The sequence below is a fragment of the Glandiceps talaboti genome, chromosome 3, assembly GCF_964340395.1.
Source record: "Glandiceps talaboti chromosome 3, keGlaTala1.1, whole genome shotgun sequence".
Taxonomy (NCBI): Eukaryota; Metazoa; Hemichordata; class Enteropneusta; family Spengelidae; genus Glandiceps; species Glandiceps talaboti.
The window spans coordinates 26,098,380-26,170,458 of record NC_135551.1 but is presented as its reverse complement, the minus strand read 5'-3'; the positions used below and the strand labels follow the sequence as shown (position 1 = coordinate 26,170,458).

Genomic DNA, 72,079 nt, shown 5'->3' with positions numbered 1-72,079 from the left:
TGATTGAGAGATTTAGATAATTATGCATATGGAGAAAATATACACAGAGCATGCAGTAAACTAAGAAATATACAAAATGCTATAGAAGGAAATATAAGGATGAAAAGTGACTCAAATGTCGAAGCTTTCAGTGACTGTAACATACATACATACATACATACATACATACATACATACATACATACATACATACATACATACACATACATACATACATACATACATACATACATACATACATACATACACACACACACATACATACATACATACATACATACATACATACATACATACATACATACATACATGAATTACATACATACATACATACATACATACATACATACATACACACACACACACATACATACATACATACATACATACATACATACATACATACATACATACATACATACATACATACATACATACATGTATTACATACATACATACATACATACATACATACATACATACATACATGTATTACATACATACATACATACATACATACATACATACATACATACATACATACATACATACATATACATACATACATACATACATACATACATACATACATACATACATACATACATACATACATACATACATACATGAATACATATACACACATACATACACGCACACACACACACACACACACACACACACATGCATGCATGCATGCAACTATACAATATTAAAGAGACAAAATCCGAGGTGTACCATACATTAAGTAATTATGAAACACAATTCCTCATCAGATTCTCTTAAAGTAGTTGTGTACGTGACGTTTTATAGAATGAATGCTGTTTACAAGAAATGTCCGTGTAGCGATGCGTGTTTATATTGCACCCGTGTGTACATGTTATCAAATTACACGTAGAATAAAATTTTGCCATAAAGCCTTACTTACAATCGTATTCATTACACTAGTGTTTGGGCATGAGGGTATTTAATCAACCAATCAACCAACCAATCAATCAACCAATCTTATATGCAATATATTTACAACGAAGTTTGGACGTGACTCGGCTGAAGTACAACTGTTACACTTCCATCTGGAAATTTCTTGAAAAGTACAAATAATATGAAAATAATATCTCTTCAGTTGTTAGCACTATTTTAGTATTCATTTGCATTCACTTTGAAATGCAAATAATTCCAGGATGGACGATTTTTAACATTTTAGTTGCTTTATTATATAAAGGTAAAATAAATAACTCGATTGATGTAAATGGAATTATAGAATTGTATTTCATATATTTATATTCCAAATTAGTTACCATGATTAATAACCGCCTGAATATACACAAACGTTGTCGAAAATAAGTCCCATTGGGTAAAAGGTAGGTTAATGAAATGTTTAGTGTATCTGAACAAAATGATGTCCTCGAAGACGTTCAGGTATTCGACACAAACATTTCACCCCAAAAACTTGAGAAATGGTGAGTTAAAAGATACTAGCATACTTACTAACACAGTCCTCCAATTGTTTGAAATGCATACTTGTTCAATGGCTTGCGTTCTAACTATGTGCGTATACGTACATGCTAATTGCTAAAGAAACATTAGAATATGCCATTAACATTAATGAAATTCGTACCTCCTCCGTTGGGATTGTAAGACATGTCTAGGGAATTTAGAAATAGAACACACAAAGGGTGACCTCAAAATTATGTTCCTAGAATGTAATTCGTATTGCCTTGCAAGACAAGCGAGAAAATTAGATATATCATACATAATCCGAAATTGACCCATTTTACGGATTTACAACGGGAGAGAAATCAAACTATATAATATGATAATTAAAATATAATTCTCGAGTCGAATTCTATCCTCATCGATGGAACCCATGTTATCATTCATACCAATACACCCGAAATTAGTATTGCTATGTTCAGTGCTGGTGTTCATGCGTCTGGCTCAACAAATTCCTAACGATATTGCCACGTAATTTTCATAATCTGGCTCAACAAATGTTACAATAACATTGTTACTTTTCATCCGATCATCCGGGTCAATTAATCAACTTAGAAACATTGTAAATTATTTGTTCTGATAAGGCCATGGCTGTTTGTATAATTTGGCAACTTATATTGACGCCAATGACGTATACATCTGCGTTTACTGTTTCACTATACATTATTTGGTGACGACCTGCTTGTGTAATGGTACAGGATATAGCAGATTATTGTTCATGATCTCTCTCTGTTTGATACAATCATGCAGAGACAAATCTAAGAAATTATCATTGTTACACTCTAAGATATCAAGATTGTAATTTCATGCTACATTTAGTCCGAATAAAATCAACTAATTAAACGTACTGCAACGAGACACGCGGACGCCAATGTCTTGATGTCTGTATTTGACCTCTGCATGGTGGTACGTTAATTCATTTCATTTAGACAAAATGCAGCAAGGAATTAAATTCATTATTTTGTGAACAGCATGTGCAGGTTGTATCAAGCAGAGACGCTGAATGGTACCTTGAAATGAGCTGTAGTTTATGCAAAGATAGTAAATAAATTGATATCACCAAGCAAGACGACAATCTGGTTCTAGTGAAATGGTTGTTATAATTTGTTTAGTTTCATTTAAACTTCAATGGATATACGTTGTTACACTACACATTATTTGACAACGATCTGTCAATATTATGGGAATATATGAAAAGAAAGTAATGTGCGGAATCAATGATGAATGATTTCAAGCAATACTAGGTTTTTGTTGGGTCAGGTTGTTGCCGAACCAGATTCCGCTTTGTTTCTGAAAAAAAAACTAGCATGAAATATAACTACAGCACGGATACACTGGCTTCACAGATACATGTGTAAACGTATCGACTTTGCTCAAAAAGCTTCAACTGGTATTAACTTGTAGATTATGAAATGTGAGAAAAGGACTTACCTAATGTCAAAGAAAATATTTCACAGGTTAAATGGCATCCATTACTCTGCACAGAACAAGAATATACGACCAGAGATAATAAAGGCAAGTCAATGTGTACTAGTGAAGACTATATACACCGTGTCAGCTGGTAGCCGCAGTGTTTACATAGCGGGCTGTCGAAGGCGGCCGAGTTCATATGTGCGTTTAAAGAGCGTATCATGATGGTATTTTGATATCAACCCTTCAATCCAAGATATTATGTATGCAGGCTAAGGCCTAATAAAACAAATTGTGTGGTTCCGATTACACTCAATTTAAAAATAGGTGGGGTAGGCAGATTTTTTATTTATTTTATTATCTGTATTTTTTTTCTGTGTGAGTGTTTACGTTATCCATGTTTTCCAAATGATCTCTGTGTTGTTTATTTCTTTCTATCAGATGTACAGCCATTACAGATTGGAAGAACAGTTTTATTTTGTGTTTTCAAGTTGATGTCAGTTTCTGCATCCACTATATATTTCTCGTGAGACTTCACACAATTTTTGCGATTTTTTTTTTTCGAATACGTAAAAACACATTAGGGTCAGCGGTGAAAAGCTCGGTGGGGTCAGGTAACGGGAACCAAACAATTATTTTTTTACTCCGTCATTTTAATTACATTATGTAGGGTAAACATGTAATACTCCGCCGTTTTTAATTACATTATGTAGGGTACACCTGTAATACTCCGTCGTTTTTGATTACATTATGTAGGATACACCTGTAATACTCCGTTGTTTTTAATTACATTATGTAGGGTACACCTGTAATACTCCGTCGTTTTTAATTATATTATGTAGGGTACACCTGTAATACTCCGTTGTTTTTAATTACATTATGTAGGGTACACCTGTAATACTCCGTCGTTTTTAATTATATTATGTAGGGTACACCTGTAATACTCCGTTGCTTTTAATTACATTATGTAGGGTACACCTGTAATACTCCGTCGTTTTTAATTACATTATGTAGGGTACACCTGTAATACTCCATTGTTTTTAATTACATTATGTAGGGTACACCTGTAATACTCCGTCGTTTTTAATTACATTATGTAGGGTACACCTGTAATACTCCGTTGTTTTTAATTACATTATGTAGGGTACACCTGTAATACTCAGTCGTTTTTAATTATATTATGTAGGGTACACCTGTAATACTCCGTTGTTTTTAATTACATTATGTAGGGTACACCTGTAATACTCCGTCGTTTTTAATTACATTATGTAGGGTACACCTGTAATACTCAGTCGTTTTTAATTACATTATGTAGGGTACACCTGTAATACTCCGTCGTTTTTAATTACATTATGTAGGGTACACCTGTAATACTCCGTCGTTTTTAATTACATTATGTAGGGTACACCTGTAATACTCCATCGTTTTTAATTACATTATGTAGGGTACACCTGTAATACTCCGTCGTTTTTAATTACATTATGTAGGGTACACCTGTAATACTCCATCGTTTTTAATTACATTATGTAGGGTACACCTGTAATACTCAGTCGTTTTTAATTACATTATGTAGGGTACACCTGTAATACTCCGTCGTTTTTAATTACATTATGTAGGGTACACCTGTAATACTCCGTCGTTTTTAATTACATTATGTAGGGTACACCTGTAATACTCAGTCGTTTTTAATTACATTATGTAGGGTACACCTGTAATACTCCGTCGTTTTTAATTACATTATGTAGGGTACACCTGTAATACTCCATCGTTTTTAATTACATAATGTAGGGTACACCTGTAATACTCCGTCGTTTTTAATTACATTATGTAGGGTACACCTGTAATACTCCGTCGTTTTTAATTACATTATGTAGGGTACACCTGTAATACTCCGTCGTTTTTAATTGCATTATGTAGGGTACACCTGTAATACTCCGTTGTTTTTAATTACATTATGTAGGGTACACCTGTAATACTCCGTCGTCGTTTTTAATTGCATTTTAGAGTATACCAGCAATATTTTAATGCAATAAGTGATGTGATAAGAACAACAGAATAAACATATTCTATCATTCAGTTCAGTTCACTTTTTTAATTAAGTACGTTTTGTTCATGTTCTTCCTCGACAACGTTAACAACCATAAAATGTATAAGTAAAGTATAAGGTCTGTGATCGCGTCAATGTTGCCCTGGTGACTCCATAATTCTTTTAACAAATATAACTGATTTAGTTAGCTTAGCGAGCTTGCGAATGTAAAATATATATTTAGATAATAACAGCATTATGTTTTTGAACATATCATAATCAATGAAATTCAGCTAGAGATTCCACGGACAACATATCACATCTAAAGACTAACACAAATGTAATAATGATTCAGTTGCCATGGTACCTACTAAACGTGAAGGGGAGAGGGGTGGTTTCATCATATGCATTAATTTGTATAGACAAGATGTCTGTGTTTGTATGTGTCTTAGAGATCGAAATATTAAATACAATGTAGTTGAATACATACGCGTATGTATGTATGTATGTATGTATGTATGTATGTATGTATGTATGTATGTATGTATGTATGTATGTATGTATATGTATGTATGTATATTCAGAAAATACATTGAATGGTTTTCAAACTAAAAATTAGTCTCATGGTTTTGCTATTATTTTTTCAATACGAATTGTCAACATTATAATAAATGTCTTTAAGTGTCATGAATTTCTACTAATTATATTAATAATTAGGTCTTCACATTGTAATTTTGGATTTAAATCTTGTAGTTTAGGTAGGAAATATCAACATAATGTTTTATTTCATAGGGCCACATGGATGAGGATCGAATATTTATTTTTAATTTTTTTAATTCATAAAACAATTTTATCATGGCTTCCTACTTGACAAATAAATGTGAAACAACATATGTCAAGTGGACAAGTCTGTACGTGTTTGTAATTCAATACATTACAAAAGATTAATGTATAACATTTGTTATTGTACGTACAATAACAAACTTTACAAATGTTAAAGGTTTTTTTTTTTGCGCTGTATTGAATCACAAATACAGACTTGGTCTATGTTGTTTCACATCGATTTTTTTCAAATCGGAATCCATGATGAAATTGTTTTGTAAATTAAAAAAAAAAATAAATAAATACCCAATCGTTCTCCATATGACCATTTTATAACAACCTTGTCACTTTTACATGCCTATCCAATAATACATCAATTAGTACTCTTCTTTTCATATCATGTTTGAACGAATTACACATTTAACAAGATAAATCACTTACTTATTCCACTTATGGTATTTGAATTTTTTAAAATTATTTCGCAATATACGACATATATTGATAAGACTAGAATCAGACTACATCATTCTGTTGAATCAGATTCGAAGTATCGCCCTACACATACGATAACTGCTTGAGTCTTAGAATCCCTTCCAGTTATCCTTTAGGCTATACTCCTGAAGTGAACGGTTCTCTGAGAAATAATTTAAACCCTATTGTGACATTCATTAGTAATATGAATAACACAGCCCTCATGAATAATTAACGTTCTTCAAAACTGCTCGTTTAAATGACTATTCACTTATCGGGTTTGATGGAAATTCCTGCTTACCTTGCCACTGCAGTCTTGATGGAATCAAGGTTTGGTCGAAAGTTTACGATTTTTGGTGCCTCTCTTCTCTGTTCATCCTCAGCAATTGCTACAACGTTCTTTCCGATTACTGTTTTTGACTTGAGCGATGCAAATCTACGGCGTTTGCCTCCATTTTTATATATAATTACCTCCCGTAGGCGGTATTAAAGTTGCCGATTCAAGTTTCAACTTTTCCGAGCTTTTTCGAGTTTCCAGGTTGCCGATTTTGAATTCCCCTTATGCTTTTGAAGCCAATTTTCTGGCAGAATTTGACATTTGACCCTTAGTTTCTGGCTGAAAGGTATACTTTTAACCCCTAGTTTTTTATTTTAAAAAAAGTTCATGCTTGTTGTACTTTGAATCCGCCATTACCCACCCAAGTATCCCACCCCAATTGGGGACAGCATTGACTCGACCCTGATGGTGAATATCATGGTCACGTGGCACATTTGCCATACGTCGATGTATTTCACGAAAGTTGAACCCAAGTTTACATTCACGACATTTAAAAGACTCCATGTATGCAGGCAATGATCTGCAATATCGATCGATAAGTTAGTTGTATACAGGTTTAATACTGAGCCGAAAACAGCCGATCATCATATCCCTGTGGCAAAACATGGCTGCCTGAGTCGTACTTCCACATTGCCAATGATATAGACTCTCTCACAGTCCTCGGAGCTTAACTTTACTAAAATTTAAGCTAAACGAATTATTTTGTATGTACCGATACCAGCTATATAATAACCGTACTCGAATATCCTTGTACTGTGCGCCCTCATCGATCATGATAGGGATAATCATTCGTTGACGTGTGACTGCAACGCTCCGTGTTTTCGGGAAGCCCAAGGACTGTTAAGACTTGTTCAAATTTAGCCAAATAATGTAGTAGATAGGTTACTCAGTTAATCATAGAGCACTGCTACTTTCCTCTATGTCTGAAGAATACGCAAAACATCTCCGATTTACACTTCTAAAGAATACGTCAGACAACTAATTTTAGTTGTGAGAGAATATCAGGGGACAAACACTACGATGTGGTGATAATACCTCCAATTTGAGTGAGGGCGCTGTATTCTCAATTTCCTGTTTGCAGTCTGGAATGGCCTGTTTAACATTGTCTCGTTAATAAGTACTTTGCATCTATTCACTGAAATCGTGACCCACTGAAGGACATATTTCTCTGTCGTTCGTGCATCGACACAATCATGGTCGTTTATTAACATTCCCGAAGGGGATTCAAATAGCTATTACCATTATCGTAGAATACTGAAATACAAAATCAATTTCGTTGCTATGAAAAGTTGATGTGTACAACCGATCATTCTCTTAACGTATCGAAAAAGAGGTTTATCAAGCGCTGTGTCGACAAATATCGGAGCATAGTATTTCATATAAATCTTACAGATAGAAGGCCTCTCTCACCAACGCCAACAGAGTATGAATTATATTTCAATGTCAGTTTTAAATCGTTTAGACTCATCTCTTTTTCGTTTTATCTATCGTGTCTCTGCTTTATACATGAAAAGTACCGCCAATCTCTGCTACAGGCACGTCTATACTATCAGAAGAACACGAGTATAATAGTGATAGTTAACGCCAATGGAGGTTGATACTTAGTATGCTACAAGACTAGAAGAAATATTAACGAATTGCCAATAGGTAGACCAGTTTGCTAGAATCGACATAACCTTCACTTGAGCGCATTTAGTTAAACGTGGGTATTGTGGTTCACATGTAGATCAAGTTTTAGTTTTGGTAAAAAGTCTGATTTCAACTATTTTGTTTGATAGGTATTTCACTATATCTGCGCAGGTGAAAATGGTATTTCATCTCTTGCATGTTACATGTTTTCCATTTCTAGGTACAATATGTATTAGAGAGTGTTAGAAATCGTAATGGTCAACTCTAACTCTCTGTCTGTCTGTCTGTCTGTCTGTCTGTCTGTCTGTCTGTCTGTCTGTCTGTCAGTCTGTTTGTCTCTCTGTCTGTCTGTCTGTCTGTCTGTCTATGTCTGTCTGTCTGTCTGTCTGTCTGTCTGTCTGTCTGTCTGTCTGTCTGTCTGTCTCTATCTCACTCTCTCTATGCCAACATATGATAGATATGGTTAAAATTCATGCAAATGTCCCCAAATAAAACATCGTTTAAATATAACACATTTAAGGGAAAGATCCTTGCCTGTGAATATGGCAAGTACCCTCAGATTAGTGTATGCAAATTTCAATATGGAAATAATAAGACCAATAAATTACAAATGTTCGACATACTTTGACATGAAGCTGACAGTATAATCTATATACATGTGTATATGAAAGTAATCAAAAGTATTAAGTCTGGTGTCGCGGGTATCATAAATGTTATATTTTTGCACACTTTCATAAAATGTAATTTATATTCTAACAGAGCTAGTATGGTTTCTTGAGTTTAAGTTATTAATTTTGATTAGACTTTGTCGATTAAAGAATTACATCATCAAGGCATGACGTGAATGAGATATTTTTCCTAAACAGTCGAACGTCGTTGGTGTCGCTCTTATAAATGAGGTTTTCGCAATTTGTATATCAAAAGTTATGTTTGTTCAAATACACAAAATGAACGATTCTGTACGCAAATAACGCTTGCCAGTTCCATTATTTCGTTTGAATAATTTTGCATAGTTCTCACCTCTAATGCATTTACAGGAACTTCGCCACTGTTTCGTTTGTTCAACTTTTTATGACTTCTCATCACTTTTGACCACACGATAGGGTTGGTTTCAGGCTTGTAACGGATAGCGTAAAGCTTTTGAAGAAAAATACACACAAGTACAGCATAGCTTGTTCCACAAAAACCCAAAGGCGATTGTTTTGGACCTCATGTGATATCCTGGTGGAAAGGAGAAAAACGTTCCGACAGCAATAATCCATATAAGTATGAGGGCAACAAGCACAAAGAACAAGAACTTTGGCTCACCAAAATTGTCTGCACACTTTCTGGTGCGATATGAAGTAAAAAGTCCGATAAATTTTAGAAGAAAATTGTACGAGAATGCAATTGTAACTGGAGGAAAATCAGTTGGGTCTTTTAAAACACAGTCAATGAAGATAATCCCTTCTGAACGACTTTTTTTTTTCAATAGTGGATTTGTTGTCACCCACGCTACGCTGATCACAATTTGATTTAAGGCTAACGCAGAAATGACCAACGTTCGTTTGAGGGCGCTCTTTATAGCTGTATTCTTGTTCCAATATGTCTCAGATGTCAAAATCACTAATACGAGTAAAGCAGTTATAGGCAGATACATAAGCAACTTTATATACCCGCAAATTGCATCCGAAGTGGGTAACAATTGGAACAGCGTTAACGTTGCTAAGAAACATACCACATTTAAAGTCATCACTGGTATCAAATATGCCTTTGCGCGTGCGTTCACGACAATGGCTAAAGTGAAAGAAAATTGCAATTATTTTCGCAAAATTTCATGAAAAATGGGCCATGGTAATGTTCGCTTGGCTTCAAGACGGCCATCAAGACGAAAATGTAAACATGTATCACGAAGGTCAATTCAAGCAAAAATACCGGGGTAAAAAGAATGAACGATTGGCCAAGACTCGTCTACATCCGATGTTAAACAGATTGACCCAACATAAAATAACTTTACAGAAAGGTAAAAGTTCTAAAATCTACAAATCACATATTCATCATTGGACCTACATGTGTACAACATGTACATTTTTAGTCTAGTTCCTGACAACCGTACGTGTTCTGATTTTACACTACGTTATTCCAAGTTCACACATTTATATTACACATTTGTATGTACCATTTATGCAAGTCTCTGTACTAAAAGGTCATGCGAGTTCATCATCTGTGGCAGACTTACTCAGCTGTTAGTGATGTATTCTAGTGTCCTTGAAGACAAGGAAGGGCAATCAGGAGAAAATAAGAATGTTTGCCTATTGAGGTAAAGTGACTCCCCTCATACATCAATTGTAAAGAAATTCATGACAAACAAATTAGAACAATTGATGGCTTTACAGAAATCTATCAAGTGTGTCAAAACTAACAGATACATGCACTTGTAATGTTAGTGAAGGTAAGTAAATAAGTGAGTGAATGGGTGGGTAGGTGGTGCCGGGGTGGGTGAGTGAGTGAGTGAGTGAGTGAGTGAGTGAGTGAGTTGTTGTTGTTGTTGTTGTTGTTGTTGTTGTTGTTGTTGTTGTTGTTTCTTTAATCCTCCTCAAAGAGAAACATTACAACTCAGTTCAGAAATATACAAATAAAGCAATAAATAAGTGAATATAGAGCATGACTTCATAAGTCATTCAAACGATAAACTTAACGATTTTATCTTGAATATTTCCTATTTGTTCGGTTTCTAAAATTGATACTAACTATCTTCTAAAATATTGATAGTGAAATTGAGTTCGTTTAGGTTGTACAAACGTCCAGATTGATACACAATTCACAAATTAATGTAGAAATATATCAGTCAATAGGTAAGTATAAGAATTGATTACAAATGTAACATGACATCATAAGTCAATCAAAAGTCTCAGCATGTGTTTATAAACTTAAAGACTGTATCTTGAAATATTTCCCATTCGTACGGTTTCTGAAAGTGGTTTTTGCTATATCTTCTAAAATACTGATAGTAAAATCAACTTCATTTAAGTTGTATAAAGTAGAGCCAATTTAAAGTTGATATTATCAAAAAGAGTTGACCAGAAAACGTGTCTTAGTACAGCCATATTACGACATGAAGGCAATAGATGAGTTGGGTAATCTCCAACAAGCTCTTGGCATTTAGTACATTCAGTTTTTTCCTTAAAAAGCTAGGACTTTCATTATTTTGTAAACTATTGGCCTGTATTGAGGAAACTTACGTGATTGGAAATACAGATGAAACGGTACAAGGCTCTGATGTAATTGAGAGAAGAGTAATAATTCGTCTCTACTATCTAATCTCTGTCTCCAAAGATTGTACTCGTTTTCATTAATGGCTTCCTTTGTGACAATGGTTTTCAGGAAAGTAGCTTGTTGTACAGAATTCGTCGAGGAAGCATGAAAGATTGTATTTTGACAAAATGCCCATAACATCAGGAATGAAACTCTGACATTTTTAACTGAAGAAAGTAGATATATGTTTTCCTAGTCGACGAATTGTCACTATTGCGTAGAGTTCCAAAAAAGGGGTAATTTGCAGTTATCAATACCAGCTTCTACTGACATGAAACCTAGAGCACCTAAAGTTAAATCTGTTGAAGTTCTAGGAGGTAGACCTTGAATAACTTTCGCAGCGTAGCGCAGACACTTTTTATTTCAAGCAACTTTTACCAACACATCCCGTCATGGTAATAGCCGTACGAGGTAGACGGAAATTTTTCAACTGTAGATCGCTAAAATGTGATGGGTTGCTGGTAGTAGTAGTAGTAGTAGTAGTAGTAGTAGTAGTAGTAGTAGTAGTAGTAGTTGTTGTTGTTGTTGTTGTTGTTATTATTGTTGTTGTTGTTGTTGTTGTTGTTGTTGTTGTTAATTTTCAACCATGCGCAACATCATCGCTTGCCACTTTCCTTCGTTCACCTTAACTTTCGGGCATTGTTTTAGTATTAGTTTTGTTTAGTTTAGTTTTTTATCAAAGCATTTGGAACGATATCCACAGGAAACGAAGTAGTGAGATGATCTTGGCACATATAGTATGATCAACAGCTTAATGTGAACCTTAAAAATGTAAAAACCGAACTCCAGTTCCAGTCTGCTGAAACTAAAATCACGAGGGGAGAAACTTTGAGAAACCTTGCACACCTGAGTGCATCAGAGGGCACTCTCCGAGTACATTCTCTGTAACATGAAAACGATCAGAATTACTGTTAAGTTTTCATGGAGGCACGGCTCAGCTACTGTGGTAGAAAACCCCAAGTGTAGGTCGCCCTGGCAACCATTTTCTGCTAAAAAAAACAAGAACTCGGTGCCAGCTGATGCTTACTATAAATAGCTAAAAATGTTAATGAGCGAAAGTATAGCCTAGAGGATTCCAAGTCTTAGACCCTGGTTTATGATATTAATGAGTTTTTAAACAAAGTGACAGTTTGAGGGCAATAATCTATTCTGAAGTCACTATGGTGACCTCACAGCTGACCTGACTCAACAGACATATCGATGAACTGCACTAAAATTAGTATACATACTAAACTGTCATGTCATTGACAGTAACTAAAATAGGAAAACCATCAAGTCACCCCATTAAATGTACAGAAATTCTATGTACTTTAAATGTGCACTTGCACTTGTGCAACAAGTGGATGACATTATTGTAAATCACAACAGGAAAAGGAAAACAGTCAAATAGTAAATGCTGTGCTTACTAAGGCTGTAATGGATTGTATCCCCCACCAGGATTTGAGGAAGTAAATGACCATTGTGCCGTTATAGGTTCATGCCAGTAGTTATTGTGACCTGTCTACGAAAATGTAACAAAATTATTAATTAATAAAAACGATATGATACGATACGATACAATACAATACAATACAATACCATACCATACCATACCATACAATACAATACAATACAATGCAATACAATACAATACAATACAATACAATACAATACAATACAATACAATACAATACAATACAATACAATACAGTACAGTACAGTACAGTACAGTACAGTACAATACAATACAATACAATACAATACCCAACAAGTCATTGGAATGACATAGTCCCCGCTATGATTGGGTTTTAAGGAACTGGCAGTTTATTTTGTCATTTTCTTGATATCACTACTCTGATCACACAACAACACTTGTGAACCTAAATCAAACAGACTTAGATATGTTGTGTCTGCTCGCTGGACATGGAACATGCCTACTCATGTTGTGTCTCCTCATTGGACATGGGACATGCCTACTCTTCAAGATGACATGATGGAATAAACCATTCAACAATAAAGGATGGGTTGGGTATGGGGGGGGGGCCTGTTCAAGCATGTCTGAGTTATGGCTTTGGACATGGAAAATTCGCAAACAAAATGACTGCCAGGCAGCCATATTGGATCGTATCATGATGAAAATGGATATGCACATATATGTCATAGAACACTGTCCTAATACCAACTTTGAATGATATCTGTTCAAGCATGTCCGAGCTATGGCTTTGGACATAGAAAATTTGCAAACAAAATGGCTGCCAGGCGGCAATATTGGATCGTATCACGACAACAATGGATATGCACATGTATGTCATAGAACACTGTCCTAATACCAACTTTGAATGAGATCTGTTCAAGCATGGCTTTGGACATGGAAAATTCGCAAACAAAATGGCTGCTAGGTGGCCATATTGGATTGTATCACGACAACAAAGAATATGCACATGTGTGTCATAGAACACTGTCCTAATGCCAACTTTGAATGAGATCTGTTGAAGCATGTCTGAGTTATGGCTTTAGACAGGAAAATTTGCAAACAAAATGGCTGCTGGGCGGCCATATTGGATCGTATCATGAAACAAATTGACATGCATATGTATGCCATTGTATGTTGCCCCTGTACCAAGTTTGAAAACAATCGGTCCAGGCATCTCCAAGAAACGGCTCTGGACGGACGGACGCACGCACGCACGCACGCACGCACGCACGCACGGACGGACGGATGCACGGACAGACGGAACCCAATCCATAAGTTCCCGTCGCGGACGGGTACATTATTGCCAGCTCTTTTAAATTTCCTTCTGTTAGCAGCTAAGAGATACATTTATATGAGTTGTTGAGTTGTTGTAATGGGAAATTACCCGATTTTATATCATTTAAACCTTTTGTACACAGAATACAAAAAAACTTAGTTTTTTATTGCGAACCGTAACAACAAACTAGACTATATTAAAGCACTTAAAATATGGGGTGATTTTCTATAACACCTTGGTCCAAATGATTTGTAGTTAATTGTAATCTTTACTTAAATTACTTTCAATCTCTTTGTTTTTCTTCTTTGTTATTCAACTTCTGGCTGCAATAAAAATCTTGTTAAATAGTTACAAAGAAACACCAATCGAATGATTGACTATGGCCCACCATTCAAATGATTGAACGTTGTTGACCGGCTGTCCGTGCAGTTTACCGATATATTGTGTTTAAATGGGGAAGTACTCACTGCCACTGCTGCTTCAATCGTCAGTCTGTTTCATTTATAGACTATAACGTTGAATTAGCCGTCCAACTAGTTTCTTCCTAATCCATCTCTACCAAAAGGTACCGTACCGTCTTCGAATGTGTGTAGAATTGAACTCACAACAAAACGTTCATATCTGGTTTCAACGAACGCCAAGCTAACGACTTGGTTGGTTTTATTAAATGACCGATCCCCGTCTCCGACACCTTTGATGGGCATAAAACTCAGCCCAAATACATTTCAAAGTTTACAAAAATCCCAACCCAAATACATTTCAAAGTTTACATTAATCTCTATTCTTAGAGTATGGCGTATTCTTAAGTCTTATGAAAGACATTACCTGTGGTTCAATATCCAATCACCTTGTCTATCTAGCTAGATTAATAATAAAAGTTTATATCTCGAAAACCGTGAAATAGTTGTGCAATATTCATACTTTTACAGAAAAAATAAGTATACGATGAAGTTTTAAAAATAACACAACGTCTTATTAAACTTGCTGATGCTTCAATTATACCTGGTATACACAATTCCGAAATATGTGATGTTGAGATGTGGAAGACTTATGTTGTTACGTACCAGAATATCACTGTATTGTACAAAGTTTAAATGCATTTTGTCTTCATTTCAGAGTTCATGATGAAAATTACCACATGTCCTGAATGGAATGAATTTAGCTCTGAGACTAGTAACAACTGTAACCCATCAAATTCAAACACTTGTAATGCGGTTTTCGATAATTTCATGATTTTCACAGGTGTCAAAATCTGGCGTTTCGGTCTGCTTGAATTGCCATAGGGTACTTAGTTCGTTGAAGTAGAGGCCGAGATAAAGACCCGTTCCATCATCTGGGACACCGTCGACAGAAAACCTACCACCACTACCAATAGTGCGTGCTGTTAGTGTAGGATATAAAAACAAACAGCTGAGTAAAAGTGTCAGCAACAGTCTCATTGCATAATCTTCATCGTAAACGTAAATATCATAAAAATACCAAATTCCACGCCACATATTCAATATAGCAAAAGAGCTGATAAACCAGAATAAATCTTCAAAGACAAGCTGCAAAATTTTGGATATCTTTTTCATTTTGCGGGAAATAATGGCACAAGGGTATTGGATTATGTAGACAAGGATGGTGAGTGAATATCCTATAGTCAGAGACATATAGGTTGAAAACTCAAAGTTATCTGGCCAAAGAATGTTGTCCATAAGGACCCAGACCCCCCTCCAATATGAAATGACCAAATTTTGAATTACAACGTATGTGTAGAGGACATCCAGTATGTACTTCACTTTCTTGGTTGGATCGTTTCTATCGATGCTGCACATGGTGTTGTATTCGAATATCTCCACAACGTGATCGGTGATGATCTGCGCTGGTAGAAAAGCACAATTTTTACTTCCACGGGTGAACAATAACAGTACACCCGGCACAGCTATAGACAGAGAGATTGATAGATATCCGACCCCAGTATAGTAATCCAGTGTTGTCCAGACTCCCCTCCAGTGACTTATGACTGCAAATCCTTGAATGAGTAAAAAGAACTTGGTGTATACGTACCATCGGGTGGTCTTAAATGGAAATAATCGAATATGTATATTCTGTAGTAGGTTGAACGTCAGAGTTAGTAGCATTCCAATACCAGCAGAGGTCAGAGCACTTGCACCAGGTAAATCCGGTAATAGATGGACGTCCAATAAACCCCAAATACAACGCCAACTGGCTACCACTACAAAAACAAGCAAAGTCAGGCACATGCAGACGTCTGCTACTAACAACAGTGGTATGGGGAGGTGCACAGGCATTGCGTGATGGCTTTGAGGTACAGATTACTGTGTCTTCAAGCTGATATGGAAGTGTTGACACAATAACAATCGCATTACGCTAATCACTACTATGATTTATAGAGTTGAACGGTTAAAGTAAGGATAGTTCTAACGTTGCACTCTAGCACTCACACTCTCATACTTTCGTACGGGATCGTTCAGGTCCAAGTCGGGAATTAGTCACGACTGATCTGAGAAGAGATTTCGGCTTGCCAGAATCACCTACCGGAGTGCTTCTGGATGTTTTAATTCTCATCTTAAGTATACTTCGAATACAATGGAATTTACACAACAACTAAAAATAGAAAATCACACCATAAGATCACGCCATCATAAATAATATTAGATACTTTTCTTTAACCAATCATTTGCATTTCAGTTACATCATGTTTGCAGTGCGGAATGTTGGTGGTCACGGGTGGTGGTGGTAGGTTTTCTTTCGATGGTGTCCCGGTGATGGTACGAGGCTTTATCTCAGCCACGACTTCAACGAACTAAATACCCTATGGCAATTCCAGCAGACCGAAACGCCAGATTTCAACACCTGTGAAAATCACGAAATTATCGTAACCCGCATTACAAGTGTTTGAATTTGATGGGTTACAGTTGTTACTAGTCTCAGAGCTAAATTCATTCCATTCAGGACATGTGGTAATTTTCATCATGAACTCTGAAATGAAGACAAAATGCATTTAAACATAAGTCTTCCAAATCTGAACATCGCATATTTCGAAATTGTGTGTACCAGGTATTATTGAAGTGTCAGCAAGTTCAATATGACGTGGTGTTAATTTTAAAACTTCATCATATAATTTCATTGTTCTGTAAAAGTATGAATAGTGCTCAAATATTTTATAGTCTTTGAGATATAAACTTTTATTTCTTTTAATATTAATCTAGACAAGGTGATTGGATATTGAACCACAGGTGATGTCTTTCATAAGACTTAAGAATACACCATACTCTAAGAATAGAGATTAATGTAAACTTTGAAATGTATTTGAGTTGGGTTTTTAGCCCCTCAAAGGTGTCGGAGAAGGAGATCGGTCATGTAATAAAACCAACCAAGTCGTTAGCTTGGCGTTCGTTGAAACCAGATATGAACGTTTTGTTGTGAGGTCTATTCAACACACATCCCAAGACAGTATGGTACCTCGTGGTAGAGATGGATTGGGAAGAAACTAGTTGGCCGGCTAATTCAACGTTATAGTCTATAAATGAAGTAGACTGACGATTGAAGCAGCAGTGCGAGTGAGTACTTCCCCATTTAAATACAATATATCGATAAACTGCATGGAAAGCCGGTCTACAATGTTTAACATTCAACCATTTGAATGGTGGGTCACAGCCAATCATTTGATTGGTGGGTTACATCCAATCCAAGCTACGCACGTACATCGTCCATAGAGCAATGGCATCTACGATCTGAGTGAATTGTGTAATCCGTTTACAACTAATTCATAGTATTCCGGTTCGCATAATATTTGTGTTTACATGTCAGATGGCCTTTATATAACAGTTTAAGAGTGGAATTTTCACATTTTCAAATTGTTACTGTACTACTATTGAAATCAACAAAATCAACCTCTAATTAACATGTAAACTGTCTAATTATTGATATTTTATTGTATTGTATTGTATTGTATTGTATTGTATTGTATTGTATTGTATTGTATTGTATTGTATTGTATTGTATTGTATGGTATTGTATTGTATTGTAATGTATTGTATTGTAATTTATTGTATTGCATTGTATTGTATTGTATTGTATTGTATTGTATTGTATTGTATTGTAATGTATTGTATTGTAATTTATTGTATTGCATTGTATTGTGTTGTATTGTATTGTGTGTTGTATTGTGTGTTGTATTGTATTGTATTATATTGTATTGTATTGTTTTGTATTGTATTGTATTGTATCGTATTATTTACATCAATCAATTATTATGTCATATGTTATAGAGCCCTTTTCCAAGAGCCATTCTGAAATAAACGGAGCAATTGCAAGGGTTGATCCTGCACATTCCAAGTAAGACAATTTAACAATTCGATAATGATAACTCCACCACTAACAAGAAGACGACGACGACGACGACAGAACAAACATGAAGCACACTTCTAGGTTATTTATGGTAATGTTACCCCCCCCCCCCCATATATCAATTGTGAAGAAATCCATGACAAACAAACAAATGAACAATGGATGGATTTACAAAAATCTATCAATTGTGTCAAAACTAACAGACACTCGTACTTGTAATGTCAGTGAAGTTACCCGACCATGGAAATGACCCAAGTGAGTCAGTCAGTCAGTCAGTCAGTCAGTCAGTCAGCCAGTCAGTCAGTCAGTCAGTCAGTCAGTCAGTGACTGAGTGAGTGAGTGAGTGAGTGAGTGAGTGAGTGAGTGAGTGAGTGAGTGAGTGAGTGAGTGAGTGAGTGAGTGAGTGAGTGCATGTGAGTGAGTGAGGGTAACATTATATTCTAGTTACTGACGACCGTGTTTTACACTACGTTATCTTCCCACATTACGTCTAGTCAATCTCGTTACTCTAGGCATTACATCAGGTTAAACCCCATGAGTGAATGTGAGTGAGTGAGTGAGTGAGTGAGTGAGTGAGTGAGTGAGTGGGTGAGTGAGTGAGTGAGTGAGTGAGTGAGTGAGTGAGTGATTTTCTGCAGAAAATTCAGATACTCAATAAATTGCGATATGTAAGAATACGTTGGTACTTTTCAATCTGTTTTACAGTTTTCCTATTCCTATGGTGATTTACTATAATATATTTCACTTGTTGCATAAATGCAAGTTTATATTTCAAATATATAGAATTTCTGTACGTTTGATGGGGTTGGAGTAAGCACTTGATGGCTTTCCTATTTCAGTTACTGTCAATGACGTGACAGTTTAGTATGTATACTAATTTCAGTGCTGTTCATCTATATATTTGCTGAGTCAGGTCCGGAGCTGTGAGGTCACCAAAGTGACTTCAGAATAGATTATTGCCCTCAAACTGTCACTTTTTTGTGTAAAAACTCATTAATATCATAAACCAGGGTCTAAGACTTGGAATCCTCTAGGCTATACTTTCGCTCATTAACATTGTTAACTATTTATAGTAATTAAGCGTCAGCTGGCACTGACTTCTTTTTCAGCAGAAAACGGTTGCCAGGGCGACCTACACTGGGGTTTTCTACCACTGTCAGAAGTTGAGTCGTTCTGCCGCCATGAAAACTTAACAGTAATTCTGGTCGTTTTCATGATACAGAGAATGTACTCTATTGTCAGAGAGTGCCCTTTGATGCACTCAGGTGTGCAAAGTTTCTCCCACATGATTTTAGTTTCAGCAGACTGAACTGGAGTACGATTTTACGTTTTTAAGGTTCACATTAAAGCTCTCTTCACTGTCTCTCTTTCTGTCTCTCTCTGTCTCTCTCTGTGTCTGTCTCTCTGTCTGTCTCTCTCTCTCCAGCTCTCTCTCTGTGTGCAAATAACTTAACTTAACAAAACAAACTTTTTGAGTTCCTAGGTTACAGGTGAACAACTGTATAGAGGGAGAGAGAAAGAAAAAGAGCGTGGGACGGACAGACAGACAGACAGACAGACAGACATACATACATACATACATACATACATACATACATACATACAGACAGACAGACAGACAGACAGACAGACAGACAGACAGACAGACATGGTGTGGTAATTATGGTCTATTACATATGTTACTGCTTTGGATATGCGGTTTGGCAATGTGACCTTCCTGTTCTCTGTCGATGATATTTGCACAGTTCTAATCGATGACGTCATACATTTTTGCGACCTGTGATAGCGGAATTGTTGAATACTAATTATTATTAACCAGTTATTTAATCTGCGTAAAGTAGGTTTTCTGTCGTAAGACATGGTATTTACAAAATTTGCCATGGTGGTGCTCTACTTCCTGTGTATGTATACCTAGGTTACTCAGTTAATCATAGAGCACTGCTGCTTTCTCCTCTATGTCTGAAGAATACGAAAGACATCCCCGATTTACACTTCTACAGAATACGTCAGACAACTAATTTTAGTTGTGAGAGAATGTCAGGGGACAAACACTACGATGTGGTGATAATACCTCCAATTTGAGTGAGGGCGCTGTATTCTCAATTTTCTGTTTGCAGTCTGGAATGGCCTGTTTAACATTGTCTCGTTAATAAGTACTTTGCATCTATTCACTGAAATCGTGACCCACTGAAGGACAGATTTCTCTGTGGTCGTCGGTGCACCGACACAATTATGATCGTTTATGAACATTCCCGGAGGGGATTCAAATAGCTATTATCATTATCGTAGAATACTGAAACACAAAATCAATTTTGTTGCTATGAAAAGTTAATGTGTACAACGTATATAAAAAGTTACTCAGAGGTTTATCAAGCGCTGTGTCGACAAATATCGGAGCATAGTATTTCATATAAATCTTACAGATAGAAGGCCTCTCTCACCAACGCCAACAGAGTATGAATTATATTTCAATGTCAGTTTTAAATCGCTTCTCGTCTCTTTTTCATTAATTTCGTTTTATCTGTCTTGTCTCTGCTTTATACATGAAAAGTACCGCCAATCTCTGCTACAGGCACGTCTATACTATCAGCTATAAATAACACGTGTATAATAGTGGTAGTTAACGGTAATGGAGGTTGATACTTAGTATGCTACAAGACTAGAAGAAATATGAACGAATTGCCAATAGGTAGATCAGTTTGCTAGAATCGATATAACCTTCACTTGAGCGCAGTTAGTTAAACGTGAGTATAGTGGTTTACATGAAGTGCATGTGATCACGTTTTAGTTTTGGTAAAAATTCAGATTTCAACCATTTCCTGTGATAGTTGATTCACTACATATGCGCACTTGAAAAACGATACTTCATCTAATGCATTTTACATGTTTTCTATTTCGATGTACAAATATATAGGTATTATTAGAGAGTATTAAAGATCGCAATGGTCAACTTTTAATTATCCTCGCTCTCTCCCTCCCTCCCTCTCCCCCCTCCTCTCTCTCTCTCTCTCTCTCTCTCTCTCTCTCTCTCTCTCTCTCTCTCTCTCTCTCTCTCTCTCTCTCTCTCTCTCTCTCTCTCTCTCTCTCTCTCTCTCTCTCTCTCTCTCTCTCTCTCTCTCTGGCTCTGTGCTCTGGCTGGCAAGAATGTCATACACAAAAAAATTCATGTATTCTAGTATAGTATGATACAAAATACACGGTGCTTGGATAGTCATCGTTATGGTATTTACATTTTACTTTATTCGTCTCAAAATATTATGGAATCTCAATATGTACAAAAATCACAGTAAATAAATTCAGATGAATGGCAAGATATGCGTGTCATATAGTGAATTCGAATTCTACACAGGCAGATATATCTGGTCTTACTCATCGTTGATGATGAATTGTAATAACGGATGATGGCTTGTTGTCAATATGGATCCTGAATGAAGGATAATATAAATAATATTATAATAATCTCCCCTCATGACACACCTGTTTATTATTTGTTTGTTAGTATGTATGTTTGTTAGTATGTATGTATGTATGTATGTATGTATGTATGTATGTATGTATGTATGTATGTATGTATGTATGTATGTATGTATGTATGAAATTATCGTCGAAAAGGTCAACCTCTCTTACTCCCTCCTCTCTGTCGCTGTATTTCTGTGTGTGTGTGTGTGTGTGTGTGTGTGTGTGTGTGTGCATGTGTGTATGTCTGCCAGCATATATATTGTCTGCATATATATATATATATATATATATATATATATATATATGTCTGTCTCTGACTCTCTCCCTCTCCCCGTCAGTCTTCGCACTCTCTCTCTCTCTCTCTCTCTCTCTCTCTCTCTCTCTCTCTCTCTCTCTCTCTCTCTCTCTCTCTCTCTCTCTCTCTCTCTCTCTCTCTCTCTCTCTCTCTCTCTCTCTCTCTCTCGCTCTCATTTGCATCTCATTCAGATACTGACCTATGTCTGAGGGTATCAATTTTTGCTTGGTAAATACTTGCAGTTTTCTCAGCTTCAATTGTGTCTTTCAAGATCATTTCTAACGCCATCCTATGACATTTTACAGTGACAGCTCTACCTCGTCCACTCCGTTGCTGTACGTAAACAAAAATGGCAACATATGATAGAAATAGATATGATTAAAATTTGTTCGTTTATGCAATGTCTATCTAAATAAAGTGAAGTAACCTTGGTCACCAAATAAAACATAGTTTAAAAATAACACAGATAGGGGAAAGATCCTTTCATATTCTGTGAATATGGTAAGTACCCTCATATTATTGTATGCAAATTTCAATATAGAAATAATAAGACCAATAAATTCCAAATGTTCGACATACTTTGACATGAAGCTGACAGTATAATCTATATATATGAAAGTAATCAAAAGTATTAGGTCTCGTGTCACAGGTATCATAAATGTTATATTTTTGCACACTTTCAGTAAATGTAATTTATATTCTAACGGAGCTAGTATGGTTTCTGGAGTTTAAGTTATTAATTTTGATTAGACTTTGTCGATTAATGAATTACATCAAGGCATGACGTGAATGAGATTTTTTCCTAAACAGTCGACTGTCGTTGGTGGCGCTCTGATACTCAACGAATATTTTTTGCTAAGTCTCAAGTGAGCTTTTCGCAATTTGTGTACCAAATAAAAGTTATATTTGTTTAAATACACAAAATGAACGATTCTGTACAAAAATAACGCTTGCCAGTTCCATTATTTCATTTGAATAATTTGGTACAGTTCTTACCTCTAATGGAACTTCGCCACTGTTTCGTTTGTTGAACTTTTTATTACTTCTCATCACTTTTGACCACACAAGAGGGTTGATTTCAGGCTTGTAACGGATAACGTAAAGCTTTGGAAGAAAAATACACACAAGTACAGCATAGCCTGTTCCACAGAAAGCAAAGGCGATTGTTTTGGACCTCATGTGATATCCCGGTGGAAAGGAGAAAAACGTTCCGACAGCAATAATCCATATAAGTATGAGGGCAACAAGCACAAAGAACAAGAACTTTGGCTCGCCAAAATTGTCTGCACACTTTCTGGTGCGATATGAAGTAAAAAGTCCGATACATTTTAGAAGAAAATTGTACGAGAATGCAATTATAACTGGAGGAAAATCAGTTTGGTCTTTTAAAACACAATCAATGAAGATAATCCCTTCTGAACGACTTATTGTTTTTGTTTTCAATAGTGGATTTGTTGTCACCCACGCTACACTGATCAGAAATTGATTTAAGGCTAACGCAGAAATGACCAACGTTCGTTTGAGGGCGCTCTTTATAGCGGTATTCTTGTTCCAATATGCCTCGGCTGTCAAAATCAGTAATGCGAGTAAAGCAGTTATAGGCAGATACATAAGCACCATTATATACCCGCAAATTGCATCCGAAGCGGGTAACAATGGGAACAGGGTTGCTAAGAAACATACCACATTTAAAGTCATCACTGGTATCAAATATGCCTTTGCGCATGCGTTCACGACAATGGCTCGATTTCTAAAGTGAAAGAAAATTGCACTTGTAATTATGCAAAATATAATTCCGAAAAAACTAAAAACCAGGATTAAGATCCAGACACCTGGCCTATTTATGAGGTGATACTGGGGCAAATCTATGCAACCACTTCTATCAGGCAATTCTTTTTGTTCCTCGCTACACGGATGACAGTGGTCTGAATTGTCTATGTCGTTATAATGATTCGGTGGACAGTCGTAACATTTCCAGCAGCACGGTATATCTTCGCGAGGGGCTTTCCGTTTTCCGCGCGGACAGTTTACACTGCAAAATGACCTGGGTACAGTGTGATGCACATCCCCAAAGCGTTCATTTGCTGTGGCATTGTACGAGTCGTTCTGATTCCACCAAATAGCATCCAGGTTTACTGAAAGATGGGGAGTTAGATTACTTTTCCAACTGCCTACCACCCGAAATTCAAATCCATCAGATTGACTACTCGGCTGTAGATTTTCGATATCATACCACGCCTGTGGGTTGTAATGATCTCCGAGGGAATGGTTAAAGTACACACCCGTCGATCCGTTAAATTCCACTGATTTTAGTTCGTGTAAAAACGTACTTCCGTCCATGTTAGAGAGGCGACGCACGCACTGTACACTTGTCAATTGTGAACTACTTGACCCGCAATATTTCTGTATTGCGTAAGCTACAGCTCTCACGGCGTCGATAATAGCGAACAATCTACTCTGGTCTATCAAAAAGTTATCATTATCCAGAATTTGTTCTCTTCCAGAACAACATCTCTCAGTTTCATCCAAACAGTCGAAAGAACATCCGAAATTGTTTTCCCAAAATTTCATGAAAAATGGGTCATGGTAACGTTCGCTTGGCTTCAGGCCTTGAAGGTAGGTTAATAGTTTCAGAGAATGGTGGGTATGTGGAGAAAAGCCAACAAGACCCTTGACCACAGATACGTAGGGTGCAGTCCGTAGTCGGGGAACATCACTCCATGCATCGGATGCAATCCACGTGTACCCACTGACGTCTGTCTTTGATAAAATTTTAAACAAATGTAGAATGGTTGTATCCAGTGCAAATACTACCACAGCCTTGACATCAGGAAATTCCCTAAACAACAACACAAAATATAATTATTTTTAAAACGAGAATATGGTTGTATGGACGAGTAATGGTTATTTATTTTGGATTACTAATGGTTAAAGCAAATGTACCCATCGTCGCAAACCACGGCCTCGAGCCTCCTTTCAAAATGTAGTGGTAGAAATAACAACTGGCTTGCGAGAATGAATTTACCGTGCTTTTCTACTTGAAAATCGAACGTGACTTCATGAAGCATGAATGGTTAGAGTGGCAAAATTAGACACACGTCTGTGTTCCAGTTCACCCAGCTGTACAATTGGTGACCTGGTAGGATAGAGGTTGCAATGTGAATGATTTAAACCTATGCACCTACGGAGACTGCAATGGACTATATGCTCCCTAGGAAGTTAGTTGAAGAAGTATAAAGGGCCATCGAGCCACTACAGATCCATGACAGGGATTATAACCGTAAAGCGCTTTGAGCACAGTGTGGGAACGCGCAATATAACAAATAATATTATTTTTGTTATTGTTAGCAATTCATGGCTAATATCTCAAATAAAATGATATTGTATAAATAGACGAAGTCCGTGTTAATTAACTCAATAAACTGCCAAAAAATTAAAATTTGTAAAATATTTGTTATTACACATATATTGCCTACCCATATTTTCAAGCGTCATTACGCATTACTTTCGTCTCAGATCATGATAGTGGTCTTAGCTTGCGTTTACTTGTGAGTGTAACACATATTTGATTGACACATCAGAGTGTCTCATTTGATTCAAAGTGGTAATATTAGAAGTTGCCATGGTGATGTGACATTATCGTGTTCGATCAACTAGTCAATATGCTAATTTTCAAAAAAGACAAAAGATTGCAAAATTTGGCCACTGGGAGCGCTGTTCATAGGCAATTATTAGACCCGAAGTGAGAACAATTATAGGTGAGTACTACAACCCCCCCCCCGATCATTTCACAGTGTTTCACGAGGAATATATCAATGTTAATGGCATACTCGAGATGAGGTAATTGTTTTCATTTTGATGATCGCTTCCTGTATTGCCATTTATTTATCCTCATTTGTGAGGCGAATTTTTCGAAAATAACTACATTTATGATTAGGAACCTAAATTTGCCAAATTTCAGAGCAAATGACTGGTGAGGAAATAATCCGCCTTTCGTAGGCTTTCATAAAAAGGTTTATATCAACCATCATGTCACTATAAAGATGACTGTCTTATATGAAAACACATTAGTAAATTCATACCTTAAACCATTGTAAATTTCATAAATATCCTCTTCTGAACTCTGCAGACCAAATTTATTTTTGTAAGCAATGCATATATTCCTAGCTACGGCTTCACTTTCAAACATCGTCATACCATCAACACTGTACATTGGGTCGTCGCCGTACAGCGCCGCCACAGTTTGCCATCCAATACGTTCAATAAAGTCGGTCATGGCGACAGCTTGAAGACCATCAGGTGGAACAGTACGCATAAAGTATCTGTCAAATAGAAAACATTAATTTATATGTATACTGGGTAGTAATACGGAGTTTACAAGTTCCTATAAAATCCGATTATGTATACAAACTACTGATGGTTCATTAGGACTCGGGAAGCGGACACATGTGTGTATATATAAAGCAAATCTATTTTATGTCGCTTGCCCCAGATAATTATATAATCCTATCTTGTCTGGAAATGTTTCCCATTTATTCATCCGGATGACGAGTTCATCCCTATGAGATGTATGTCCTGGATTTACGTATCTGAGTCCTAATAGGTTTTCATGCTTAAATGACCAAACGCTTCCTTCACATTATTAAGACGTGTTGGCAGAATGTCAAAACTAAGCTGTGGTTGGTTTCATACACAAATCGATAGAACATACAGTACCATGCCTTCCGCTCTACGCATGCGTACCCAATTTAGAATATATATATATATATATATATATATATATATATATATATATATATATATATATATATATATATATATATATATTATATATATATAACATAGGGATGAACTATTAATTGGGTTAAATTTCCAGACACGATAGGATTATATACACATGATATCTGATCGATTCCTACGTGACAAATCCTTCATTATCACATACCGTAATCAATCGTCATTAAAAGAGCAATATATTCGAATGAACAGCTTTCTAAAATAAGGTACTTGCAAGAACGAGATCATAACAACCATGATGATTGACGTGTTTCTTCACTACTATACGCCAATATCAAAAGTCAACGCACGCAGTTCACCCTATCTAATCAACGCACCTGTCTTTTACTAGTAATTTAAACGTCCATGTGTATCATATCATGTTTTAGACGTCTGTATGCTTATCAAAACCATCTATCTCTAATCCATTAATTAAGTGCCTCAGATAATCAGGAGATGTATGGATCGGCTAGATTATCAATGAAGTCTTCTCAGGGAGATATATATATATATATATATGTTTACTTAAATTCAATACCAAGGCACTAATTGGAATTGTCATTATCAGAATAGTGGAAACGTAGTTTATTATCTGCGACTTTTACTTCAAGTCGTAGGTTATACACGTGCAATGGGTTATTAAGTAATTGGCATGATTAAGATATAGCTGTGACTTGTAGTATGTGAATGGAGCAGACACCTACTGGAATCGTTTAGTACAAAGTGACTATCAAATTGATAAGACATGATGTATGTAGCTGATCTTTACTATCCTGGATTCGTAGACTCATATATTAATTAGTTGACTACGTCCTCACCCAACCCTCCTTGTAATATAATCTCGGATGCAGTCAATGAATTAACCCATCAGCAATCTTCGTTGGGACATTATTTCATTATTTCGTCATACCATTGTGAAAGATACTTGAGGTAAAAGTTGAATGTCATTCGTAAGTTGTCTTTGTCTATTGCAATAAAGAGTTTAAGAGTGCCATCACACTCGATATTGTAGTATCCATCCTTCTACCCATCAGCTGATTTGATAAGCCCCCACCCCACCCCACACACACGCAGTACCTAATCATTGGGATTTTCCTCCTCAAACCCCTTACCCATTGGAATGATTTATACTACAGTTTTCCTTAATGTACAAGAAGTGGTTCCTCACTGTCTAGGGGTTAGGAGTATTGTGTTACATTACATGCCAGAAATGTGTTTTTTTTATATCTATAGATTCGACTGTAAGTCGTCTTGGTGATCTGATCGCTTTGTGGAACATCTCCGAATGACCAGATAAAAGAATCGGAACTATCCTGTATCTGTGAACGAACATAGTGTATCATATATATCTATTTCAGGAATTTGTAAGGATTCTGATAATGAAGATCAATTGAGGTTGAAGGAGGAGGAAATTGTTTTCCGCCTTGGAACGTTAGAACCCCATGATATTTACGTCATTCCATTTAACTGGGACGCTTAGTGGAGTTATTCTATCTTTCAGGGTGTGTTTTGGGGTTCTTTTTGGTGCGGGTGATTTGAAGATCTTTCTATTGCATACTTTACCATTCATTAGAACTTGCGGTGTATCGTTCTATTTCAGGACACAGAGATGTTTGTCAGGTTTTCTACCTGCTTATATCTTGCATTTATCTGTTGTAAACAAATGTTATTTCGAAACGTCGGGATTGTACTAGTCTGGATGCCAACATGGTCTCTAACTAAACTGCGAGTGGAGGTGTAAATCGTAACGATACCGTACGCGTATAGGAACTAGACTAGGATTGTACTTATTGATGATCAGGTCTGTTTTACTCATTGCTTTAGCACATCTAGGGGTTAGGAGTAGTCTGTATTCAGACGCAGATTATATTTTGTCGTATTCCTAAAAAAAACCTTCTGAAATATGTTTTGTTATATACTAGTTGTGTACAAATACATAACCTATAACATACAATAGCCAACATGCAGGATGCACATACAGAACGCGCGCTACTCACTCACTAAGGATTCGAACACGTAAAATATAATCTAGACTATAGAGTCGTCTTGACTTCATGGAACGTCCATCCAGCGCACACTATGTTTTATTCTATTAATTTCAGCGGCAACAATAATATAATTAAAGATAAATGACAAAAATATAAAGACGACTGTTTACAGCCTAGGTTAGAAGTAGACTATATATAATTGTAGCAATATGGTTTGCATAAACACAATGTTAATTTCGTATGGTGGACATGGTCCTGTATATCCTCTTACAAGAGCTATAACTGTCACAGTCTTTTTATCACGATCTGGTTTCATTTCCTTCCTCAATTCGTCGAATTAAGTTTGAATTATTCCAATCTCATGACATTTTATATATCCGGTCTGTCCCCCGTTTATAAAAAATCCCCCCACTAACAAATAGCTATTTGGCGTAATTATCCATCCTTTGCATACTTACTGGAATCGTGGGTTGCTAAGCAACTGACTTGTTGACGCATAGCTGATCTGTGGTACGTGAAAAAGTCCAAGGAGTGAGGCTACGGACTTCGAAGCTGTGCTCGTCCGAGGACCAATCACCGTAATGACTCGCCCCACGCCCGTATCATTTGCCCTTGAAAATTAAAACACATTTAGCAAACGTAACACTTTGCAGGGTAAACAGAATAAAATGTATAATTACAAGTTTAAAACTAACAATTTAAGAAAATCTAATCGAAGGATATTCATATATAATGACACTCCTAAAAAACAATCAAGGGACAAAAATGTATAACAGATGAAAATGTATACAGTCCACTGCAGGTTAGTGTTCACTTTGTCTGTTTGATACAGCCATGCAGAAATCTAACGAAACTGCATATTCTACACATTGTCTAATTGAAATAAACCATGTAAAATTACTGCAACCAGACGTAGGCACCGTGGGTACCATGTACCAATGTTTTGATGTCTGCATGGTGGTACTTTAGTTCATTTCATCGAGACAATATTGCAAGAAACTATTCATTCTATCTTGTTTTTTTATCTTAAGTGTAGCATATGCTATGTCCTATTGGTTTCTGTGTGGTTGCATAAAACAGAGCCAGTGAACACGTTAACCTGCAGCGGTCTGTAACAGTGAATACACGCTCTTTTTAATACAGACAAAATATCCCCTTACAGAAGCTAAAAGAGTCTCCTTATATTTCCCACGATCTGATTCCATTTACATCCTCAATTCTTCGAATGAAATGTACACATTAAAACAAGTTAAGTATATGGAATCTGATCTTTGACAAGAAAAACATTGTTCTTTTATTGATTTGATCCAACGAGTGAGATGTAAAAGTCTGTGTTTCATAAACATGTTGTGAAATTTAGGTTACAGCAAGCCTATACTTACCATCTGCACGGCTTCCGTCGTGAACTCTGACCCTGGCCTATGAAATCGAGAGATTCCTTGACGGCAATATTGGGATCACCACAGGCATCGTGGATACTGTAGCCTATATAAATGTTGAGAAAATGATATCTATTTATATATAGACATATGTATGTATGTATGTATGTATGTATGTATGTATGTATGTATGTATGTATGTATGTATGTATGTATGTATGTATGTATGTATGTATGTATGTATGTATGTATGTATGTATGTATGTATGTATGTATGTATGTATGTATGTATGTATGTATGTATGTATGTATGTATGTATGTATGTATGTATGTATGTATGTATGTATGTATGTATGTATGTATGCATGCATGCATGCATGCATGCATGCATGCATGCATGCATGCATGTATGTATGTATGTATGTATGTATGTATGTATGCATGCATGCATGCATGCATGTATGTATGTATGTATGCATGCATGCATGCATGCATGTATGCATGTATGCATGTATGCATGTATGTATGTATGTATGTATGTATGTATGTATGTATGTATGTATGTATGTATGTATGTATGTATGTATGTATGCATGCATATATATGCGTGCGTGCGTGCGTGCGTGCATGCATGCATGCATGTATGCATGTATGTATGTATGTATGTATGTATGTATGTATGTGTGTATGTATGTATGTGTATGTGTGTATGTATATCCATATATTTTCTATGTTACATGTAATAGAAGGGGAGCGTCATCGATGCCAAAGTATGGAGCCGTATAAGCTTATTAGTGTACGATGCATGAGTTCATAAAACGTCGTCGATCACTTCTTTATGTTATTGCCAACATGGTTTTCTCTAAAATCAAACCCTATGGCATGTCATAATTTACGAGTAGGAAATTTGTTCGCCGTTCTGTGTCACTGTATCGAATGATGAGTACCACGCAGGTATACATAATATACATTGTATTTAGGCCAGGAAAAATAAAAAAGCTGTTCAACGGGCCCGACCTACCCATATTTTTGGCATTTCAATTTTTTTCTTTTTTTGGTGATGGGCAATATATCTTCATGAGGGCTTTACTTTACATGTCAGTAAAATGGCTGCTGACTATTATGCAAACTTTGTTTTAAAACTATTTAAGGGGATTTCTTTATATTTTCTGAATAATACATGTGACCATCATACACATGTGAGTCAATTCTAAATTAATTATAATTTAATATCTTATACTGTAGCAGTGGTTTACTTGGCTCTGGGATGATGCGTACAAGAGTGAATTCAGATTAAATTAAGCTGTTGCATATCCAACGTACACTACAGAAATGAGCAAAATTTACGACAATTGGAAGGGGCTGAGATCGAGAAGTCATTAGGCCATCAAAATTCTGATTTAAATCTGAAAGGGGGACTTGCAATGTTTTGCTCTTTATTTGTGATATGTTTGTTCAGGAAAAGTCATTTACCGAGTGCTCATCTGCAAAATATATACACGTCATAGCCAGATAATATGTACTGCATAGTATTACTGTCTCAATTCTGGTATTTTAATACTATATTCAATCATTGTAAGACTTTAAATTATGTCTATGGTTTGATATTTTGTGCCTCTAAATGACCTCCGACATGGTCTTATTTTCGAAAAGGGTTTCACCTTGGAGGTGTCTCTTCGCAATCAGTTTACGTAGCAATAAAGGTGATATTTTTCTTTTTCTCCCAAGTCAAGATATATGGAAGATGGTTGGCTAAGTACCTCCCTGTATATGTTAGAGAGACATTATGAGACATCTCCTTATACATGTATGCATGTGAAATCCACAGTTATTGTACTTGGTTATCACTGTTATTTATGCATCACTGTACCATATAGTTCTCCGCTGTAGTGTAAGTGATAGAATGGATGGCTAAGATAATCCTGTAGTTTCATTTGGCAGGTCTTAACAATTTTTGAGAGGAGAGAGGGAGCTACAAAATTTGTTTAACCGTTAATTGTGTACATTTCTTAACTGTATAACTGATGGAAATCGAGATAAAATAATAAATGACTGAATAACTATGTAAACTCAACTTGAAATGTTTTGCCATATGGCTTGTTTTTACATCCTTGTCCAACACTATAAAAAATCGATTTGCCTACCCAATGTGATGGACTAGGTTGTCCGTTGAACAGCTTTTTAAAATATTTTTCTAGCCTTACTTGTACTTTGAATACCTGTGATTTTTTTCCAACTCCTGAACACGTCATGGGTTAATATTTTAAAGGCCTGTGTTTCAATCTCTATATCATTTGATCGATCAATCATTTGCATGCTCGCTGACCCCTGTGAATCTCGACTTAGACTCGCGATTTTAGACTAAGTGTCAAGGAAACGGTTTGGTGTAATACTTTCACTGATTGCGATCGACTATAAACTCGGCTTATGTCACTTTAGATTTTCAAAACACCTTTAACGGGTAAAACTTGACGACGACGACTACATATGATGGACAAGTAATGAACTTATCTCAAATTGATAGCATATTAACATGACACTGAGGGCGTTAAAGGTTATGCTTGATTGATGATGTCATTACTTTCAGTCCCCTCAGGTTAATGTTAATTATGTTCTTTTATCTCGATCAAGATTTCTCGATCGTGAATCTTGACTAAGTATTGCGCAGATAGATTCTTTTCTCTTCAGGATTTATTTACGGTTACAAACTCCTTTTCCAAAATTCCAGATTGTGACTTAAAGGCCCACTTTGGATAAGGATTCCAATCTAGGTGTGAAAATCGGTTGTTTGAAAAACCTCATGATTGTAGCAAATGTTGGGCCAGATTGAAAATAAATTATCCCAATGGAATCCTTAGTAATATAACACTAAAGCAGTGTCCTGAGATTGAAACACAGGCCTTTAAATTATTAACCCATGACGTGTTCAGGAGTTGGAAAAAATCACAGGTATTCAAAGTACAAGTAAGGCTAGAAAAAATATTTTAAAAAGCTGTTCAACGGACAACCTAGTCCATCACATTGGCTATCTTAATATAGTCATGCATGACAAAATGAAGTGTGTATGTCTCTACTCATTGCAAGTTTACGAGAGGTAGTAAAATCCGACACCAAATTTAAGACTTTGCTTCAAAAGGTACTTGCTGTAAGTAGCTACATCCTTAGGTCATTTTTGAATACTTGGAATAAATTCTGAGTCGTCGATGGCTCACATCGACACGATAGATACCATCGGACTTTAATAGGCAAGCATACCTTTGAGATATTGTGTCAATCAGTGTACATGTCGACTTTTGATTAATGCAAATTAAAAGCTGCACTCACGTCTTTCTTGGTGTAGGTTATGCGTTCGTAGAATTGAATAATTAATGTTACATTCTGATTCGAAGTGTTTTGATTGGCAATCAACTGATCACATGTTGTAATTTTGTGTAATGCAATATGACCAAGTGTATAGTATCTCACAGGACATGCGCCTCTGCATACAATAGACACCGGTTAGGTTCCGGTTCCGGTTTTTCACGCCGACCCTAAACTTTTCTTTACGTATTGGAGAGAAAAAATAATAAAATCGCGAAAATTGTGTGAAAAAGTCTCGCAAGAAATATATAGTGAATGTGAGAGACTTTGACTAGGCGTGGTTTATTCAGAGACCATGTTGGCATCGAGACTAGGACTAGACTATCACCCCTATAGTTTACATTTGTAAAGGTTACAAATATCTTCTTCTCTTTTTTTTGAAACCTAAAATCTCTTAGCAAATCTATCCGTCAAAAACTTAATTGAAAAAAGTAATCGATATAACATTTATTTATATTTAGCCATTAGCACAAATTGCGACATGTTTAATATGTAAACGTCTATGATATAGAGTCCATTAGGGAGAAATAGTGTAAAGACGGTTTACACGCCCTTGGGTGTACATTGACAATAAACTGACCACACACGCTAGTTCTAAAACATCTATGTTTAGTACAGAAAGCGAGCTTATCTGTATATGATCCAACTTTACTTAATATAAAAAGAATAATTCAACGAATATATACCTACAGGGTAGTGTAAATGTTATGAGTAAAACAGTCCTGATCAATAAGTGCAATTCTGACGTTAATATTCTTTTCTTACAAAGGATATCAAGGCAAGATATAAGTATGTAGATAACCTGACTAAATATTTCTGTACGTGATAAAGTAATCGTGCGCCAAAAAACCCCCATTAATTTTCCATAAGTGATAATTTGGAGGGAAAATTAGTATTGATATCCGGCTGTCACTATCAATATTTTGTCGTTTACGAATTGACTTAATGAAAACATTGTTGCTGTCAATTTAATTTTATACCCTTTAGCTGTCAAAATGTTGACTCGGAGTTTGACATGTACAGGATTAGCAGTCCTCTACCGGAGCTAATATTAAAGTTTGTGTGTAGCGGGTTATAACCAACTCCTTGTCTGAGTTGCTGCTGAAGTCTTAATTGACTTAATGGAAACATTGTTGCTGTCAATTCAATTTTACGACCATCGTTAATATAATTATTACATGTAATTGGGGTGAAATGAACGACTAAGCCGTTTTTGATAATCGTATATAAACATTATGACAAGTCGACAACTTTACGAGACACTGTCATAAAATCGTCGTGACGTCATCATTTGATTATGTGGTAAGGGGTCAGTGTTAATGGAAAGAACTGATATACGACTTGGTATAGTAAAGTCACGTGTATGCAGGGGAGAGGTCATTGACCTTTGTGGACGTCTTGATGTCTTCAAGCAACACAATTTAACTTTGTGGCTACTATAAATATGCTTTAAAAAATCAAAACTAAAATAAATATATGATAACATTAAACTGACAAAAATAGGAACAGATGTGATTGGTTAATAAACTGGTAAAATCTGTTAACATTGTCATTCTGTTTATTCTGTTGTAAAATAAGGAGAATGGGTAGATTTCTTAGGAAACAGTCTCACTCGCTGGCTAAATATTGCATCATTTTGCTATTGCAACCAGTTTGCTATTAAACCCCAAATTTAAAGAGGTAAATGAAATTATGAAATTTTTTATGATGCAGCCAATACCTAACTATTGCAAAAGTTCCAAAAGTCAAAACATTTATCAAAATTCCCATTTCACTGTTAAAAATCCATTTGTGCATATTACGAAGATGAAATAAGACAGTTGTGAATACTCTAAATAATACATATTTGGCTATAGCCTATTTTCTTTTTAAAAAGAAGAAATGTGTGGGCGGCTATGTTGCAGGTAGGTAAGTGATTGACAGTCCTGTATTGTCTCTGTTTATGTTTTCTGCTTTGTGTGGGTTTTATCTGGTCATGATGTTTTAGAAGATTGGAATATTAAATCTAGTTTTTTAATCGTCCGAATCACTCACTCGCTTCAAAATGAAAATTTGATAATAAAAACATAACGTCGCTATTAGGCACTGATTACACCGGTCGATTATGTTGCTATAGTTACGCCATTTAATCTAACACAATCAAAAGGTGGTGACTTTTGGATGTCAAGACGTGTGAATATCAGTCAATTGTATTCAACAAAAATCCCCAAATAGAGTTTATTTCATTGGTTAATGGAAAACGTCACACATCATTCGTTTTTCACCTCATCACAATAGCCCTAAGAATCTATACAAAGGAACACAAACTGAGTTTACAGCTAAAATGATGTTAGCTTGTTGTTTCACTCATGTGACATGACATTCTTCACACACACACACACACACACACACACACACACACACACACACACACACACACACACTCACACCCTCAGACTACTTCAAATGTAAAAGAAAGAATTACATATATAGGTGCCGTGCAAAGTGGGGACATATAGAAGTAGTGAAGTTGATATGTTGATTATGTCAGTTATAAAATAAACAATTGAAGTCATTAAATCATCAAGTGCATGTGTAATGTTTTCATTAGGGGTACACCATTTGATTTCTGATGGGGGGGGGGCCGCTGGAGGACTTTCGAGATACATGTATACTAACTGTTGGCAAATGCTGAAACAAACCAAAATGCTACCATCAAATCAAATTACTGAGCATACTGACTTGACCTAGTACCTTCAATGAATCCTGTAATTTTACACAATGATAAAATAATTATAAATGGTATGGGATGCAACAATATACTTCGAGGATTTTTCTCGGCCTTAGTTTTCTGAAATCAAATTTTAATTGTGACCAGGAAAGGGTATTGTTATCACCTTGATATGTCAAAATAACAACAGATAACACTCTTTTAGTCCTTAAATTTCAAAAATTTTGCTATCATGGTGGACAAAGTTTTTTCTTATTGTTGGGTTCAAATCCTCCACCCCCCCCACCCCCTCCCACCAGAAATCAAATGGTTTACCCCTTAGACACTGGGTTACTGCACTGAAAAAGAATAGCCATGTTTATTAGTCTTCAATGTCTAGAGATGTAATATATCTATCTTTGTGTTACAAACGTAATGTCCCATGAATGAAACACCAAACCGACATCATTTTAGCTGTAATTTTAGGTGTTATGTAAAGTCAGCTTTCGAAGTCATATTCTGTGATAACACCACTTTGTGTATCGGAAATGATATCAAAGTAATACATGTCAGAATTATTACAGAATGAAGAAATATTGTATGACAAACACACTGACCCTGTATCTAGTGGCCGTACGTTTGTATGGTTTATTTCAGTTGCAACCTTGCTATCTGAAAGTGTAGAATGTGCTGTTTCTGTGTGGTTTCTATGTGGTTTCTGTGTGGTTTCTGTATGGTTTCTGCGTGGTTTCTGTGTGGTTTTATCAAACAGAACCGGTGAACACTAATAAGAAACGGTTTATAGTATGTACATGGGCCAGTAGGATTTTGACCTCCTCAAAAACGAAGTACCAACCTCACACAGATGTACGTCCCATCGTTGCTAAGACAACGATTGTAACATGTGTTAGTAAATGGGAAGCAAATATCGTATTTTAATCGCCGTCGCTGTGATCTCTACCGGGGATATGTCGCCGGGCAATTGACCAAGTCGGCGGTCAAAACTGGCAAACACAAATAACCCAAATCTCAGAATTTAGATTGCCAATGAGTTCATTCCTGAATGTCTTAGTAACGAATATCAAGTGTAACTATCCAAGCAACCTCAACGTACTTGTTGACAGTTACTGTGCAGTTTCTATCATGGCATTGTCCCCAACTTTATTGTATTATTTGTGTTTCATCTTGCCGTCAGTAAGTTAGTTGGATAGCGTGTCCCTGTCAATCTTTATGTCTATATCTGTGTATGTGTCTATGTCTGTGTCTATGTCTATGGCTGTGTCTGTGTCTGTCTGCCCGTTCGTTCGTCTGTCTGTCTGTCTGTCTGTCTGTCTGTCTGTCTGTCTGTCTGTCTGTCTGTCTGTCTGTCTGTCTGTCTGTCTGTCTGTTTGTCTGTCTGTCTGGCTGTCTCTGGCTTTATCTGTCTGTCTGCCTTTCTGTCTGTCTGCTTTTCTGCTCACGTGGTTTTCTTCTGTTATAGTTTTTTTATTTCTTATATTCTAATATTTTATTTTATGTACTATTAAATCAATTTGCTTGCCAGTGGTTCTAAAACGGACGCGTGATAGAAAAAGTCGAGTGCCAGACTTGAAAGCTTATGGAAGTAATTATCTAATTTTGTCTGAAATACTATACTAGTAGTTTACTTGACGGAAATTGGAAATCCAGATAAACTGTCGAGTTATGACGTCATAATAACGACAGTAGTTCAAGGTTTGACATCAAGCATGGTGATTTTATCATCAGCCCCCACCCCCATGTACATCTATATTTCCACATCACGGTGGCGATGTTTTTGCATGCAGTTATCAAGCGAGTTGTAGTGATAATCGGGGGTTTTTTTCTGTTTGAACGTTTGCGTTTGTATTCTGCCTGCCATGTATAGTTAATCAGTTAGAATGAGTTGTGTTGATGATTGACCTTCATTTGTAATTACATTTGACTTAATTAAATCACTTGATATAATAATATAATATTGCAAAATGGTACACATTGCCAGTGTCATACATGAGTTGACCTTTTGTAGGAGGTCAATTTGAATTGACTAAGCAGGAACGTAATAAATTTAGGTGAACAAAAAACACCGCAAAGGGAAACTTTCAGCAGTATAAATAGCTGAACCAAACATACAAACAAACATACAGACAGACAGACAGACACACACACAAACAAACAAACAAACAAACAAGCAACAAGAGAGTTCAAACGTGGATTTACATGCACAAAAAAACTCACAAATGAACAAATAAAATGCACATAACAAACAAACGAACAAAGCTAGCAACCAACCATCCATCCAAACAACACAAACAAACGCAATAACTAAGTACAGAGAGAAGAATTATACATCATGTATGAATTTGTCCTTATTAGGAATTTGACTGTCACGATAAAAATAAACTCGTCATAAAGAAGTAAAATACGTACCGAGAGTAATATTAGGTAGGAAATCCTCCTGTTTGTTGATTTCATCAATTGCATAAATCATTGTATACATCCATTGAACACCCCTTGCGTTGAATGCTGTACATTTTCCGGCCTTCGAGTGGTGGATGTCGAATAAACCTCCGAGAACAACATCCCCATCGCGGTGATACGACCTTTTGTATTTCGTTTCGTTGAGATAGATATTACGCCATGTTTCGTCACCAGGGGATGATCTTCGTTCAGTATCCGTACCCGTATTTGTCCTCGGGGAATCCCCTCCTGACTCGTTAGCATTGACTTCGGTGCACACGACATAGAGAACTGCCAAGAGGAGTGCGATTAACTGTATATTCTTTAGTTTGTCGGTCGCCATAGTTGTACAATGTACAGGTAGAACGTATACTGAATAATATATATTTCTTCTAACTTACGCAATACCAGCATGTATGAGTAAACTGTTACCAGAGACAATGTTAATAGCTGCGTCGACAACAGAAACACGTATTTTATTTGAGAGAGGACGAATGCATAAACAACCAGGGAAAAAACATCCATAGATTTTATATTTTCACTTTTTATATGTGTATCTTGTATATGACAAGTCAAGGACCTTTGAAATTCTCCTAAAAAAGTTGCTGTATTGTCCAAATCGAAGATCTTAACCCGGCACGCATATCCTTGCCCAAAGGTTGGGTTGAAATGGTCACAGTGTAAACAAATGTTCCATCGTAAAATAGGTCGTCGCCGAACTCACCGAATATAATTGCCCATTGTAGATTACTAAACGTCGTATGTGTTCGTAATGGTCCTCTGAATAATGGTACGACGAGACTCTCCAAGTCTTGAAATAGTGGACGATCCCTTAGGCTTTAGGATATATGGATTATAGCAGACGTGCTGTGACAGCCGTTTCAATGTATAGTATGCGTCAGTACCTAAGTGGTTCTCAAAACTCTCTGCTGTAAAGTCATTATTGGCGGTGTTGACACGTGCTTTACTGTATAAATTACAGGGTTGGAATTCCTTAACCCATCCCCATTGGTTCGGTCAACACGTTCACAGTCACTCTGCTGATCTGAATCTAATATTAGAAAAAATGTAATGAGAAAATAATTTTGAAAAACATTCATATTCATTGTCCATGTTTGTAGTCAGTCGATATTCATGTTGCATATCCAGAAACTGTCTTCTAGTTGTCTGTCTGTTTGTTGTTACTAGTACATGTATGTATGTATGTATGTATGTATGTATGTATGTATGTATGTATGTATGTATGTATGTATGTATGGATGGATGGATGGATGGATGTATGTATGTATGTGTGCATGTGTGCATGTGCGTGTTGGTGCGCGCGCGCGCGCGTGTGTGTGTGTATATATGTGTGTGTGTGTGTGTGTGTGTGTGTGTGTGTGTGTGTGTGTGTGTGCGTTCGTATGTCTTGTTATTTTTTCATTCACTAATTCTCGAAACCATGTTGGTTTATTCCTATCTGATTCAACCGAATTCTTCGAAAATCAAATCCGTAAAGCTATCAACTATTATCCGACAATTTTACAACAACCAACTGACACATTGAACAAACTTTCAAAACGCGGGATCTTTGAACCACGTGTTTTTTTTACATAATGGGATTATGAGCAGTCACTGAAACTTTTCTCAAGGTGTACTCCAACCACACATCAAAAAATATGTCTTGTATATTCTCAGTAGTGTTTTATGACGTCATCACAGTTGTCCAATTAAACATTGTGAGATATTACTAGTATTCATGTCAAATCTTAATGACAGTCATTTATATTATTATTTGGGTTTTGTAAGGATATGATTTCATTTCGATCAATTCTGAGTAGATAAATTTACAATATTGTAATAACCAATTGACGCAATGACTAGAAGCAAGTACCATGAAATATTATATCTACATCGTATGTCATCATTCACATAGTAACTTGGTAAATTCGAAATGGTTTCAGTTAGAGACAGACATATTTTATACGTAATTGATTGGAGGAAGAAACATATTTCTTGACCTAGGTATAGAGAAAGTTTCTTTATGTCGTTCTTTTATTTATTTGTTTAAAAAAAGAATCATCAACACCTCCCCTCCATATTCATCATCAGAACCATTACGGTCGTCGTCATCATCACCACCACCATCATCATCATCATCACCACCACCATCATCATCACCATCATCACCATCATCATCATCATCATCATCATCATCACCATCACCATCACCATCACCATCATCATCATCACCATCACCACCACCACCACCACCACCATCATCATCATCATCATCATCATCATCATCATCATCACCACCACCACCATCATCATCATCACCATCACCATCACCATCATCATCATCATCATCATCACCATCATCATCATCATCATCATCATCATCACAACAGTTACAACTTTACCCGATTTAAGCAGTTTTGCCTATAATAAGCCTTTTCATCACTTAAATCTAGTATTGAAAGTACATTACGAATTCTCAATTTCCTATGCATGTGTCGACGAATTATTACGTATTCACACAGTGTCTTTGACACGACCCTATAAAACCCAAACACACAATGACTTACTTAATTTAATCAGGAAATTGAATTTTATTTCAGGAGTTGTGAATCAATAGAGGGTAAGAAAGTGTCAGCTTTCCAATGACTAACAATTGACATCGGGGTTGAAATGGCAAGCTAATCAGTGTCTCAATTAACGAACGACAACTGCAGGGGACTGACTTACAACAATAGCAGCATTGGATTCCTATATATTTCTATAAAATATCCCCAATCACGTTTTTCAGAATGTCTCATGCGACATCGCCAGAGTTAGAAATACTGAGTATTCACATTTGAAGTGGCAAATTGGATGAGGATTGGATATTTATTTTAGATTTTTAATTTATATAAAAAAAATTATTATGGCGTCCTACTAAAAATCAATGTGAAACAACATACTATTAGACCAAGTCTGTGTTTGTAACTCAATACACTGCAAAGAGTTAAAAATGTGTAAAATGTTTGTTATTGTACATACAATAACAAACCTTTTTAATACATGTACATTTATAAATATTTTGCAATTTATTGAGTTACAAACAAGGACTTGGTGTATGCTGTTTCATATTGATTTTTCAAGTAGGAAGCCATGATAAAATTATTTTATAAATTAAATATCCAACGTAAATACCCTGTCCTCGTCCATACGGCCACTTTAATTTTGTTGTATTTAATTATCCCGTGGGCGTTATCTGATCGTGAGGAGTAGGACTGGTAGCTGTTTAACCATTCTTGAACAGTAGAAATGTTCCAAATCCATGGACTGTAGAGATCCACATAAATCATACCTATCTATACAAATATCAAATATCATTCTTATAAACTTGAAGGATGGAGTCTTACTTCATTCGGGAAAAAAATGAAATCGTAATAAAATGGACTCTTTCTCATCATTTTATGATCACTTTGTGTACTTTAACATTATGAGATAGTCATGACTTGCTTGGAATGTTATCGAATTGGAGCTCACCAAACATGATTTTACATTCTGTGCGACAGTTTGAGAAACGATTGTACCTGTTCAACTCTGAACTCAGTAACCCCCAAGGCACTACTGCCACTGGTACAGTAGGACGTAATTAAAATGACTTATGATGTAACGAGGGCTGCATATGTACATATAGGTGCAACTAATCTCACCCTCGATTCAAAGGTTTTGATATCAACTTGAAACAGTTAGCAAATGCGTGCTGAGTGTGTCGAATATTAAAATGCTGTACATAAACAAACAACCAATTAAGGTTGTCATATTTTATTGGTACGGTCATACTAATATGAGTGCTATACATAGATTTTTTATACAATCTATCATTTTACTGCAAATAAATAATACAAGACAAATATTAAGATAAATAAAATTGAGAAAACACATACTATTATTCTTTATACAGTGTTGTAGATGAGAAGAACAATATATTGATGATAGCTTGCGGCTGACATCGTCGCAAATCCACGGCCTGTTTTACGGCACCGTTCATAACGAATTTTAATTCGAAGTGTAGCGGAAGAAATAACAGCTCTGGTTTGCGAGAATGACACTGACATAAAAAAAACCAAAAACTTCATACATATATTCAAGATGATTCTGATGTTAGCAATCAGTTTTTAGATACAGATATACTTTATTGTATGTGAATATACACAAAATGATACCCGTACTTTCTAACGAACATGAGTATTGCATTTATCTAAGAAAATTACAATGAGAAATCAAAAGATATACATCCGTACTCATTTTGATACACATTACACTCTTCGTCATAAAAGCTTAGCATTTGGGTGTTTGAGACACATTGTGTATGTATGTATGTATGTATGTATGTATGTATGTATGTATGTATGTATGTATGTATGTATGTATGTATGTATGTATGTATGTATGTATGTATGTATGTATGTATGTATGTATGTTTTTATGTATGTATGTATGTATGTATGTATGTATGTATGTATGTATGTATGTATGTATGTATGTATGTATGTATGTATGTGTGCCTGTCTGTCTGTCTCTGTCTCTCTATCTGTCTCTGTCTCTGTTTGCCTCTCTCTCTCTCTCGCTCTCTCTCTATCTCTCTCTCTCTCTCTCCCTCCCTCCCTCCCCCCCCTCTCTCTCTCTCTCTCTCTCTCTCTCTCTCTCTCTCTCTCTCTCTCTCTCTCTCTCTCTCTCTCTCTCTCTCTCTCTCTCTCTCTCTCTCTCCACGATATCTCCACATATTTATATTATAATATGATAGTCGATCAAGTGGAACATACACGTAGATGCCATAATCACCATCGATGTTAATCGCCTACGTGAGCTGAGATACACAATCGCGGGATGTCATTCGTATTACAATCGCATTGCACACGTTCTCAAATCCTAGACAAAATTTCCTTTTCTGTGCTCAGATAAACCGTAGGCTATAAAGTTCATTACTGTATATTATCACGTTCCCAACACAATTACAAGGTTAGAAATAACGCCGATTGGATTTAGAAAATCAATATAGCTGTCAGGCTTTCCCCGATGTACGAGAAACAGGTTAAATCCTCTGTGTATACAAGAAAGCGTGCTTCTTGTTTCTATTTGAGAGTCAAGGGTTACAAAAACCATACACGATCACTTATTAAGGTCAAAGGGTAATCGATTTTTCCACTCATGAGTACAATGCAATAGTTGATAACACACTTTGTAATCGGTAGAAAAGTAGATCCACGATGGGGTATTGCAAACAGCAAAAACAAACTTTTAATGATGTTGAGAAATGAGAAAGTTGAGTTGAAGAAACCTTTTTGTTGAAAATACTATACTGAAAGTACAGAGACGATAATACGAACCATATGACGTTGTACGCATTTACATTTTGTTTGCATGTAGTAAAGTTCCTTTTTAAACATCGCCATCAAAGTCATTTTCAAGCCATTAAACATTTTAACACATTTCTACGGTAGACGAGAAGGACAATTCCGCGCTCTCAATGACTGGACGTTCAAAGCAATTTCCGCGCTCTCAATAACTGGGAGTTCAAAGCAATTTCCGCGCTCTCAATGACGGAGTTCAAAGCAATTTCCATTTCCATTTCTGCTAAAGAATGATGCATTTTGCAAAGGGAGTATCGCTATATAACTTTGTAACATCCCCACTTCTCTATCTGCATCGTTAGTGTATGAAAAAACTCAAGTAATATCTTGAACTTTAATATTCGTAACGATATAAGCTTATGGTCACGTCTACTCATTTCGACATGTTTGATTTATGAATTTGAATATATTTTAATTTGTTTTCAACTTGACTTGAATGAGAATTATACACACATAACACATTGAATTTCTATTCGATAGTGTCGACTAAAATGTCTCGTTATAGAGGTGTTGGGCTTTGGCATTCGCATCATGCACTGGAAAGAGGCAATTTCGTTTTTACACTTACTATCAGTTCCTTGGATTTGCTGAATGCCATTATTTTACATTAGCGTGTCCAAAGTAACTATAGCTGTGAAGTCAACAATTATAATGCACTTCCAATGATACATAATACTTAAACTTCTCACTGCCAGAGCTCTGAGCTGTTTTGTCGAAGCTAATGTAAAATAATGACACGTTGAGAGATGCCAGGGACTGAGAATCCAGAAGTTTCGTCATGTGTAGGAAAACTATCGAAATGATAGGATAAACAGTGCCTACTAGATATCGATTCAGTGCATGTCTTCCTATAGGACCATGTGGAAGCCAGTTTCTTATCTATCAATTGTTCTTAGGGAACATAAAATGTGTTTGATACGCACAGTCGTTCGGCGATCCCTCGCTATTTTACCTGTATGTAAACTACTTGTAAAGGAAGAATTGTATCCACATGTTAAAGAAAAACTGTTGGGATACATTTATACTAGTAATAAATTGGATGTAGTTGTATTCTGTGTCTTTTACCTCCCGTAAGGGTACGGGATGTACTGAAAGGGGGATGTCTATTAGTCTGTCTGTCATATGTCCCGTCTGTGTGTGTGTGTCTGTCTGTCTGTGTCATCATTTTCTTAAAATCTGCTTGCTCAATTATAATGAAATTTAGCCTATATAATGTTTGGGTAATGGCTAGACCTGATTAGTTTTTGAGCGAGATCTGTTCATGTTAATTAGGGAAATTTGCACATCAATGAAATCAACTAATTAAGCAATATCTCAAGACTGCATACTTCAATTTCAATATAATTTAGTACATACATTAACCATAAGAAAACATGTATGTCCTATAAGGTTTGTTGATGTATCTTACAGCATTAATGAATATTTGCATAATTAAGTGTTTAATTAGGCCATAACATACGTCAATTTCAATATAATTCAGTACATACCAGAGGTTGCATTAACGTGTTATTTGTGCATATTTGATGCCATATTTGACACTTGGGGCACATTTTTTTAATATATGTATGCGTCACTGGGAACACGTCATAACCAGGGGACAAATGGGGCTTACTGATGGCAAACATAGGGTTGTCATCATTGCTTTGAAGTTGTGGAACAAGACATCATGGATTTAGTCAGTTCTGATTGTATTATTAAACTGCCTTCAAGTTCTATATTTCTATGTGCAGTGTGACCTGTGAAATTTGAATATGACCCATCGTATGCAAAACGTTTCAACAGTTTCATGTGCCCCATGACCATTGTCTGACGTGGAGATCACGTCTTGGTTAGTTTACAAACTACGTGATATTATCATTACTTATCCACGTGATAGGTTACTTATTAATAGACGTGGTTAAAAGGGTTTCCATCGATAGCACGGCATAACCATAGTTTTTTTAAGTTTCATTTGCATAATTAGTGATGCCCTTACGGGAGGCATTCAGTTTAAATCTGGTTATATTCTGTGTTTACAATGTGTGCAGTATAGTAGCTACATGCCACTATAATTGTGTAAGTTAATGCGTCAGATGCAGTCAAGTCCTCATAATATATTTATTGCAGACACACCAAGGAATGCACACATTATCTCAACATACATACATACATACATACATACATACATACATACATACATACATACATATATACACACACACATACATACATACATACATACATACATACATACATACATACATACATACACACATACATACACACACACATACACACATACATACATACATACATACATACATACATACATACATACATACATACATACATACATACATACATACAAACATATATACACACATACACACACGCACACACACACACACACACACACACACTCTCTCTCTCTCTCTCGCTCTCTCTCTCTCTCTCTCTCTCTCTCTCTCTCTCTCTCTCTCTCTCTCTCTCTCGCTCGCTCTCGCTCTCTCGTGAACTCTGACACCAATAAACACAAATAATGTGCCGACACAGAATTCAAGAAAACGTAAAATTCAATCACCCGACAAAGGGTTCGATTGTTATGAACAGACGACTTTTATGTTAGGGAATACTGGAAAAAGGGAGAGTGTATACTTCAGTACAATTGTCATTGGAACCTTACAATTCCATGTCATTCAATAGATGAATATGCATGACGTCACTTTTATAAGGTGCAGTAAGGAGGTGACAAACAGACAATTACGTTTTGACAACGTTAACATTGTGTTAGCGTTGATTGTAGCATATCTAAGGTTTGGCAATAAAATGGGGCATGGATACGCCTTTCTTTGATTTTCATTCTGATACATTCAAGGACCAAAACTTCAATTTTAGAACATATAACCACACCAATAAAACACATGTTTTAGTTCTTTTATAACTATAAAAATCATTAATAACTATCGACTAATATAGGACAATGTTTATAGTGTACAATTTTCCCCGTTTCTGGTTTTAAAACAATATCAAGATGACCTTCCATTATAAGTACACCGAATGACTATATTTCGGCTCTGAGAGTAGCCCCGATTTATAAGAAATTGAGTTTGTGACTCACCTGCAACACGCTTTGCTTCCTAACACTGTGAGTTTAGTCAAACCAACCTCCGGACGTCGTGACGTCACTACAATCCGGCAATCTAGTCAAATACGCCACTCTAGGGTCACACCTTTTACGTGACGTGGCTTCTTACGAGATTTGTTTGAGTTGTAGACTATGGTGTTGTTTAGGCTTCTAATAAACCACGACTGTACAAAACTGCACAATATTCTGCAAAGTCCAACCAGATTTGGTTTCAGCTAATCAAATATAGTTATGCTGTAGAAGGTTGTCAAAAGCAGATAAGGAAGAAAATGGCCATTTTGCTAATGTATGTCAATAGTAGAGATAAGTTTCCGGAAAAAGTCTGGTATTTTATATAGTGCAGACAATTGACAAGTATCACCATTCTAACAATCGTTCTTATCACCAGAAACAGAAACTACCCCGGTATACTGCCGGTTTCATTTTAATCTATATAATGACATCTGCTTGAACTTCTAATCACAATTATTCAAGTTCCAGGCGGGACCTAATCTTTTGATCTAGCAGGCACAGAGCCACATGGTATAGTAGTACAGACGTGACTGGTAAATGATAGTGTTGCAAGAATGTCGTATCTAAATGAGTACTTGAGTTGATGAAATGCACAGACTAGAAGTGTATTCGAGCGTCGAAAAGATTGAGGTCAAGGAATAAGAAATTATGAAGGAGAGTTCGAGCTCGAGGGTGGAGAGATATATAATGTATGCAAAAAACAAAGATTGATATTCAACATCAAATGCATTTTATTATCACATATTACATTAAAAAATTGTGAAAATCAGAAAATAATCAATTTTATAGAGATGAAGTAATGATTTTAAATCAGTATTTGATGACCCTAATAAACCCGAATAACCCCGTCTATATTGTGATACCGGTACCCTTTTACTTTTTAAAAGTATTCTGTAATTCCCACCAAGTCGGAAAAAACATGAGAACGACAACGAAATATGAAGTCTTATGCCAAATATAGTTCTGATGGTCGTGTTATGTTAATAAGTACAAAAAAGTGTACTCGTATTATCTGACTACGTATTACCTTTGCTGTTGTATACACTCGAATTAGAATTCTTATTGTAGATTCTATTCTTCGTTTGAGTAGCTTGTGTATACTTCTAGATTTACCTTATTTATTTCAACTACATGGTCTGCTTCAGAATGTTAAAACAGCATCAAAGAGTGACCCACTTCTATTGACTAAGCATCACATACAAAGTAAACCCCCATCGTTACCACAGCTCTCCTCGCAAGAATTTTCAAATGAAAGGCATGTGTACAGAAAATGTCGGCGTCGTCTGAATAGTTATACGGTTGCACCTGTGGAATGATTTGTACACTGGATTTCCCCTGCGGCAATGATTTCAATGAAGACATTTTCCGATATCCATGAATGCTTAGGGCATGCAATAATCAGTATGGCAATTATCAAAATAAATGAATTTATGAGAAATACTTGACTTTGTCATAACCAATCCAAAGATTGTTAAGTATTTATCCTATAAACCTTCCTGGGTAGTCAAGACATTTCGACAATCTGTATTATTTACGGAGTTTTCAATATCTCCTTACAAACTGAAGGACAATCTATCAAAAGTCGGCACGGGTCAAAAGGTCAAAGGTTTCACCAAGATATTAAAACAAACTACTTGTACTATACTACAACCTGGGTTACACAGCTCATTTGTACCCATGTATTGTATCAGATTTGTTTTAATATAAGCTGTTATGAGTACGGTAGTTGTATATTGTATACAAAGTACCATTTCTATACATACGTGTAATTGGGTCTAGTTACAACCTATGCTGTAAAAAACATTGAAAGTTTACCCATAATATTATACTGATATACATTATTAGGAAACGAACTTAGGAAAGATATTAAAACAGAAATGAAATGAAAACTAATGCCCCGGATAGGCTTGGATTATTTTAATGCCAAATGTACATAAATCATACACCTGCTTCCGTCACTGATAGAACTTAATGAAATAAACACAGACTGATATTCTGAAATTGAATGAACATATTAAGAGAACTCTGAATTCAGAGAAGACGATTCAAGGTGAGCTCTGTTGTACACTGTAACTTGACTGAATAAGTATACTTATGAGAAGTAATTGCTTATTATACCACCAATTGCCGAACCTTGCCCCGAAGTAGAGTGTGTCACGAATGCATTTTTATGTTAAATTGGTTCATACAACATTGGTAACACTGGCTTTACAAATGAAAACAAAATTACAAGTGATTTTAACACACTGTTACCACTGAAGTCATTAAAATGACATTGTATGCATGTATCTTAAACTAGATGCAGTCTACTGCAATTAGTTAGGTTTAACATTATATCATAATTACTTGCATTTTATTTTCATTTATAAAGAGTTGGTATGTCTAGAAGAGTGTTCTCTTTATCTATCAATATTGCATGAACCCAAGATAAAAAATACATATGTAACACAAACTGTTTCGCGAAATTCAGTGACATTATCTGTAAGGGTCTGAAACCAGACACAAATAGTATGTAAAATTAACTATTTAGTCACTGAGTTCAAGGTAATACAATTATTCCTGCAAGATTGACATCTTTAGTGATGTGATTTCATTGATTACTGAATTAATCGCTTGAATCCAGCACTGATTGAGCGTTTATAGTGCGTCAAATGAAACACACAAATTAAATTTATTTTTTTCCGTCCTAGAAATACAGATCATTTTATTTCATTGTCTGTGCTATGAAATTGTCTCAAATCTGATAAGATAACTTTTGAACATGAATTAAATCTCAAGTAAGAATCTGACCCTCGAAGGTTCATTCATAATACTATAATTCATTCTTAAAGACTCAATTTTCTTAAAAATATAAATATTTTTCAGATTACGTACAAAAAACGGTTTGAAGCATAATATATTTTTGAAATAAGAAAAAAAATGAAGCACGAACGAGACTATTTATAAATGATTACTACACAGTCCAGAAATAAAATAGTAGATAGAAAGATGCCGCAATTAGATATGAACACTCTATCCTTGAGATTTGGCACCTTTGACCTTTACTCCTTAACCTATCTTACAGACTACACTTGACCTCGGATAACTGAATGTGATGCTTCGGGTATTCAACGACCTAATTGTGTAGGAAAGTTATTTTTACCTAATGACAAAACCATGAATACAGTAGCAGCATAGACTAGTTACCCTATCAATTACTGCCAGGAAGGGAAATGCACTCAATTCAATGCGAGCAAGCACTTACAAAAAATACATTAAATTCATGCACATGATTTTTTGGTACGAGAAAATTTCATAACAAGAATGAACAGTGTCCGCACACCGGTAGATTTACAGCCAATATCACCTAACCTTGCCAAAACAGTATTTGTCACAAATATATTTTCTTTTCTTTTCTTATCTTGTATGAATGTATTTCATCTTGGTTCAAACAACATTCGTAGATAAAGACAATATTATAAACACGTACCCCGACTATTTAGCGTCCAAAGAAAAAAAGCAATTTATTGTGCTAAAATATTTCTACCCGGCCCATTCCAAAGTTTAACGTGTTCACATCACATTTTCACAGATTCCAGTGATTTCAGTGATAGCAATGTGTTACAAATCTTGTATATTGTTTTCATTTGTAAAGAGTCGATGTGTCTGAAGTGTTCTTTTTATCTACCCAGGTTGTATGAACCAAGATAAAAAAAAATACATTTGTGACACAACCTATTAAGTCGGCGTGCGCGAGGTTAGGTGGACTGTAAGTCCTGTTTCCGTTAACTTGACATATACATCATCTGACAAATTGGTTTTTAATCTTGAATGAAGTTAGTGAAATTAAACTATTTTTTTTCAGTTTTTACCTAAAAATTTAATATTGAGGATAGTCATGAAATATACAACTGTGGTGACAGCGATATGATATGATATGATATGAATCTTATTGTTAGACGTCTACGATTACATTATTAGGAGTATCTGTCTTATTTCTAATGCTAAGAAAAGAAGCCGACTGTACTATCAAGTTAGAGTCAAGCCATCAAATTATGGTTGCATTATATAGAACGAACTTAAAAGCATCAGAATGACAAGTGTGTAGTTTACACTAACAACCTCCTTTAACTCAATTTGTATTCATTTTTCACCTTCCTTACTGATCTTGTGTAAGCCATTTGGTGAATTGTACACCTGTAACCCTTATCAACTGTGCACTGAATTATCTTATAGGCTATCTTGTATCAGCACTGAGTGTATCAGCTATATTTATAGTGGATGAAAAAAGGATATTTGTTACTTGTTACATTTTATATTTTAATGTATTTCTAAAGGATTTATACTCTTTATTCCACCAATTTACACTCAATTATATATTGATATATGTTATATTTATTGCATAATATTTGACAATAATTATCATTAAAAAGACGCATTCTTTAACCTAGTGGGTTTTGGCAATTATTTTTACAAAAAACAAATCTCAAGTATTCCTATGTAATTACGATTACAAAAAAAAGAAGAAAATATGTTGATTTATGTCAAGCAACTTGAGGAACGCTCACTAAGAATTCGAATATGATATAATAGGAGTCTTTTATGACGTAATTCATTAGTTACTAAAAAAATCGAAAATCACATGTCTCGGTTCATCCTTATCTGTACACACGTTAATTACCCCTACCACACCCTAGCAGTTTCTAAATATATGTTCGTGTGTATCATGTCCGTGTATATTGTTCACTGACTTCAACCGAAAACAGGGCCTCTTTTACAGGCAGTACCATAATTCACGGCTAATTTAAATTCCCTGCCTATATCGTTATATACATAGCAATTTATCAGAGCTTAGCGAACCACTTCTAAAAATTGAAATGTTTTCAAAGTGAAAGATATAAATGGTTTATATAATGCTACCATCCCTTTGAGAATATTTCCAGTGTTGAATTACAACAAATATCCATCATCTGTCAACACCCTCGTAATGCCATTTTTAACATTTTGTAAAGTCACAGTGTAGATTACATTTCTCCTACTCAGGTAAAAAAACCGTTTATAAAGTATGAAGAGTCGGCCTGGGCTGGAAACGTAGTGGAATAAAGAAATTTCAAGAAATTGATGATGTCTGGTCTTTCCTGTTCTTAAATTTACCAATCTACCAAGACACTGTCTACACAAGTCGGTATATTACCCTGATCTATATATCCACTACTTATAAAGCTTGTTATCAACCAGTGTCTTACAAGAACTAACAGTGCAAGTCGATTAACCTGTAACCAATTGATTGCTGTAGGATAATGGGTTTTTATAACACTCTAGTCTCGTATAGAAAGAAATACACCCACTTACACATATAACGTATACACAGGGGGTTTAGGCTGAAACCAACGGCATTAGTATTAATTGTCCATGTTAATCATGTAAGGCCTGAAAGCTATAGATCGATTTTCTTAATCCAATTAGCGTTATATCTCACACTTTGATCATGTTGGGAACGAGATGCCATTTAAGTGTATCTCTTGGCAGACGGTAAGTGTTTCCCAAGTTAATTTTTTTTTAAATGTATGTAAAGCGAACGTAATACAAATGACATTTAAAGTGACACATCTGTATAATTATTCATTCATCACTTGATAAATCAAGATTACCGTGATTTCATCCTCCACTATTTGTCTTGTGATGTATAGTTTTTTCTTTATCACATTGCACTGATGAGCATAAATTGCTCAAATGTAATAAAGAATTGAAGACTTGATTATGCCATGGTTTTGATTAATGCTGCGATTAATTGAAAATTGTTCAGAGGCATTGGTAATGTCGTTAGTAATTCAATGATTACCCTTTTAGCCGAGGAATAGTTGAACATGGACCTCGATTAACGTTTATGTCTAAATAAAGACGAAAACAACTACAAAGACAATGACAAAAACCAAGACAATACCACGACAAAAACAAGGACAAAAACCACCACAAAAACCACGACAAAAACAAGGACAAAAACCACCACAAAAACCATGACAAAAACAACGACAAAAACCACCACAAAAACCACGACAAAAACCATGACAAAAACAATGACAAAAACCATGACAAAAACAATGACAAAAACAATGATAAAAACCATGATAAAAACCATGATAAAAACAATGACAAAAACAATGATAAAAACCATGACAAAAACAATGACAAAAACAATGATAAAAACCATGACAAAAACAATGACAAAAACCACCATAAAAACCACCACAAAAACCATGACAAAAACAATGACAAAAACCATGACAAAAACCACCACAAAAACCACCACAAAAACCATGACAAAAACAAGGACAAAAACCACCATAAAAACCACCACAAAAACCATGACAAAAACCATGACAAAAACCACCATAAAAACAATGACAAAAACCATGATAAAAACCATGATAAAAACCATGATAAAACCATGATAAAAACCATGACAAAAACCATGACAAAAACCACCACAAAAACCATGACAAAAACATCGACAAAAACAACGACAAAAACCACGACAAAAACCATGACAAAAACATCGACAAAAACAATGACAAAAACCACGACAAAAACCATGACAAAAACCACTACAAAAACAATGACAAAAACCACCACAAAAACAATGACAAAAACAACGGCAAAAACCACGATAAAAACCACCACAAAAACCACCCAAAAACAATGACAAAAACCACGACAAAAACCAAGCATCAAAGGTGAACGCGTTATACCCAAAAGATAATTACTCTTGAGGTACCGAAGACATGCAGAGTGCTATTATCAATTCTTCGTAAATCAACTTACAACTAAAAGTTAATCTGTCTAGATATGTCTGTCTGTCTGTCTGTCTGTCTGTCTGTCTCTCTGTCTCTGTCTCTCTGTCTGTCTGTATGTCTCTTTCTGTATCTGTCTCTGTTTATCCGCTTCCATCCATCCATCCATCCATCCATCCATCCATCCAACCAAACATCCATCCTTTAAACCATCCAACCATCCATCCATCCATCCATCCATCTACGTTCGACAATTTATCATTTATAATAATATGAACAGCAATTGCCGTAAAAGGTTACCTATATGCGTTTATGAGCGAAACGATATCATATATCAGTGTCAGCGATGATATCAGACGAAACATACATTGAAAGCTGATCGTACATTTCAAGTGCATCGTTTTATCATTTACAAGCCTTCATAACGAAATGCATGTGAATGAAATGTATATGGACGTCGAAATGTACGTCATTGAATGGAAATGTACTAGGGCGAAATACACGTCATTGGATGAACGAAATGTACATGGACGAAATGTACATGTCATTGAATGAACAAAATGAACATGGACAAAATGCACATGTCATTGAATGAAATGTACATGAACGAAAATGACACGAAATGAACGTGTCATTGAATGAAACGTACATGAACGAAATGTTCATTTCATTGAATGAAAAATTACATGGACGAAATTTGCATGGACGAAATGTACATTTAATTGAATGGAAATGTATATACATGGACGAAAAGCACATGTCATGCATTGAATGAAAATGTACATCGACGAAATACACGTCATTGAATGAAAATGTACATCGACGAAATACACGTCATTGAATGAAAATGTACATCGACGAAATACACGTCATTGAATGAAAATGTACATCGACGAAATACACGTCATTGAATGAAAATGTACATCGACGAAATACACGTCATTGAATGAAAATGTACATCGACGAAATACACGTCATTGAATGAAAATGTACATCGACGAAATACACGTCATTGAATGAAAATGTACATCGACGAAATACACGTCATTGAATGAAAATGTACATCGACGAAATACACGTCATTGAATGCGGAAAATGTACATCGACGAAATACACGTCATTGAATGAAAATGTACATCGACGAAATACACGTCATTGAATGAAAATGTACATCGACGAAATACACGTCATTGAATGAAAATGTACATCGACGAAATACACGTCAATGAATGAAAATGTACATCGACGAAATACACGTCATTGAATGGAAATGTACATCGACGAAATACACGTCATTGAATGAAAATGTACATCGACGAAATACACGTCATTGAATGAAAATGTACATCGACGAAATACACGTCATTGAATGAAAATGTACATCGACGAAATACACGTCATTGAATGAAAATTTACATCGACGAAATACACGTCATTGAATGAAAATGTACATCGACGAAATACACGTCATTGAATGGAAATGTACATCGACGAAATACACGTCATTGAATGAAAATGTACATCGACGAAATACACGTCATTGAATGCGGAAAATGTACATCGACGAAATACACGTCATTGAATGAAAATGTACATCGACGAAATACACGTCATTGAATGAAAATGTACATCGACGAAATACACGTCATTGAATGAAAATGTACATCGACGAAATACACGTCATTGAATGAAAATGTGCATCGACGAAATACACGTCATTGAATGGAAATGTACATCGACGAAATACACGTCATTGAATGAAAATGTACATCGACGAAATACACGTCATTGAATGAAAATGTACATCGACGAAATACACGTCATATGTATGAAAATGTACATCGACGAAATACACGTCATTGAATGAAAATGTACATCGACGAAATACACGTCATATGTATGAAAATGTACATCGACGAAATACACGTCATTGAATGAAAATATACATCGACGAAATGTACATGAACAAAATCTGCGAAACGACATTAGGTTTATCAACTTGCCAATAAAACACTGAATGAACACGAAATTGATAACAGAGATATGATTTTTTTGTCTCCCGTGTATGATTGATGACATGATAAGAATTTCACGACTCTAATCTCAGACAGACATGATTATCGCAGACCGATTCTGATTTTATCCTGGCAAATTGTATATATGTGTACAACTGAGCTACGACAAGTACAAGTGAGTTTAATTTTGAAAGCGAATATGCCTGAGCGTTATCTGACAATTTGTGTAATCTAATATTTATTAATATTTTTTTTTAATTCAGACTGACCTGAATTATTGCATTCAATGACATCAATACAACAGACTATATTTATGTAATTCTCCAAATTACCAATACTAATATCTATCAATTCAGGGGCGTAACTATGACGATGAGTATTTTTGCTAACCTTGTAGCAAGTTAGCAGTTCCAAGACCTTTGTAACATAACTTACCTTTGATTTGGTCTATATTTTTCGAAGTTGTAATAGAGTAAATCCGGACCACACTTCGGGTGACGGCGGTTTAACAGCTTTCCCCGAGCAGCTTATGAGCTATGAATTACATAATGAGATGTATAGACACTCCAGCTATTTGTCTTCAATATCTTAGAAACGTTGCTAAGACAACGCCGTCATGTGACATGTGACAAAGAGAAAAAGTGCAATCAATAACACCCAACATTGCATTGCTCGTTAATGACTTGGTACTTCGGAAGTAAAATTGCTTGCAAGATTATATCTCATTGTATAACGATCGGATTTGAATTCATTTCAGCGACAAACACATCCTCATGGTTATGTAACACATTTATGTGTACCCCCATTAGACTGTTTTAGTCTTCAATACAATATTACACAGATATATATATATATAAATTACTAACCTCTCAGCGCTTCGACATTGGCATCTATGTTAAATTTCCTACACAGACTAAGATTAGAATTATTTGCTCTATGTATTAAATTACAACGCATATTTGTCTTTGTAACACATGTACCATACAAGTCATTGTTAAATCCACAGAAAGGTCGTCAATATATCAAGCCAACATTTGAAATGCCCGTAATATTCCTATCTAAACGGCGAATGATTCAATGGGATATGATTTCAATTGTCATATTGCGTTTTATTAAACATATTATAAATATCACAAAGGGAAAAAGTAAATTGACATATCGTGAATTTTATGAATGTGAGTAGACAATTGATGGAATATGGTACGATCCAGTGTAAATACATGTACAGGGGTAAATGCAATAATAAAAATTAACACAACTCTATTTGATGCAACGCCAGATGGTTTAACACTAGTGTTGTTATTAAATTTACAATATACGTGTACATTTATACCGTCACTTTACCACGCTGTTTTATTTTTGTCACGTTGCCATCCTCCACCTATGTCAATGTCCCCCCTTAGCTTTCTTGTTATATTACTCCCCCACCACCTTTTCTGTCCTCTCTGCCACCCATCGCTCTGAATTCCCTTTTATTAGTAAAGAAACGAGTTAGACAACAAAAGTGTAAAGTATACATAGTAAGTGATGATCAGTTGCAATTGGTTTCCGACACAGAATGAACTTGTTGAACATCTATCTCTGTATTATCATTTAAAAAAAAAAAAAAAAAACTTCTATAAGAAATCATTTTCTGCTTAAATTGAATATTGCTGATAATGTAGCATGTAGCAATCTGCTGTGTCATATTTGAAGAGATTTAATGTAAATAGGGAGAAATATAGGTCAACTACAAATAGAATTATGAATGTTCATCGTTGGAGGCGCTATACAGGCGCGCCACTTTTTTTAGATTTACACATGGCATGCATACGGTTAGAAACAACTGAAAGACCATACACGTGTAGCGTCAACGTTTTTACTCTTGGTTAGCGGATTCTCGAATCACTTGCGTCTTTTGAGATATACCCAAACATGCCATTTAACCCAGTTCGTATAATTGGTGATAAGATAAGTGATTTTTGTTTAGATTAGATTAGATTAGATTAGATTAGATTAGATTAGATTAGATTAGATTCGATTCGATTCGATTCGATTAGATTCGATTAGATTAGATTAGATTAGATTAGATTATAAGGAATGGGAAAATACCATATAACCCCCCCCCCCCCCCCCCCCCAAGAACGAGCAAACAAAAGACCGAAATATTCAATACAAAACCGTGACACTACCCTATATCTGGTCAGGCAGGATATTTTGATAACTGAATCACGATATCCTTACTGGATTTCACCCAAGGTATGATATAGCTTCAACAACCTATCCTATATGACGGTAACTGAATCACGATATCCTTACTGGATTTCACCCAAGGTATGATATAACTTCATGCTTTCATCTGCGACATCTTTCTTCACTTTAGAATCGGTACCATACACGTAGTGCTTGGACATATCAGGGGAGAATCGACTGGCTGGGGGTGAACGACCAAGAGATTCTGCTAAAGCACGTGTATAGAAAGGACGATTACCACAACACACTCCAACGTAGTTGATACCAAGTTTCTTACACTGTTCACCAAACTCCTTGATATCTTCACGGGAACACGACAAGACATCGGTGTCGATGGGAAAGAGATTCTTTCCTAGGGAAAGGAAAAATATGCGGTCTATCTTAAAAGTATAATGTTAGAAAGGTCACCTAGCATATGAACGTTGTGTTTTTGACAAGTCTATCCACCGATGTATTGTAAAGAAAATACGTGTAAAATGTACATGTCTCCTAACTCTTACCACCCAAGGACGGTTTATGTCCCCAACCCCAACCCCAACCCCGCCCAGCGGAGGTTGTAAAAGCAACCACCCCCATGATAATATTGACTTGGCAAACCTACGAGGACTTTAATCTAAATCTAATCACGAGTGGCTCAAATTGTCAGTCTATGCAAAAGCCGTCCCTCCCAAGATGAAAGCTTAGGCTGCATCAGGCTGGCATAGGATACTTACTTGGTGTGTGAACGGGACCTTAATCATTATGGTGGGATTTGATGTCTAACACGTGCATGTGACTACTTTCTATGACAGACAAGTCTAAAGAACGGTGCATATTTATCTCTGTCATAAAAGTTACATGTATTATGTGAACGTACCTGTAATGGGATCAGTTAACATAAAGAAGGTTGGTTCCTTGTCATTACATCTGTATGGGACGGGTACGGCGGCATAGGGACCCTAATAAGGTTTAATACAGATAAAACCTCTTTGTGAGGCTGTTAATGACTTTTAGGTATGAGGGGGGGGGGGGGGAATGGGAGTAACTTCAAATCCAAATGATGTGAATATCAAGGTCACAAATTTTCTGTTAACGTAGTGTGGGTCTTGGAAATACAAGTCCTGGAAACTGTTCTGTTGTTATATTTCAAGAAAACTCAAAACCCATTCTCAGTTCAAACCATGAAGAAAATTGGGGAATCTTTGACATCAGGTAACTCACCGGACACGCCTTTATGATGTCCTTCATCAATGGAATCATGGTACTAGGACCACGCCCACAATTTAAACCTATGACGTCAGCACCAGCTTCTTTCAGTTTCTTACAGGCTTCAGTCAAGGGTACCATGTCAGCTGTGATTGCCTGGTTATTCTTTGTGCCAACTATAAATGGTGCCATTGTAAGAACTATTGGAAGGCCTGTATGTATAGGGAAAGTCTGTGTATCATTAATCATATATCATGAAGAATCTATGATAACTATTGTTGTAAATCTGCGTTTTATTAACAGAGTGAAACATCACTTAGTTCTGTATAATTGAAAATCCCCTATTCACCAATCATCCGCTTATCCTACTTGTATGTATGTATGTATGTATGTATGTATGTATGTATGTATGTATGTATGTATGTATGTATGTATGTATGTATGTATGTATGTATATACTATGTATGTATGTATGTATGTATGTATGTATGTATGGATGTACATTTATGTATGTAATGTATGTATGTACGTACGTACGTACGCACGCACGCACGCACGAACGTATGCACGTACGTAAGTACGTACGTATGTATGTATGTATGTATGTATGTATGTATGTATGTATGTACATGTATGTATGTATGTATGTATGTATGTATGTATGTATGTATGTATGTAAGTATGTATGTATGAATGTATGTATGTATGTATGTATGTATGTATGTATGTATGTGTGTATGTATGTGTATGTATGTATGTATGTATGTATGTATGTATGTGTATGTATGTATGTATGTATGTATGTATGTATGTGTGTGTGTATGTGTATGTATGTATGTATGTATGTATGTATGTGTGTGTGTATGTATGTATGTATGTATGTATGTATGTATGTATGTATGTATGTATGTATGTATGTATGTATGTATGTATGTATGTGTGTATGTATGTGTGTATGTATGTGTATGTATGTAATGTATTACTCGTCATCTTTCTGTTTTAATTGCCGCCAGTAAAACATTCAAAATTGTGCATGATCTCTGATTCGAACATACACACATATATTCGCAAACTTACCTTTTCCATACTGTTTTATGGCCTCCACCGCTAACATAGCTTCTCCGAAGTGCGCAAAGGTTTCTGCCACCATGAAGTCTGCACCAGCTTCTACGGCCCAGTTAGTCATTTCCTGTTTGATAACAGAGCCTATATAAGTCTTATTTAGTTTTCAAATCAAATCAAGTAACTCAGAGTATTGGCCTTACTTTGAATTGGAAAAATATCCACACATTCTCACCTTAAACATTAGTTTGATTTCTTGATGTCGTTCGAGATTATCTGGTTGATAGATGTTAGTATTACAGATATTTCCCGCCATAAGTGTCCCGGTTTCATCGGCAACTTCACGGGCCATTCTTAATGCTTCTCGATTCAGTTTCTCCGTTTGGTCTTCTTTTCCGATGAGGCGTGTTTTCTCTCTGCTTGCATAGTACTGTAAATAGACGAATGCAGACTGAGTGACCTTCATTTCTGTTCAATCCAAACCTAATATTCTTAATTTCATAATAATGTGATCATAGCACATCTCGAAAAATGGAATGGCTATATGAACAGCGCCATCTCTCACAGAGTGAACTAGATTAACACTGGGTTTGCAGTCGAAAGTTCTCAGCTTATGAAATTGTATTGTGTGTATTGGTCAAAATTGTGGTACGTATCGTTACTATTGTTGTTACGTACCGTGAAAGCAAGAACAACGTCACTTCCGCTATGTACAAAATCCCTGTATGCATTTCGGACCAGTTCGGGATGATCAAGAACTACCTGGGGAACATAAGAACCAGCTTGAAGATAACCTAATCTCTCGAAGTAATACAAGTATCCTTCCGCTGCGATTACCGCTTCACCATCTCCAAGCCTCTCGATCAAACCTAAACAAGACAAACAGTACGTGATGCTTACTCGTGTTGATTTGTTGGAAGGTAATAATCACTCAGGAACAATGAATATTCATTGTTCATCTAATGCATATTCATACCTGAGGCAACAGTACTAGTATGGTTCAACTGTTAGAAAAAAAACAGAGGTGAATAAAGAGTTTTAATTTGGTGTTTCTTGGCAATGGAGCCAAATTTGTGATGTGAAATCTTGAAATAAAAAATACTGTAATCAATATTCAATATATAAATAAAAGACTATACATCAGTGCGAAAACTTGTATTATATATAAAAAAAAAAAAATATCACATGAGGCGATAGAGATGAAATAAAATAGAACAACAAATCTGATGATGACATTCTATTTAAATAAATTAGAAAACAAGCAAAAATGGTACAAGTCACTACAGCAAAATAAAACACGTGTCCTACCGTTTATTATGAAATGAAAAAGAAAAAATTACATAATAAAACTATTCATTCTTCTCATATATTTTGTATTGTGCATCAATCTCTATTAGCCTGTAGGCCGTGACGGGGCGCCCTCACAGGTCGGCCAAGAAAGGAGGCCGGTGAGTGCGGCAAGACGTATCTTACAGTCTACAATGTCTATATACATCAGATTAACAAAATAATAATCATCCAGGGATCTATTTTCCTCCAAATTGCAAAAAATAATGAATGAAAAAAAAAACGTCGACCGAACGGACGAACTAGGAAGAAATTTTTTCCGTAAATTATATTGTTTGCCTCACCTTTGACGTTCTTAGACATGTTTCGTTCACTTTCTTGAAGTTTGATCTCGAATTAAATAAATTTGACAAATCTTCAGATAATCTCTGGCTAGGATTTACAAACAATGAAATTGTTAACGTTAATGATGTTGATAGATGGTACAGCACAGAATATACAGTGATATAAAACTACAATTATTTCGTGATAATTGTTGAGCAGGTGTGTTTGCAGCATTCTTAAATATTTAGGGTTTCTGAAAAAACATTGCATTTTAGGGGGAAACCTGGAATATCACAATCAAGGGTTTGTAGATCTGCTCCACTTGTAGTGTAGGTTGCAATTGCCCCCCCCCCCTCCCGAGGCAAAGTTATTTTGCGAAACTTCATACCAAACTTGTGATCATGCGATATCATAAGATATTTAGGAATACATGATGAGTCACATGATAATGGGGTCACGATTGTTTCACAAATGGTACGGTGGGACACTGTACAATGCATGAATGCCGTCAAGTAATATATTACTGGTTGGTTCAAATGTATATATAGTGTTTATTTACCCAAAAGCACAAATGAACATTACAGATACACATACAAAAATACTATTTCGTGGGTAAATAGAGGAATCGGGATTTAGCTTACAGCTATTCAAGCCTGTCCCCTACCATATTTATATACAATGTTTGACAGCAAAGTGATATAGCAAAAGGAAATACATAGTACCTCGGAGTTCATAGTACTTATGAATGTCATCATAGTTAACGTTCAAGAGTGCAGACACACAAATACATCAACTCGATACTGTCTTACTCCGGAGACAACAATCGTACCAGGGTCCAATAAACAGTGCAGACTAGTTTAGCTAGCTGATAGTTCGAGACCCTCTTGCTTGAGAATGACAGTTTATCATCGTTTTAGGGTCCTCATGTCAACCAAGCTATAGAGAACACAAGATCGTAGCAAGGTTCAAAGCCCGGGGTTCAAATTTTACACAATTGTTACATTTGCACTATCACGGTCTGGAAGAGTGTCAAATACAAGTTCACAAATTATTGACGGATTTCATTATGAATTCCGGTCTTGACCCGGAAATCAGATGATTAAGAGTTGATAGATCGTATACATTGCGAAAAATTATTCACAGTGTACTTGCCTTACCTGTCCTCAGCAGAACTTGTCAATGAACATTATGTTGATAACGGGGGTGACAATTACTCTAAGTTCCGACGTCCCAGTATCAAACATTGCCGGTTTTATTATAAAATTGCATCGTGACTGATGAAGGAGCATCCCCCTGTCGTATTACATTTTTGTACAATTGCCCCAACTAAACAATACCGTATATGTTTTTTTCTGATCGCATATTCTTTTTCCCCCGACAGGCTGTTCAAGTGCTCCAAAAAGAGCAAATTATGAAACACATTTCAGACAAGGAACAAAAGTTTACCACTATGACAGAATTACACTCTAGGAAATAACTTACCCTGCGTTTAAGTATCTACATGTGGCCTTGAAAAGAACATGTGATTGACAGGTGTGTAAAGTATTCCCATGTACCCGTAAAGCGTTTGGTTTCGTTCTGTTGTAACTAACTTATATAACACGTTAGATATAACAGGAACTAATGAAAGTACCCGAAATGACTACAATTTGCATTGCACATATAGACGTGCATATTGCGAGATAAATTTTACTAAAGCTATGTGTATCATTCAGTAATCAAAGTTGAATTGATTAATCAAGGTGCAATTTTATTCAGCTCAAGAGGTCAAGATGTTGAGTCTTCGTGAATATATATATATATATATATATATATATATATATATATATATATATATATATATATATATATATATATATATATATATTCGTTATAATACATCCATATTTTTAGATAACTGCTACTAACAATGGATGGACATGCAATGATATCAACCCCCGTGAACTGACATATCTCATTTGTACTTTATCAAAATTAAATGCCATATTATGTAGTTTTAATCACGGTCTGTTCTAGTGATATATTATAATACATGTATTATGTTGTTGTCTGACGTTTGACCTTCAGTAGTCTTCAGTAGACGCTATCTATACTAGTAAATGACATATTATTTAGTTTATTCTTTGTCTGTTCTAGTCATTTATTATGATATTAAGTAGTCGTCTGACGTTTGACCTTCAGTAGGTCGCCAACAACTGACCGCATTATGACCTCGCGTGACTAGAAAACTCATCGCAATACAAAGTCATGAATGTTATCTCACAGAAAAAAACAACGTGGACTTCGGAAAGTATCACATTAAAGTTATAGTAATTGTAATATTCACTGGACTATGCAGTTTTAACCCAGACATCATTAAGGGATCGGAGCTTTTAAAATGTCATTAAAATTGCAGACAAATGCAATATGTGTTTAATACATGTACAAGATACATTTGTGATGAGTGCCGTATTTCACATCAGATACAATACTGTATACAAATAAACATTGTTGAATTGAATAAAGGAGTTTGATTTCATCTTAGCTACAAAGGTACACATAGAAGTATACAGATGGGTTATTTCAATCAATCCTGCATTGTTGAACCTATGAACTGTGAAAATCAACAAATATGGCTTTGAAGAAATCTGCTGTACACGTACTGAGAGGAGGCATTATGGGAAGTAAGCAACTTCTGTGTCCCCTATTGTGATAAAGTCAAATAACATGCAACAAAGATAAAAAAAAACCAGTTACTTTTAAAGTAAGTAAACACTTTCTACTGCAGCTGTCCCCTTTCCTTTCAGTACTTTTTTTCCCAAATCCTCAGTGTTCTGTACTACTAGTCACCTCGATATTTTCCCTCTCTCCCATCTCAGGTGTCTTTTACTTCCTCCCTAAACCCCCCCCCCCAACACAGACACGCACACGTACACACAGACACATACATACACAGACAGACAGACAGACACACAGACACACAGACACACACACAGACACATACACACACAGACAGACACACACACACACGCGCGCGCGCACACACACACACACATACATACACGCACAGACAGACAGACACACACACACACACACACACACACACACACACAGCTCACCTATTATAACCATAATAACAAAGTGACTTAGGTTGGAACGCAATAAGTGACACACAACACGTAAAAATTGAACCAAATTTATTGTATTACAAATTTCCATTAAAGGCCACTCCCTCCTTTCAAATATAATAGTAATAGTCTGCATTGAATTGATACACATTCTGTACACTAATTATGGACAAATATAACAAATATGAAATAATGCCAAGCCGAATTCAACTGGCATAACAGCTCGACGTCACCCGCTCTTCAATTCCATCGTGAGAGGGTGTTACAAAGAATATTGTATTTTCAGAAATTTTACCCACTTTGAAAGTTGGACATTTCTAAACTGGTGCAATCGGGTATTTTTTCGAAGCATTCAAGTGTTTTGGTACGCACAAAGTAATATTGACCGAACTAGTTTTGTTTAATATGTCGATTCTGTTTTAATGTATTTTAATCAAAAATGACCTTAACATGATAAACAATGGAAAGTGATGTTTCGATCGTCAAGAACGTCATCAAAATAATATAAAAAATATACAAACAATAGAAATAGATTACATTTATACATCAATTTATGATTTTTTTCCTAGCTGTGGTATTATTTCTACTGTTTGTATATGTTTATATTCACTGTCAAATAATCACTAAAGCTTCAACAACCCATCCTATATGGCGGTAACTGAACAGTGATATCCTCACTCGATTTCACCCAAGGTATGATATAACTTCATGCTTTCATCTGCGACATCTTTCTTCACTTTAGAATCGGTACCATACACGTAGTGCTTGGACATATCAGGGGAGAATCGACTGGCTGGGGGTGAACGACCAAGAGATTCTGCTAAAGCACGTGTATAGAAAGGACGATTACCACAACACACTCCAACGTAGTTGATACCAAGTTTCTTACACTGTTCACCAAACTCCTTGATATCTTCTCGAGAACACGACAAGACATCGATTTCTGCGGGGAACAGTTTCTTTCCTAAAAATAGAAATTTAGCAAATTAGCAGAAAAAACCAACGGATTATCCTTTCAATATGTTGAAATAACGACAGGGTGATATTTGTGTTTTTGTGATCTTATATCATTCACCTAAGTAGCGATCTCAGTGGTGGTGGTGGTGGTGGTGGTGGTGGTGGTGGTTGTGGTGGTGGTGGTGGTGGTAGTGGTGGCGGCGGTGGTGGAGGTGGTGGTGGTGGTGGTGGTGGTGGTGGTGGAGATGGTGGTGGTGGTGGTGGTGGCGGCGGCGGCGGTGGTGGTACGTGGTAACAATGTTGTTTGCCAAGGAATATATCACGTATTCTTGGAATTAGCTAAAAACTAGGTTGTATCACTGGAAATGTACTACTTGTTTACCAGTGGAAATAAATATCAGTATAATTATGAAAACGTAATAAAATAAAATGAAATAAAATAAAATAAATTAAAATAAAATAAAATAAAGACACACACACACACACACACACACACACACACATACACACACAGGCCTAGGGATATTGAGGAAAATAGACAAATATGCTAGATATATCAATCAAGATCCTTGATATTAGATATATATCTGGGTAGGTGAGTGGGTGTGTGTGTGCGAGAAAATGTTATCATAATGTACTTTGTAGCATTTGACTACTAAACAAGACAATTAATGAACAAGAACTTTGACTTTCTATATTACCCATCGGTGTTATTCATTAATTTTAAACATTACCTGTTAATGGATCAGTCAACATGAAAAAAGTTGGTTCCTTTACACTACATCTGAATGGTGCAGGTACTGCTGCGTAGGGTCCCTGTCATACAATGGATGTGATCATAACAAGAAGAAATTAGCCAAACATAATGGACATGTGGTCCAGACTGTTCTGAATAAGATATGACCAACATAATCATTTATATTGCACGCAATATTGCCATGACGTCAGTGAACTCACCGGACACGCCTTTATGATGTCCTTCATCAATGGAATCATGGTACTAGGACCACGCCCACAATTTAAACCTATGACATCAGCACCAGCATCTTTCAGTTTCTTACAGGCTTCAGTCAAGGGTACCATGTCAGCTGTGATTGCCTGGTTATTCTTTGTCGCTACTACAAATGGTGCCATTGTAAGGACAATCGGAAGGCCTGTAAGGAAATAAATGTTTTCATCATAATCAAAATAGTATATGTATTATGAAAGTACGTACAACCTCGTTACACATTTGAAAAGGAAATGGTCACCTTCGCCCATGCCCTTTTACTATCTACAACACGCTAAGTAATATAAACACATACACAATATCGCCCTCCTGTCTGTCTGCCTGTTAATTATTGCCTCTCTACTTTCAAATCTGTGTTTATGTGTCTATTTTCTCTCTGACTCTGCCCAACCTGTTTGACAATGTCTGTCTGTCTGTCTGTCTGTCTCTCTGTCTGTCTGTGTGTATGTATGTCTGTCTGTATGTGTCACTCTCACTCTCTCTGTCTCTTTGTCTGTCTGTCTGTCTGTCTGTCTGTATGTCTGTCTGCCTGTCTGTCTCTGTCTCTCTCTGTGTCTCTCTCTCTCTCTGTCTCTCTCTGTCTCTGTCTCTCTGTCTCTCTCTCTCTCTCTCTCTCTCTCTCTCTCTCTCTCTCTCTCTCTCTCTCTCTCTCTCTCTCTCTCTCTCTCTCTCTCTCTCTCTCTCTCTCAATAAGATACCTAGCTTAGGTACTTTCCCTGATAAGTACCGTTCATTTACATACAAACGTACCTTTTCCATATTCTTTGAGAGTTTCAACTGCTAGCATGGCCTCACCGAGGTGAGCAAAGGTTTCTGCCAAAATGAAGTCGGCACCAGCTTCGACAGCCCACGTGATCATTTCCTGTAAAAATGAAGTCATTATTTCAATGGTAATATGTGTAACAAAAAGATTGTTTGTGAGCCCCGGGGAGACAACACAATGAAGACAAAATACGTTGTAGTAACGTAAGTTTGAAGACAGTGTGCAGTATGTCAATAGCTTTGAGTTGTTTTGCAGTTTCAGAAAGTGCCCCCGTTATGCGCCAAAAGACCCAACGAAATGCCAAAAATACGGGTCCCTTGAACAGCTTTTTTAATTTATTTTGTCTGGCCTTACGTTGAATTGGGAAAATATCCACACATTCTCACCTTAAACATTAGTTTGATTTCTTGGTGTCGTTCTGGATTATCTGGTAGATAGATATTAGTATTACAAATATTTCCCGCCATAAGTGTCCCGGTTTCATCGGCAACTTCACGGGCCATTCTTAATGCTTCTCGATTCAGTTTCTCCGTTAGATCCTCTTTCCCAATCAGACGTGTCTTTTCCCGCGTAGCATAATACTGCAATCAGATGAAATGGACATTATTAAACACCACTTTCCGTAAAGAGCTGTGATACATTTTACTCAATGGTTCATGTCGGGTATATTCTGGTTTATTACATCGATCGGAATCGAGTCTGAGAGTCGAGTTTACGGCTAATATAAGGCTGGGGTCAGAATTTACGGCAGAGGTAGGCTGGGAAGAAAATAGGGGCCGTGAAAAAAATTGAGGGTTCAATTTGTATGACGATTCTAATGGTCTTAAAGGAGGTCCCGAAAATTAAACTTCGGGAGTGGTCGTTTATCAAGTAAATTAAACAATTTACGATACTCCTTCCCACACCCTCCCCAGTGGCGATGCTGTTTCTTTCTAGAATCAAGATTGACAGATAAAACCTGCTGACTAAGTATCCCCAAGTATAGCCCAGTGTCATCAGACCTTTTTTCACAAAGTCCATATTACAATTGTACAGAAATGTCTCATTGTTATGTATGGACGTTGAAGTTGATTTCCACTCTTAGTTTAATTTAGTGCACCATACTAAACATCTCTAAAGTGGAGCAGAGAGGGGGTGCTGTATAATTACACAACGGTACAATGTCAATTAAAATAAGTGTAGCCGGTAGGGGGGCTACGAAAATTAGTGGGTTCATTTCGGTGTGGGGCCTTGAAATGTTTTGAGAGCGCAAATAGGGGGGGGGGGCTGCGAAAAGATTTTTGACCAAAATAATTTCTTCCAAGCCCGTAAATTCTGACCCCAGCCTAATGTTTATCGTATTGTCATAAAACAACATTTTTTTGTACAAAATTGAATTTAGTTTTCAAGAAGTATATACATAGTACGAAATCTGATGAGAAAGTTTCAAACATTTCTGACATATCTTGGCAATTCAGAAAAATTCAACCTCACTTAGAAGAACAAGTTTGGCAGCCTAGGTATCCATCAAGTATTAATGAAAGTGTTGTTAGGCCTCATATTTATGCAAAACCAACATAAGATTGAATACATTGTTCACAGAATGAATAAATAAATGGCCTCATACACGGAATATGCTGAACCATAGACAGTAGAGGGGGAGACTGCCTATGGCTGAACGAAGTAATGACGTGGCAGAGTTGAACAGTGAGCTTCTCTTCGTTGTAAAGCTAATACATCCCCTCTCCCAACTTATGCAGAAGAACAAATGCACACTTACACAAGCGTGTGATTCGGTCATTCTCGAATAGTTTGGCGAAAAACGAAATTAAATATTGGTGGAACTGCCATGTGGTTATTATTACTTAAAACATATTTTTACCGTGAAAGCAAGTACAACGTCACTTCCGCTATGTACAAAGTCTTTGTATGCATTTCGGACAAGTTCAGGATGATCAAGAACTACTTGGGGAACCGAAGGACCAACCTGAAGATAACCCAATCTCTCAAAATAAAATAAGAATCCTTCCGCGATGATGACCATTTCGCCATCATTAAGCCTTTCCATTAAACCTGCCAACAAAAAAAGTAAGATGAGAGAGAGACGGAGACAGAGACAGACAGACAGACAGACAGACATACATACATACAGACAGACAGACATGTGTGTGTATGTGTATGTGTGTGTGTGTGTGTCTGTCTGTCTGTCTGTCTGTCTGTCTGATAGAGATGTTTCTTTTCCTCCTGCCCCCTTTTCTTGGCTGTGTACGGTTTTCCTTGTGTGTGTTTAAAATAAATACTAGTAAAACATTTTAAACATGAAACAAACCTCGAGACTTATCTTTATCTACATGCATCTAAGATAAAGCAACTCAACGTGATTTTGGAGGAAATTGGTTTATATCACAATTATATTATCATACATCTTTATATTACAGAACGATTAAATGATGTATCTTTTGTCAACAAAAAATTGCTACGAGACTATATTAAATATATGCTTGGATTTCGTCACAGATGAGATGATATCTGTATTTTTAACGTGTTTCCAAGTTTAGTTCGTAAACTTATTATTATACTATGCACGAGCCAAGTCGAACATCAAATAAAGAATATATATACTCCCAGTCGTTCCGTCTGACGTGTCACGACAGCACGTGTCCACGTCACTAGTTCTGCTGTGTTCGTTCGAAATATGATTCAAATCGTTCAAAATTGCCTACTTTCGCTGATTTTGACATTACTGGCGCTGGTATAATTATGTTATTCTCCAATATTTTTCTTCGTTCAGCCGGAAAATACTCATTACTTAAGGGTTGTCATTACTCGTCTAGTGACTCGTAGTGACAAAGACCCCTTAGGTCACTCGTATTTTCCTTGGCTGAACGGAGAAAAAATATCGGGGAATAACACCTAAATAAACATCACTGCTCTACCAGTGACTAATTAAATGATCATTTTGTTATAAGTATACAGAATTTCATTTAGTGAAATTATGGAAAAGCGTCGATTTAGGAAATCAAATCATTAAAATAATAAAACCCGAGTAAAATTTGATAACAAATAATGGATATTTGATGTTTAACTGACCTTTGACCTTTGCAGACATGGTGTCAAGCAATCGTGACTTCAAGATAACCGCACACACTTCAGCAACTTTCGTCTGCAAAACTTTTTCAAAAGAACAGACATTTATGACCGTGTATCAAAAATTGCTTCATATCCATTATTCTTCATGGGTGAGCCCCCCCCCCCATGCTTTATACGGTGGCCCAAAAGTGGCACAGGAACAATACATTTGTGGAACAAATAATTGATTTTTAAGAGGAGAATATTTAATACAAGGATAAAAGTTTTCTTTCATATGACAAAACATAATGCTTTATCCGCATTTTACTGTCCTTACCTGTGATGACGTGGTATTGTATTTAAGTCAGTTGCTATTAGCTTTAAAACACTGTACCCCTCAGATATTAATTATATGTTTTTTTGTTTACAATTCAACAACATACGGTTTTCCAATGCAGTAAAATATTTCACTACGAAGATAAAAAAATGATAAATTTTCACTTATTATCATGTCACGACTTGTGTCATTTTTACCTTCCGTAAGGAAGGTTTTAATATAGCAATGAAGTGTGTGTGTTGTGTGTGTGTCTGTCTGTATCACCATTTCCGAAAAAACGGTTGCATCAATTCAAACGAAATTTCATAGACATATTCCGTCAGGTAATGGCAAGAACTGATTAGGTTTTGGTAATAATCCAATGAATATTAATGACCAATTTGAGTAATTAATCGATCAAATGAGTATAAAGTTGGCGTCAGATTCAGATTCAGGTAGCATTATCTGATGAACGTTATACTGAGCGTCAGTTGGCCTCAGATCTGAAGACA

General features: G+C 36.0%; 3 protein-coding genes across 3 annotated transcripts; all 3 read right to left on the bottom strand.

Moving 5' to 3' along the window:
* Positions 1-21,832: 21,832 nt before the first annotated feature.
* Positions 21,833-39,486, bottom strand: LOC144433292 (metabotropic glutamate receptor 3-like). Its single transcript, XM_078121599.1, has 7 exons — positions 38,943-39,486; positions 30,469-30,571; positions 29,545-29,697; positions 26,405-26,644; positions 23,319-25,161; positions 22,522-22,655; positions 21,833-21,992 (listed from the first exon to the last, which is right to left on the bottom strand). Exons 1-7 carry the CDS (start codon positions 39,313-39,315, stop codon positions 21,938-21,940), a joined length of 2,901 nt encoding a protein of 966 aa, XP_077977725.1. The 5' UTR covers positions 39,316-39,486; the 3' UTR covers positions 21,833-21,937.
* A 19,085-nt stretch (positions 39,487-58,571) lies between these two features.
* LOC144432748 (betaine--homocysteine S-methyltransferase 1-like) lies at positions 58,572-62,406 on the bottom strand. Its single transcript, XM_078121020.1, has 7 exons — positions 62,388-62,406; positions 61,435-61,625; positions 60,992-61,186; positions 60,772-60,883; positions 59,710-59,906; positions 59,366-59,447; positions 58,572-58,861 (listed from the first exon to the last, which is right to left on the bottom strand). The coding sequence occupies exons 1-7, from the start codon at positions 62,404-62,406 to the stop codon at positions 58,572-58,574; spliced, it is 1,086 nt and encodes a 361-aa protein (XP_077977146.1).
* Positions 62,407-66,148: 3,742 nt separating this feature from the next.
* Positions 66,149-71,348, bottom strand: LOC144432740 (betaine--homocysteine S-methyltransferase 1-like). Its single transcript, XM_078121012.1, has 7 exons — positions 71,273-71,348; positions 70,065-70,255; positions 68,590-68,784; positions 68,191-68,302; positions 67,389-67,585; positions 67,166-67,247; positions 66,149-66,438 (listed from the first exon to the last, which is right to left on the bottom strand). The coding sequence occupies exons 1-7, from the start codon at positions 71,289-71,291 to the stop codon at positions 66,149-66,151; spliced, it is 1,086 nt and encodes a 361-aa protein (XP_077977138.1). The 5' UTR covers positions 71,292-71,348.
* Between the last annotated feature and the right edge of the window lie 731 nt (positions 71,349-72,079).

What these genes read in the sequence shown, in the direction of transcription:
- LOC144432748 (XM_078121020.1), bottom strand. An exon ending in ACGTTGTTCTTGCTTTCACG is followed by an intron (nt 61,187 to 61,434) that starts GTACGTAACAAC and finishes GTCTATTTACAG; the next exon opens with TACTATGCAAGCAGAGAGAA. An exon ending in GTTAACTGATCCCATTACAG is followed by an intron (nt 58,862 to 59,365) that starts GTACGTTCACAT and finishes TCCTTTCCCTAG; the next exon opens with GAAAGAATCTCTTTCCCATC.
- LOC144432740 (XM_078121012.1), bottom strand. An exon ending in ACGTTGTACTTGCTTTCACG is followed by an intron (nt 68,785 to 70,064) that starts GTAAAAATATGT and finishes ATCTGATTGCAG; the next exon opens with TATTATGCTACGCGGGAAAA. An exon ending in TCTCAAAGAATATGGAAAAG is followed by an intron (nt 67,586 to 68,190) that starts GTACGTTTGTAT and finishes ATTTCCTTACAG; the next exon opens with GCCTTCCGATTGTCCTTACA.
- LOC144433292 (XM_078121599.1), bottom strand. Translation starts at nt 39,315, where the DNA reads ATGGCGACCGACAAACTAAAGAATATACAGTTAATCGCACTCCTCTTG. An exon ending in CGACGGAAGCCGTGCAGATG is followed by an intron (nt 29,698 to 30,468) that starts GTAAGTATAGGC and finishes TTAATTTTCAAG; the next exon opens with GGCAAATGATACGGGCGTGG. An exon ending in GAAATTTACAATGGTTTAAG is followed by an intron (nt 25,162 to 26,404) that starts GTATGAATTTAC and finishes GTTGTTGTTTAG; the next exon opens with GGAATTTCCTGATGTCAAGG.